The 72,089-nt window shown below is 34.8% G+C and overlaps 5 protein-coding genes across 12 annotated transcripts; 1 reads left to right on the top strand and 4 right to left on the bottom strand.

The window, feature by feature from the left end:
- Window positions 1-34,474: 34,474 nt before the first annotated feature.
- Window positions 34,475-38,824, bottom strand: LOC112286783 (uncharacterized). The gene is made up of 5 exons (XM_024529046.3): window positions 38,571-38,824; window positions 36,891-37,939; window positions 36,455-36,535; window positions 35,298-36,293; window positions 34,475-35,182 (listed from the first exon to the last, which is right to left on the bottom strand). The coding sequence occupies exons 1-5, from the start codon at window positions 38,674-38,676 to the stop codon at window positions 35,012-35,014; spliced, it is 2,403 nt and encodes an 800-aa protein (XP_024384814.1). The 5' UTR covers window positions 38,677-38,824; the 3' UTR covers window positions 34,475-35,011.
- Window positions 38,825-42,048: 3,224 nt separating this feature from the next.
- LOC112287062 (uncharacterized) lies at window positions 42,049-47,734 on the bottom strand. Its single transcript, XM_073536088.2, has 11 exons — window positions 46,566-47,734; window positions 46,353-46,383; window positions 45,999-46,150; window positions 45,595-45,737; window positions 45,150-45,253; window positions 44,682-44,834; window positions 44,418-44,513; window positions 43,827-43,952; window positions 43,560-43,652; window positions 43,199-43,348; window positions 42,049-43,021 (listed from the first exon to the last, which is right to left on the bottom strand). Exons 1-11 carry the CDS (start codon window positions 46,583-46,585, stop codon window positions 42,578-42,580), a joined length of 1,512 nt encoding a protein of 503 aa, XP_073392189.1. The 5' UTR covers window positions 46,586-47,734; the 3' UTR covers window positions 42,049-42,577.
- Window positions 47,735-50,730: 2,996 nt separating this feature from the next.
- On the top strand, window positions 50,731-54,580 carry LOC112287160 (elongator complex protein 4). 3 transcript variants are annotated; one of them, XM_073536312.2, is made up of 9 exons: window positions 50,731-51,013; window positions 51,620-51,817; window positions 52,051-52,288; window positions 52,568-52,706; window positions 52,867-53,017; window positions 53,221-53,299; window positions 53,438-53,597; window positions 53,762-53,853; window positions 54,085-54,580. In XM_073536312.2, the coding sequence occupies exons 2-9, from the start codon at window positions 51,669-51,671 to the stop codon at window positions 54,262-54,264; spliced, it is 1,188 nt and encodes a 395-aa protein (XP_073392413.1). In that variant the 5' UTR covers window positions 50,731-51,013; window positions 51,620-51,668; the 3' UTR covers window positions 54,265-54,580. The 3 variants fall into 3 exon arrangements, with proteins under 3 accessions (XP_073392413.1, XP_073392414.1, XP_090109411.1); XM_073536313.2 differs by having other exon boundaries at window positions 50,731-51,144; XM_090253285.1 differs by having other exon boundaries at window positions 50,731-51,259.
- A 770-nt stretch (window positions 54,581-55,350) lies between these two features.
- On the bottom strand, window positions 55,351-59,815 carry LOC112286422 (LOB domain-containing protein 4). Of its 6 annotated transcripts, XM_090253288.1 has the most exons (4): window positions 59,648-59,815; window positions 59,371-59,512; window positions 56,593-57,230; window positions 55,351-56,253 (listed from the first exon to the last, which is right to left on the bottom strand). In XM_090253288.1, exons 3-4 carry the CDS (start codon window positions 56,752-56,754, stop codon window positions 55,900-55,902), a joined length of 516 nt encoding a protein of 171 aa, XP_090109414.1. In that variant the 5' UTR covers window positions 56,755-57,230; window positions 59,371-59,512; window positions 59,648-59,815; the 3' UTR covers window positions 55,351-55,899. The 6 variants fall into 6 exon arrangements, with proteins under 6 accessions (XP_090109414.1, XP_090109415.1, XP_090109413.1 ...); XM_090253289.1 differs by having other exon boundaries at window positions 59,323-59,815; XM_090253287.1 differs by having other exon boundaries at window positions 59,371-59,815.
- Window positions 59,816-65,254: 5,439 nt separating this feature from the next.
- Window positions 65,255-67,038, bottom strand: LOC141045771 (putative cytochrome c oxidase subunit 5C-1). The gene is made up of 3 exons (XM_073536249.2): window positions 66,847-67,038; window positions 65,897-66,012; window positions 65,255-65,595 (listed from the first exon to the last, which is right to left on the bottom strand). Exons 1-2 carry the CDS (start codon window positions 66,950-66,952, stop codon window positions 65,912-65,914), a joined length of 207 nt encoding a protein of 68 aa, XP_073392350.1. The 5' UTR covers window positions 66,953-67,038; the 3' UTR covers window positions 65,255-65,595; window positions 65,897-65,911.
- Between the last annotated feature and the right edge of the window lie 5,051 nt (window positions 67,039-72,089).

Genomic DNA, 72,089 nt, shown 5'->3' with positions numbered 1-72,089 from the left:
AACCACAACAATTTACCTCCAATTACATTGTGGCTATCAATATACTACCAAAGAATAGATGAACATTTGCTCTGATTCTAATAAAATGGGATTGGATTATCTCTAAGCTCTAAGATCCTTTCAAACTATAGGAATATAAATCCCATTACAAAGAAGGATAATATAGAATAAAACAAAACTAAATATAATGGAATATGAAAGATAGAATAGAACAAAAGAGAATAGAATAGAATTAAACAAAAAAGTATAAAATCAAACTTTACTAGAAAAAAGGCATCAAAGCCATACTTAATTGGATATTCAAATAGCCCTACCTAATACTATTTATACTTTATCCAACCATCTTGGAATTTTTTAGAATATTCTTAATGGTGGATATTACCTATATAATTGCCTTAAGCTCTTTCTAGAATTTTCCATGGTGGATTTTATATAAACCATTAATCTATTATGAATTCTAGAAACTTCTAAAAACTTCTCAAACATGTCTTCAACTACCTATTTCTATGTATAAACAATACAAATATCTTATCTATACCTCATTATAACCAATTTGCTACCATCAACTATATTTGATACTATCTACGTTGTTATGGATTGGCTTACAAAGATGGCACATTTTGTCCTATGTAAAAAAATAATTTCTAGAGAAGAAACTTTAAGATTCTTTCTTGATAATATATATTGACATCATAGCTTACTTGATGACATCATTTTTGATTAAAGATCTCAATTTATATCAAAATTTTGAAAAACTTTTTTTAAGATATTGAAGATAGATATCAAACTTTCTTTTGCCTTTTGTCTTCAAATAAATCGTCAAATATAATGAGTTAATTAAGTTTTGAAGCAGTATTTGTGATGTACCATCAATTATCAATAAGATGATTGGATCTTATATTTATCTAAAGTAAATTTTATTTATGATAATATATTTCATATTTCAACTTAGTAAATATCATTTTATTCTAATTATGGTTATCATTCAAAGCTTAATTTATTAGATACATTAAAAGATAAAAATCCTATAATTGACAATCTTTTAAAATAATTATCATAGCTCTAAACAACTTTGAAGCTCTATTTACAAATAATTTAAGATTCTTATAAAACATCTTCAAACAAATTTAAAAAAATATCTCCTATTTTTCAAGTTAAAAATAAAATATGGCTTTTTTGACTAACTATCAAGACTGATTGACCTTGTAATGAGTTGGACTACTAAAGACTAGGGCCATTTTGTATTCAAAAGCAAATCAATCCAGTTACTTATCGGTTGGAACTATCTACATCTATGAAGGTACATGCAATCTTTTATGTTTTTCTTTTAGAGGTATATTTAGAATCAACTTTTTCAAGAAGAATATATCCATTACTACCTTGCATTGAAATAGATAATCATGTGGAATATGAAGTAGAAAAGATCCTTGATTCTTGATGAAATAGAGGCAAGTTAAAATATTTTATTCATTAGCACGGCTACAATATTAATAAGTGTACATGGGAACCTCTAGAAAATCTAATTAATATACTACAAAAGATAGAGGAGTTTCATCAATTCTATCTTCAAAAATCTATATCTATTTTAAAATGACTTTTTTATAAAATTAATACTAAGATGTATATATCAAAGAAAGTAGATATAAAACCAATATTCTTTGTAGAAAATGGAATTAAAAGTGGACATGATGTTGTAGATATCTAATAAGAAAATTTTAGGATTATTTTTAGAATATTCTATTAGATTCTATAAAGTTCTAAGAAGATTAAAGAAGTTGTTTAAGAATATTATTATAATTCTTTTATCTTTAAGCAATATGAAAATTTCTTGAAAAGCTTTTTAAGGTTGCTTCAACTTCAAATAACATAAAAAATTCTTAAGAAGCTTTCTAATACCTAGTATATATTGGAGTTAAGGCTGAGAAGATCCTTAATCTTAACAATACATTCTTTGGAGCTCTAGCTCATCTTTTTTAGTGTTGATCTTATACTTATCTGCTTTAATCAAGTTTTTATTAGCTTTCTAGTTAAAATTCTTCCATTCAACTTCTTATTTGATTTCCTATATGGTGTATCTATGACAATATTTATGAAAAATAAGATAATTATATAAAAATAAAGTAAAGACATTATATCTTATTGAATAGATGGAATTAATAAGACTATAATAGCAAAGTCTATATTAAATTTTATGGAGTACATATACAAGGGCTTATGCTTTGTTGAGTGTATTGAAAGTTGTGGTAATTGTTATATAATTTTTTGTATTATTTTAGAATATTTTAAAATCAAATCAAATTAAAATGATGTAAAAGAAGCTCAAGAAATGTAAAATCATTCTTAATAAAAAAACAAAACTATTGTCAATGGTAAGACTTTATATTAAAGATTGAATCTAAAAGTTATGAAAATAAATATTAAAATCATTTTTAATCAATAATTAAAATATCAAAAAATATTTATTCTTGATTAAAAATGATTTTAACATTGAATTGCCAATGATAAGACTTTATATTAAAGATAGTGAAAGATGTGATATTTTTGAATTCATTTGGCAATAATAATAACTTTGAGCATTCACTTATTTTTAAAATAGTCAAAGATGTGAAATTACCTAATTTATCTAGGAGTCATATTAAACTTGAATAATTATCTATTTTTAAAATAATCAAAGATGAGAGGTTTTTTAATTCATTTGGCAATGATATTAAGCTTGATTATTTATTTATTCTTAAGGTTGTCAAAGTTATAAGGTTGCTTAATTGATTTGGCCATGATGTCAATATTAAGCACTCACTTATTTTTAAGATAGTCAAAGATTTGAAGTTGACTAATTTATTTGATAATGATGTTAAGCTTAAGAATTAAATTATATTAAAAGTAGTCAAAGATGTGAGATTATCCAATTCTTTTAGTAGTGTTATCAAGCATTTGTACCAACTTATATCAAAGGTAGTAAAAAATATGATTTTTTCCAATTCATTGAGAAATAATGTCAAATTTGAGCACCTTCTTACATTAAAGGCAGTAAAAGATATAAGGTTGCCTTATTCATTTGGCAATGTTGTCAAGCTTAAACATCCTTTAGTATTAAGGTTTTTTATTTAAAAAAAAAAAAAAAAAAATACTTTCTATTGATATTGATAATGATCTTATATAATATTTTAAATTAATTATCTTCAAAAAAAATTTATATTTTAATTTATTTGATATCATGATTAAGCTTGAACATCTTTTTAAATCAAGTTCTAATAATATAACAGTCTTAGAGAATGAATTTGGATTTTTTTCAATATATTTTTTTTTAATCACAAAGAATTTAATCTCTTAAATTAAGATAATATTTTACCAATACAAAAAATATGATCAATATTCTTATTAAAATATTTGGTATAAAAGTAAAAGTATATTAACTTTAAAATTGAAATGATGAAAAAAAAAAACTTCTTATTTTACTAATATTTATTTTACTAATATTTATTTTGCTAATATTATTTTAAAATTATCCCTCCAATTATATACTAGTAACATCTAAATATACAAAGAGATTAGAATTTCTACATTGGTGTTGCACTTAATGTACATCCAAACCTAAATACAAAATAAGATTAATTTATTTACATAATAATTTTACATGAATATACATCTGAAAATACAATAAAAATTACATAGTATAAAAATAAAAAACTCCAACTTTTAAATGATGATTCTGGTTTATTATTATTTATTTTCGACATGCCATTCAGATAATATTTTATTAAAATTACCTTATTTGATAATCCACAAAATAAATCTATATTCAATTTTTATATTTTTATATATTTTTATTCTATTTTTTTTTTTTTTTTGCAATATTCCTATCCATTTCTTTTGGTTGATCATATATTCTTATAATTCTATTTTTTCCTATTTTTACCAATGATTGATAATTAAATATATCCAATACAAATTTTGTATCTTATTTAAACATATTTTTGTGGTTTTTGGCCTATATTTGCAATGCTCTTTCTTTTAACATGCCTTATAGATACATATTATTACAAAAAAAACATATGTCAAAAAATATATTCTTTTCTTCAACTTTTAAATTTTCAAAGCTTACTTTTAATATTTTTCAAATCTTGTAGTCAGTGTTATTTTTATCTCTATCCAATATTTTTTTAAAACTTTCATAGAATATGCTCCCAATATTTCAATCTTTTTTTTATCTCTTTAAAATACTTCTATAACTTTTTAACTGAATAGTAGGCAATTGCAAGATTTTATAATGTTTTTGTCAATCTCAATAAGTTTATTAGATAGATTTTTTTAGCTACAAGAATAAATGATAGATAACTTCAAACTAGTTTCTTCATCAAAATTTTTAATATTAATTTTAAAAATTTCTTGAATACAATGTTCTATTGCTTTTAAATCTTAAGTTGTTGGAGCCAATGTGCTACCAATACTAACAAATATTTCAACTATATATACAACATCTTCACATCAAATTTGTTTTATCAAATTATTAAAAACCAAGATAGTTTTGTCCTCAATGAAGAATGATTTTAACATTTCTTGAGCTTCTATTACATCCTTTTGTTTTGATTTAATATTAAATTTTTTAAAAATAATGCAAGAAGTTGTATAGCAATCACCACAACTTTCAATGCACTCAACAAAGCATAAGCCTTTGTACATATATCCCACATCATTTAATATAAACTTTGCTATTATGGCCTATTCAATTCCACCCATTCAATAAAATACAATTTTTTCACTTTATTTGCACATAATTGTCTTATTTGTGATGAATACCAAATTCTATCAAATATTTCTTTTCTAGATAAATTATTCTGTAATAAAAAAATTAATTTTGATATATCAAAAGAATAAAAATATTATATATATATATATATTATATATATATATTTTTTAATCTAGTTTTATTAACTTATATTCACAAATACATATCTAAGCATCACTATAATATAAAAGAGTTTATAAAAATATAAAATAAAATTAATCTAAATAAACCAATACATACTTTCTATAGTTTTTAATATAAATCTTACCATTGGTAATTTTATATTAAATTTTTGAAATTTCATGTTATAATAATGGTTATGTTTAATGTTCTAGAATATAGTGCATTTTCTACACTGATTCCAATTAAAAAAAAATCTTTACTAAATTTGATCTTTCACAAATATTTAAAAATTTTGATTGATATAAAAGATTCAACCTCTAATTTTCTTTGATAAGTTCAACTAAGTCATCACAACTTGAAGATAAGTTTGGTCTTTCTCTTTTTTGCTATTTTTCCTAATAAATCTTCTATTCCACAAACATCATAAAATGGTTCTTTTTTCAAAAGAATCTTAAAATATATAATTGCAAACAAATAAACATCAGCATCAAAATCAAACATTGACATAATTTGAAATTTATCTTTTAACACCTTGTAGACCATATATATACAACTACCATATATCAATACACTTTAAATGCCTCTAAATTGGAATCAGTATAAAAGATGCTTCTAATATACTTTAAATGCGTCTAAATTGAAAATGTTCAAGATTACTACAAAATTTATGCCCATCCACAACTTGCTATCTTGATGTACTTGTTGCTCCAATTTTGATGACTTCTAGCTTGCTGAAATCATAAGGTATGTGACTTCATCATTGTTAAATTTAGCAAAAATTAAATTATTGAGTATATGCATTTTTTTTTTTGACATTGGATGTTTCAAAGTACTACAATAATAGATAATTTTTTACTTAAATTTTTACCAAAAACTCATCTAATGTCCAAATCCAAAAACAATTGGTTTAAAAAAAAGTTGATATTAAGGAGTTCCTATCCAAGAAAAATCAACTTAAAAATCACCAATTTAAGGATTAAAAAAAATAATAATAAACATGGTTTTGGCAACAATTACAAATAATATATGAGCAAGAGAAAAAAAAAATTAGAAGAAGAGAAAAAATTTGAATACAAAAGCAAAGAAACTAAATAAAAGAAACAAGTAAAAATAAAAAATAAATAAAATAAAAATTGATAAAGCAAAAAAAAAAGTAGAAAAAAAAAATTAACAAAAAATATTCCTTTACCAATACCACAATTGATACCTTCTAAAACAACAACCTAACAACAACTATTTATCAAAAGAAATAATCAAAGACTTAAATATGCAAATAAAGCTAGCAAATAACTCTATTTGCAAGTCTAAAAGCCAACCTAAGGAACATTAGGTCATAAGATATATAAGCTTATAATTACAAATTTTCAACACGTTATAGAGCATTTTACAAATTTCAATGACTACGATACAAAATAGGCTCCTAGCATCATATCAAAGATTATAGAGAGTCTCAAAGAACCAATTTGAAGATATTCAGTATATGAAACAATGATTAGACTTTTAAAAGTGATAATATTTATAATTATCCAAAATAACAAAACTAATGACTTCATACTTCCCACTTATTAATGCATTCTTCTAAATTAGTAGATTAATAATCTTGCATTGACTTCTTAAACTTTGAGATCTATTTATTACTTAACCACCAAAATTTGAGGCATAGAACTAAAATTTGGAACATAAAATATTATTGACTATTTTTCATCATATATCTTTTGATGAATACAAAATACTAGTACAAGCAAGTAGATTAACTTTAGATGGAATTCTAGCATATCAATAAGAAAAAATGTTGTTTGATTATATGTAGTATTATCTTTGTAAGTAATTTATTAGTGATGTATAGCATTAATAGCTATTGGACTCCACATTATATCAGGGTCATTGTAGTCTAATTGAAGAAGATACTATTAAAAAAATAACTTATAAACCTTTTTCATGCCAACTGATGTTAAAATCAACACATTATTTAGATTATACCTTTGCTACTTTTTAATAATTAACAAATATGTGAGTTGCTTAAAAAAATTTAAACTTTTTAAATATTGGTATAAAGACATTATTTTATTTGATCTTATTTATTTCTTATTCAAGATTACCAACCAATTTTGTTATATCTATGACTACAAAGATAAATTATAATTTTTATAAACGTTTTTACTATAAGATCTTTAGTTTTGTAGATATGTCATAAAATTTGAAATTAATATTGGTCATTAATAAATTGACAAGAGTGCACTTACAATATTAGAGCTTTGTCTTTTCATGATTAGGAGTGGATTATCTTTTTTTCTTTGTGGATGTAAAATTCATCCCTTAATCAAAGTTACAATAGGGCCTCAATTAAAAGTTGCTTATAATTGGTGGTATGAAGTGGAGAAAAAATTATTAAGAATAAAAGAAGAATAAAATAAAACAATTGAAATAAATGAAATCAAGCAATTACACAATACAAAACTTAGTCTAGTCTATTCATTGAGTTTTTATTCAATAAAAAATAAATAATAAAATTAAAAAATATATTTTTAAAAAGATAATTTTTTTTATCTTTTCAATGGTAAAAGAAAAATATAAATTTAAGTTATTATGAATAAATTATAAAGATTTAAAAATAACAAGTAATTAAATAAAAAAAAGTAAAAATATTTTATCTCAAAGGTAACTTACTTATAAATCAAATACTTGAACCTCACCAAGGCTCACATGTAGTATATATGGATATCTAAGAGAAGCCATGAGGCCTTAGTCTTATCCTCTTAACTACCTTCAAGATACTACAACTCAATATTAAAACCAATATTTTTATATTTTTGACTTCACCATGGTGTTTAAAAATATCCAATTAGCTTAAAAACCTTGTGAGGCCTTCAAATCTTGCTCCATTACTTCATAATGGCTCCCAAAGTGATAAAATTTATTTTTACCAAAGTCTTAGAAATTATTCTAAAAATTCCTAAAAAATTCTAAATAAATTCTAAATAAGTTCTAAAAATTACCATAGTGGTTTTATAATACTAATATCAGTTTAATATTATATTTTTCTATTTTAAAGATTTTTTATAGTAATAAAATCAATTTAAATCTACTCTAAATCCTACTTTCTATATAACTAAGTAAAAAGATATGAGGTTCTTTTTCATACTTCTTTTAACTACTAACTAATATTTATAGTTTTTTTTTATAAGTAATACATATAGATAAAAGACCAATTTAAATATTTATATTAATAAATAATCCTTGATACTCAATAATAAATAAAAATAATAAACCAATAAAAATAATTACCTTCAAAACTTACTAAGACTATTTTTACAACTAATATTCTAATTTTATATTTGTTTAAATATTTCTATACTATTCACTATGTATTATGGTTTTAAACACTCTAAATGCATTTCTTTATCCTAAAACAACTAATGAATCAATTTGATGACTTACACTTTTAATAAGACTTAAGTATATCAGGAGTTGCGGATTACCTTCTTCTAAATTGATATTATACTTAATAGTTTTTTTTTATTTTTAAGTCTCTTCTTATATTTTTTTTGAGTAATACTAAATATCTTTTTTTTTTTTAATTATTATTATGGTAGAGCTTCTTGAAATAAAGAGTGCAATGGGACAAATATAAGAATAATTGAGAGTTAATGCTTGCAATGCATCAACTCAATTTACCACCACAAGAAGCAACAAGAATGGCAGGGAGCAATGATATAGAAATAATTAAAGCTACTTCAACATCTACACCAAATCATATCCCTTCTCTTATGGTAGAACATCCTTCCAATATTAAAAAACCAAAGATTGTACTATCTAAGAAGTTTGATGGTATAAGATCTAAATTTTGAAAATTTATCAATCAAGTACAACTTGTGATTGAACTTCGACTCCAAAGCTATCCAACTCTAGGATTGCAAGTTATATTCATTAATACACTTCTTTTAGATTCAATATTATCATGATTTTTATTTTTTCTTAAATGACAAGATCCAATATAGAATAATCTAGAAGTTTTTTTAGCAAAATTTTGCTCTATGTATGGAGAACATGATAAAATTTGTATTGCAACCAATAAGTTCAATATTTGGCAACAAGATAATTAATCAATAATGTTATATACTTCATAGTTTCAACAACTTGTAATTAATATTAAGTAGGATGATGTTACACTTATCAGCTAATTTTTCTATAGATTTCAATATTAGATAAAAAAATTGATGCTCAACTCACATAATCCTCAAACATTGAGTCAAGCAATTGACTTTGTTATAAGATTTGATAATTGACTTTTTGAATTTTGATCTAAGAATTGCATAAGTACACCTTAACATTATTATAAATCAATGATAATGCCAACATCTTCTCAACTTATACATTCAAAAGTAGATGATATGAAAATTAATGTGATAAGTTTTAAGCTTCTTATTGAGTAAGAAAAGACTTGTTGTCGTCAAAAAGAATTGTGCTTGTATTATGGAGAACATAAGCACACTACTCAATATTACCCAAAAAAGTGATGCAACTACAAAATGAATGAGTATTCTCCAAAAATGTTCATTCACAAGTTTGAATTTTTTGGAGAATGAGTATGGTGTCACGATAGAGAGAATTTGCCTCAAGAAAATATTGGGCTTCTGGTTATCACTAGTTATTCAATCAAGCTTCAAAATAAGAAAAGTCCTAAGTTTATATATAAATTTTCTCTTTTTGAGCAATTACACCAAATACATAAGCCTTAAATAACCAACAATACCCAAAATATGATAAAATCCTCTAAAACCTTGTATGACCTTATGTAGAAAAAATTTCAAACTTCATCGTGTCATATCTCTTAATCCAACCATCCAAATAAATTCAAATTTTACATGAGGTACTAATATATTTTTATTAACTTTTACAACAAATTTCAACTACAAATTTGTTGCGGATCTTGGGATATCTTAAAAACCTTAACAGTCCCTTCAAACCCTTTTTTTTATACATCTGTATATAATTTTCTTTATATCTTACAAAATATAAGCTCAAATACCACAAAAATTTTATGTAAAGCTTTTCAATAAAAAATTTCACATTTTCCAAAAATTTTAAGCTAAAAATTCATTTGAAAACTCAAATTATGGCTCCAACCATTACTTTGAACAAAACCACTCACTCATAGCCTTTGATTTGAAAGAACTGCCTTCAACTCTCTATAACTCCTTCACATGAACTTTAAAAGCAAAAATTCTTTCATAAAAGATATAGGTCTTAAAATCGATGTTCTAGCCGCACCTTTCAATCTTCAAAAGCTATTGTATAACTCCTCATATCTTCAAAAGAATAACAGTATATCTTAAATTAACATCTTAACTTCAAACAGCTATAACTTCTTCTCCCTAACTCCAAATCCTCTAATTTTTGCACAAAAATTGTAATCCAAATCCTAAACTTTACAATCTTGTCTTTTAATTCCCAAATGCCTTCTTTGAAGTCATCGAAATCCTTAGTAAGGTTGCAGGTAGCCTTCTCAAAGCCCATTGGGCATGGTATTCGACCAATAGGGTTGAAGTTCTCCACTTCTTGCCTTCATCCGACCATGCCTTGCTTTCATCTCTCTCAATTAGCCTCCTACTAGTTTTGATTTTCATTCTTAGGCTTCCACCTTTTTCCAAGGCTTTATACTAAATATTTAGGCCTTGTATTTTTTTTTAATGCCAAAATCAAAACAAGTAAAAAAAACAAAGTTAAGTTTCTTATACCAACTCTTTTTAATTTAATCTACTAACCACTCTAATAAACATCTAGATTTATTAATATATAATATGTTTTAATTAATTTTTACATACTAAAAGCATTTATAATACAATATCTACTTCTTCCAAACTTGCATATCCTTTGGTATGTGTCAATTTTACCATCTTTGTTTTCTTCATCTTCATTTTTTTTTTACATCTTCTTCTTGGTCTAAATATAGTGTTTCAAAATCTGAAAGATTACTTAGAATAAATTTTCCATCTTTTCTTTTAAATTCCTTGATCCGCTTTCCAACTATAGATATCTTCAATATCCTACCATCCAACTTACAAAATATATATGTTTCATTATGTTGCATTGTTGCAACTATGTATGATTCAAATTATCTTCAAGAAAATTTCTTTTATGTATTATATTAGTAGTCTAAAGTACCATTAGAAATATCTATTCATATATCTTTCATATTATTTGAAACTCTCAATATCTATTTTTGGCTGATATCAATGGTCTATTTTTTCTTGTCAAAAAATCTCCTAGACATGATTTTTTTGAGAGTTATGAACAATCAAAGCTAAAATCATATCTTCAAGCTTTCCAAGCTTCACTTTTGTCCAAAATAAATAATAATAATCTACCTTCTTTTCTTAACCACACTCAAAATTATAGTTATTTATATAAATAAGTAGCTTTATATCCTTGTGAACCATCTTTTCATTTATTATTTCTCCAACCATGCATTCTTGAATTTGGATGGTCTGGGCTTATTTTGTTAAGCCTTATGCTCTTCTATATTCAAATTCACCTTCATTTTGGATACATGTTGTATCCATAATAATCCCTGTATTACTTATATTCATTCCAACAAACATTATGAAAACCTCATTTTTCATTTTTCCATTGAAAAATTCTTCTATTTCTTCTACTTTCTTTTCTTGAGTCTCACTAGAGCCAATTTCTTACTCTTTTTTGTAGCCATCATTAATCATAGGATCACATTTAAGAGCAAATACTTCGCCAATCTCTTCTCCTTTATTCATAGTTATCCGAGTATCCAATACTTCCAACATAATAGCTTCAGCTTTGGCTTTGCTGTCATCATCCTTCTCCTTCATTTTGTCTTTTTTCCACCATTCCTTTGGTATTGATATATCTCTAAGATGAGCAGAAGAAAACCAGGTATATCTTCCAATTGGACTATTCAAACACACTCAAATTTTACATGAAGTACTAATGTAATTTTAAAACTACTACAACAAATTTCAACTATGAATTTGTTGTGGATCTTAAGATATCACTAAAATCCTAACAATAGCTTCCAACCCTAGTTTTTATATACCTATATGTAATTTTCTTCATATCTCACAAATTAAGTATTTAAATGCTATAAAATTTATATGTATAGCTTTTTAATACAATAATCTATCTTCTCTAAAAATTTTGAGCTAAAAATTTGTCCAAAAACTCAAGATATGGCTCCAACCATTACTATAAATAAAATCACTTATTTACTACCTTTGATTTGGATGTGCTGACTTCAACTCTCTATAACTTCTTCATCCAAATTCCAAATTCATTAAACAATATATAAAAAGTGTAGCCAAAAAAGTTCTCTCTCTTATCTAATCGGTGATCCTTTGTTGCTCTTTGCAATCGTATGTTATGTCCCAAAGAGTGAAAATAGGTACAAAATTGACACCTTAACTTTGAGTACTAATAACTCCTTCATAAAAACTCCAAATCACATAAAATTTATACCTAATCCGTATCCATAAACCTAAACTTGTTGATCTTAGCCTCCAAAGCTCGAATGACCTTGAAAAAGAAATCCTAATCCCTAATAAGGCCTCGGGCAACCTCTTTGAAGCCCATTGGACATAGCCTTCAACCAATAGGAATAAAGATCCCTATTCCTTGCCTTCTTTTGACCATGCCTTTCTTTCATTCCTCCCAATAAGCCTCTTATTGATTTAGATTTTAATCTTTAGGCTCTAATCTCCTCTCGAGGCTTCATACTAAATATTTAAATCCAATAATTTTTTTAAATGTTATAATCAAAATAGATAAAATTTAAAATAAAATTTCTTATATCTACTTTCTTTAAATTAATCTATTAACTATTTTAATATATATCAAGGCTTATAAACATATTATATGTTCTAACTAATATTTACATACTATAATCAATTACAGTATGATAACGGCCATCAAAAAAGATAGTATGTTGGAAAACGAGTTTGTCCAGCTACAATATGGACTATATAGCTAGAATCCTATACAACACCTAGTAAAGGTCCCATTTTTTCTTTAGAACCCTCTCTTTTTTTTACAATAAATATTATTTTAAGACATAAATATCACAAATCCTCCATCTTGTTAGATTTAAGAGCCTCACCATGTTTCTTAGATGAAGAATTTGCTAAAAGATATAATATATTTTTAGTAAAAAAAACTAAATATGTTCATGTGAAAGTCAAAGATGGTCGTTCATTATCTTCAAAAAATATTACTCATTTAATTCTTCCTATAGAAATAACAATTAATAATCATAATAGCTTTGTAATATTTAATATTATTAAATCTCTTATTAATATAATTATTTTAGATTTAACATGGCTAAAAAATTATAATCTAAAAATAGATTATATTTCTTATAGTCTTGATTTTTTTAAAATATGACTAAGAGTATAATTGATCAAGTAGAAAGACATAAGTCTAATGAAATTAAACATATATTTATAGGTATGTAGAAGGGATAGAAATTTGTTTTTATAAGATATTGATAAAGTAGATTAATCATTCCTAGTATAGTCAATTCAATAAGATGGGTGATTGAATTAGTTGTGAAAAATGGTTAAGTAGGGAATGACGATTAGAATCTAGAATTTCAGAAGTAAAGCATAAGTAACTTGAAGAAGATATTATAAGTGCCAGAATATAATAGTCATGAACTAGGAAAAGCTTAGTGCTACCTCTTTGTTTTTTTGTTGTTGAAAAATAAAGGATAGTTTTTGAATACTCAGAATTAAATCTGTGGAATAAATCAAAGATTGATTTATGAGTTATTGATTATGTAATTGGAGTACTTTGTAATTGAATTATTATGAGAAGATATTGGGAGTTTGTTATCAGATTTTGTGGGAGATTGTTCATAGATAGAAGATTATGATTGTTGTTTATTGAGAGTTGTATGTGTTTTGACAGAGGAATTCTATAATTACAAAAATTGTACAAATCCAAATTGGTTGGAGTGAAGTTTGTTATTTCTGGTGTTGGATGGAATTTATGTGTTTTGAGTAGTCTTTTGAAAATGTAGGATTGCACATTGTTGTTATTAGTTGATAAAGGAGTATTAATATTGGGAGAAAGCATTGTAGTGTTTCTTGGTGTTTTAGTAGTTTGGATTACGGTTAATTGTGTCACCTTAACGTGTAAGCTCATGCAATAGTCTTTTTCTATATTTGAATCCCCCTCTATGGATTTATTCTGAAAAGAATCTGTAAAATAAGTAAAATGATAACCACATTTTTGGCACCGTTGTCAGAGAACGATAATAGTATTGAATGTTAGGAATTAATGGCCGAATGAATAGTTTTAGATATTGTGCAAAGATGTTATAAAATTGAAATTGATTCAAAAGTGAAGAAAATTGTGTAGTTATATGGAAGATAAGAAGCAAATTTAGTAGTATATAATGAAAGATTTTAGTTATTAAGAATGAGAACATTGCAGTAAAAAAAATACATTAGTCAAAAAAAAGACAAAGGAGAGTACAAGGCAGAGAATGGTTACAAAATAAACAATAATGCAAGTTAGAAAAGAAGCATCGACAAAGTTGGATTAAGCCATAGTTGCATGCCTATTGGCATATCCAAGCATACCCAAAAGCTTACCGACCTCTAATATTTTAGACATATATACCATTAAAAAAATCACCAAAAGTACTCGCAAAAAATTTTGTCAATAGCTCAGTATATCTCTTAAATTCGTTAACTGCAAGTAGAAGAAAATCAGAAGAATTGGGTACTGTATTGGATATCTTTCCAATAGCAAAATCTGTTGATTCTGTCAAAATTGGTTCCATAGAATGACATAAATTGCTTGCCAATAAAGGCCAATTCAGCATATTTCAAAATCTATGATTTTCACCTCCAACTCAACTAATAAACTTATTCAGGGATAAAAATAGAAAATTGAGGTTGGAAAGTTTGGAGAAGGTAGTGGTAATTTTAATAAGAGATTAAGCGGCACATTGTCTTCTTCAATGATAACAAATAGTCTAGTAGTTCTAATAGTAGTCCAAATGGGTGATGTCGGCGATTGCACAAGTAGCATGGCTCCATTACCTACTTTTAGGAACTTGCTAAATGCAGATCCAGATCAACACTTGTCTCAATTCCTGACCGTATGTGTAGCTAATAATGGCAAAATTGAAGATATTTGGTTGTAATCGCTACCAACAACCTTAAAAGATAAAACATTTGAATGGTATAACCACCAAACCGTGGATCAATTTCTTAATTGGGAAGTATTGAAGAATGCATTTTGAATCCATTTTCATCCAATTGATTTAGAGGATTGACTTCGAGAAAGATTAATGAATAGCAAAATGAGTCCAAAAGAGACAGTGGAATTGTACTATGGCCGTATGGCAGATATACTTCACAAGTGGCCAAATCATCAAATGTCAGAGGCTTTTATATTATCCATATTAATCAATGGATTGCATCCATCCAAACTAAAAATGTTTGTAAAAGAGGTTCAACCAAATATGGTAATAGCATCTTTTAATCGAGCTAAGGTTTAGAAGAAATATCATTATGATCAATTTTTACCTATGGGAGCTGCTATGATTTCAATTCAAGGAGGTTATCAAATCTCGATATGGAATGGAGCAGTGATTAATTATCTAAGAATGTTCGATACAGGGATCAATTCAAATGTCAATACACAACGAATAGTTAATGTCACCCCGTTGTAAAGTATACCACCAAGCATGGTAATATCATAGTCTCCATACTTCTCTTATCAACAACAACCATTGACTACGACAGAGTTGCCAATAGTATCAGCTTTGAAGGATTCTAATGAAATCTTAATAAATTTGATTAAAAAAATGGAAGAAATGGCAATCAATATGACAAAGGATAAAGAAAAGAGGCAAAAACCTACCAATACTAGGCCCATTGTATGGTACACTAATTCTAAGGGCCAAGGTCATTTGGTGACAGAATGCTCCTCTCTTCGACAAATGATGGTGCAATGTACATTCTATGGAGGAAAGCACTTGGCAGCTAATTGTTGGAATTGAAAAAAGAAACAACAATTTGGTAATCAAACCATGATCCCACTCACTTAGTGGAATGTCAATCAAGTTCAAATGAAAAATATATTTGGCTGAAACGAGACTCGTTTAAATAGGTAAAATTGAGCCTTTAATAACTTTCAAGGTCCAAATTATAATCCGGATTTTGCATCAAAGTCCCATAATTATGTGAAGGAACAACTACGATATCAAAAATATTCTCTATCATCGCAATCAATTCCAGTTTCTTTTATACCAACAGGACAACTGGGATCATTTATCAGTTCAACTTGGAATAAGCTCAGCCAATATATACTAGTGGAGACATCCAATATGCTTGATGGAGGTGGAAGAAGACCACTTCATTATTATTATTGCAGGCAGATTGATCATTATGCTAGTAAATATCCTAATCTAAGAGCAAGTGATGAATATACTCTAGTTTGTGGAAATTGTAAGCAGTCAGGACATACATATCAACAGTATAATGCTCTATTCAATTTCAACAACCATAATCAATAAATCCAGCTATAAAATAAGATCAAGGATAATAATCAAGGTTTCTAAGATTTCTCAATAAATTGAGTCAAATGTGTCCAAGCAGTACTTACTAGGAGCCAGCAAAAGGACAAAGAATTAATTCAACACTTGGATGAACCAGTTGCAAAGGACCAATTCAACCCAATTATGAGGAAGTCAAATCCAGTTCTTGTAACAGGCATCTTATGGATGATGACACCTGATCCATCTATCCAACCCAATGACGTCCTAACCATCGAGGTCTCGCCTCAGTCTACACCAATTCTGTTCTTTGTGCAGTTCTAGAAGACATCTTATCCATTAAAAGATCTTCTCATGGACAAACATTCTGCGAAAGCTCTTTCACCTATTTCAATTCTGAGTCTAGAAAAAAAAAACTATATTACCTCAAGGGATAAAACTAAAACAAGTAGATTATTTCATCAAGATGGCACATTTTGTATTATATACAAAAACTATCATAGGTGAAGAAATAGCCAAGTTTTTCCTTAAAAACATACATAGCTATCATGGATTACCTAAGGATATTATATTGGATAGAAGAACTTAATTTGTATCAAGATTTTAGAGAATATTTTTTAAGATTCTAAAAGTAGATATTAAATTATCTTCAAATTCTATCTTCAAATTCTATCTTCAAATTGAAGGATAGATAGAGTATGTAAATTAAGTTTTAAAATAGTATTTGAATTCTACCATCAAATACCAATAAGATGATTAGACAATTCTTTTGCCATTGGTAAAATTTTCTTGTAATAACACAACATATTTCTCTATATAACAAACACCTTTCTTTACTAATTATGGATATTATCTATAACTTAATATTTTTGACTTTATAAAACTTGATAATCCTATAATAGAAGATTTTGTAGATCATTAATCTGACCTACATACAATTGAAGAAATATAATAAGCAAGACACAAATAAATAGAAATCAGCAAGGTTAGATATAAGAGAAGTATGAAATGAAATACCTCTCACTTCCAACACTCTTTACTTATAAGTAGAGTTTACATCCATTATTGTTTAACTTCATTCTCATTCATCCTTACTTCATTCAACTAAATCCTAGATTCCATTAACCTAACTACCACTATAAATCCTAGATGCCACCTTGATAACTTTCTTATTACCTTTTGCTATCTTTTAACTATTAGCAATTTATATTATGTAATATCTTTTATTTGTCTAATATTTATTTTAATACTCTTACTTTGCTATTGATTAAAGGCTTCTAAATCTAATGCCTTTGTTAATTTGTAATTTCTATCCTTTACCAATACTTTTGTAAGCAAATCAACAAGCATGTCTTCCGTTGCTTAATACTTTATGTCAATCACTCTCATTTCAATCTTTTCTCATATAAAGTGATGTTGAATGTCAATGTGATTTGTCCTTGAATGATATTTTGGATTCTTAGCAAAGGCAAGGCATCTTTGATTGTCACACTTCATTGGAGTTGCTTCCATTTGTACAAGTCCAATGTCTTTTAAAACTTGTTTTAGCCATATTGCCTCCATTGCACCATGACTTGCTACCATGTACTCCGCTTCCATTGTAGACCTTGCAATTATTAATTGTCTCTTACAATTCTATGAAATTTCTCCCATTCCAACAAAGAATACATATCTTGTTGTTGACCTTCTATCATTTGCATCTCCAACCCAATCCGCATTACAATAACCATGCAATACAATATTATCACCTCCAAGGCACAATTTGAAGTTCAAAATATATTTTAAGTACCTCAAGATCTTCTTAATGGTTGCCCAATGGATTGGTCCAACCTTTCACATGTATTGACTCACAATACTCACTACATATGCAAGATCCATCCTTGTGCTAACCATTGCATACATAAATGAGCCTACAATTGCCTTGTATAGAACATCTTTCATTTCATCTTCAACTTCAGTAAACTCCTCATCCGTGAACTTCATCAACTTCATATTCGCCTACATTGGTGTTCCAATAGGCTTGCACTCCTCTATGTTGAATCATTTCAATACTTCTTCAATATACTTCTTTTGCCACAATATAATGAACTTCTTAGCTCGACCTCTCACAAATTCCATTCTTAAGCAATAGTGGAGCTCTCCCTAATCACTCATCTCAAATTCTTTTGCTAGCATTGCCTTCAACCAATCCATCTTTTTCAAGGTATTGGTTAAGATGATTAAATCATCAATATAAAGAATAACAATCAGAAAGAAGACTTTTGATTGCATCATATACATAGAATGATCAGCATTGCTTCTCACAAATCCCTCATTCACAAAGAATGGATCAATGTATTGGTACCATATCCTTGGTGATTGCTTGAGTCCATTCTATGATCTCCTCCAATCTTCTTTTCTTTTGTAGATAGTCTTTTTTCATTCAAAGATTGATAATTTTCATCACCATCATCATCATCTTTATACTCTTCATTGCTGATCTTAGCATTTTTAAAGGCCTTGTTTTCTACCTGTCAAGGACAAAGACTCGATGAGGGAAAATATACACCAAAAGGCTATCTCGATATAATAAGTCAAAATATAAACAAATAGGTATATTAAAAGGAAACTGGAATGGCTATTGCCACAAGACAAGAAACTAAAGACTCTTGAACCTGGACTAAAAGCAAGAAAGGAGTTGACAAGAGTGAAGAAGCCTTCACTCTTGTCTCTATATATACTATCTAACTAGGGGCTACGTGGCAACGTTCTATAGGACCTCCAATATGTGTTGACTTTGTAGGATACATGCCTTGACTTACAAGGCAAGTTTTTCTACGTGTGGGCCACATAGTTAGCTTGATCTTCAAGCTAACAACATGTGTGGCACATGGCCAACTTGTTGACCACGTTTCTAATCCAAAAAGTCAATTAAAGACACCTATGAAGTCAAAGTAGCGTCTAGGAAGTTTCTAGGAAGCTTCTATATTAAATATTATAGAATTAACTTACTTTTATCTACTTTTACTTACTTCTACCTATTTCTATATGTAATTATTAGCTTACATGATTATGGCCGTGACATTACCCCCCCTTCTAGAGACGAGTTCCACGAGGAGCGGTCATCATATGTTGAGGAAATCTATGATGCGACGAATTGTATTCGCCACATACTCTCATCTCTGTTCTCTTCGAAGATGATTGATAGGGCCTCTCAACCATCGATAGTGTCCCATACCAGGGCGGGAAGACCACCCAGTTATTTGATCATTGTTGAGGCCTTCGTAACTTCCTTCGAATAGAATATTTGGAACACCATCAGGAGTTGTTCCTACCTCTAGCAAAATCACCAAACATCGGGAGTCCCTTCCCAAATCGTGATACCAAACGCGTTGTATCTCACCATCTATTCGAGGAAGAACATGTCGTTCTTGAAGATGTTTATCTCGATTGCGTCATCTTGAAGGTTGTGACAATCGTAATGTCTCGTCCGGCAGGTCAGCCAACAAAGGTTCTTGAGTTGAATCTGCTGGTCGTTGGCTCTCCATCTAATTAGCGTCACAAATGTAAAGAAGTTACAAACAAGGATAGGAAATTGAATGTTATCTTGCCTCAATCTTGTCTCTTTTATAAGAGAGATTTTCATCTTAGTTTTGATGCATGTCGTTGATGAAAAACTTTGACTTTAGCTGATGCATTTCTTAGATTCCTGGATGGCTCTCATGTGCGTTCACTAATATCATATCTGTGCCAATGAACAAGATATTCCAGCTTATTTCGGCGCCGCCTTGAGTCTAATATTTCTTCCACCTCAAATTCTTCATTATTATCTACTTCTATAGGAGGCGGTGGCATTTGTCTTCTTCCTTGTATATCCACTGTCTTATATGGTTCAAGAAGAGACACGTGGAATACAAGATGGATCTTCATTGACTCCGGTAGATGTAACCGATATGCAACTGGGTTGATCTGTTCAGAAATAGAAAAGGGGCCAAGCCTACGATAGTCCAACTTGTCACAAGGTCGAGTAGTCTTGATATTGCGACGAAGTAGCCATACCTTATCACCCACGTTGATTTGTGGTTGCTCCTTACAATATAGATCTGCGTTTATCTTTTGTCGTTCTTGAGCTTCCTTCAATTGCGTCTTCATTATTGCATGTAACTCTGACAACCGATTTGCCATATCTTCTGCTGCAGGATTATCAACTTTTGAAAAATCAAAAGTATCAAGTCGTGGATGATAGCCATAATTGGCAAAGAAAGGTGTTTTTTGCATGGAAGAATGTACCGTATTATTATAAGCAAACTCTGCCAATGGCAGAAGGGTTGTCCAATCATCTTGTTGGTAGTTGATAGTACACCTTAAATATTGCTCCAAGACTTGGTTTACGCGCACTGTTTGTCCATCAGTTTGAGGATAGAAAGCCGAAGATAGCTTTATGTCTACTTTTAAAATCTTGAAAAGGATCCTCCAAAATCTTGACACAAATTGAGTTCCCTTATCCGATATGATATCTTTAGGTAATCCATGATAGCGATAGATATTATCAATGAAAAGCTTAGCTGTTTCTTCACCTGTGATAGATTTTGTACATGGTACAAAATGTGCCATCTTGGTGAAACGATCTACTATCACAAATATAGAATCATAAGATCTTGAGCTTGGAAGATCTATGATGAAATCCATAGAAACAGAAGACCATGGTTGTTCTGGTATAGGTAATGGCTGAAGAAGTCCGTAAGGTCGATGACGAGGAATTTTTGATCTTGAACAAATATCACATGATTGTACAAAGTCTTTGACTGACTTCCACATTTGTGGCCACCAAAAATCTCTTGATATGAGTTCCAAAGTCTTATTATATCCAAAGTGCCCTGCTGCTGGAAAGTCATGACGTGCTTGAAGAACATGTAAACGTGCTTCTCCTTCAGGAACATATAGGCGTCCTTCAAAATATAATAGATTATTCTTGAACTCGAACTTAGAAGGATCATGAGACTTGGAAGAATTATTCTGGATATCATAAACAAGAGGGACTGAGGGCATACTGGACTGGATTTGCTTGAAAAAAGTTGAATCAACAGTCAATGTTGATTTCATTGCTCGGAGATGAAATTGCTCCGATTTCAAGAGGACCGTTCTTTGTTGCTGAAAAGCTGCATCTCCTTCTTTTGGTGCAAAATAAGAACGTCTAGATAGGGCATCAGACAAATCTTGTTGTTTTCCTGATCGATAAGTGATAATGAACTCGAATCTTGACAAAGACATACTCCAACAAGCTTGACGACGATTCAACACGTGTGCTGACATGAAATACTCGAGGTTCTTGTGATCTGTATACACAGTGACTGGACTAGAAGCGCCTTCTAGATAATGATGTCATTCTTGAAAAGAATCCACGATCGCAAGAAGTTCTTTATCGTGGATCTCATAATTGATCTCGGCTGCTGAGAATTTTCTTGAATGAAAAGCTATCGGATGAAGTTTGTCATCTGTTCCCATTTGTGATAAAACTGCACCCAAGGCAAAATCTGATGCATCTGTTTCCATAAAAAATGCCTTGAAAAAATCAACACGATATAAGACTGGTGCAGAGACAAACGATGTCTTCAAGGCTTCAAATACTACTTCCGCTTCTTGATTCCATTGGAATTTATCTTTACTAATCAAGCGTGTAAGTGGAGCTGCAACTCGTGAGAAATCTTTGATGAAGATCCGATAGTAATTGGCAAATCTCAAGAAACATTGGACATCTCTTACTGTCCTTGGAATCTTCCAATCCATGATTGTTTGGACTTTCTTAGAATCCATCATGAGACCATCATTTGAAATGATGTATCCTAAAAAGTCAACTTGAGTAGTGTGAAATACACACTTTTCCATCTTGGCGTACAATCCTGCATCTCTAAGTTTTTGTAATACTTGACGAACATCTATTTCATGTTCTTCGACGTTCTTAGAATAGATCAGGATATCGTCTAGATAGCAGACGATAAAATTGTCTAAGAATTCACGAAATACATCATTCATGAGATGTTGAAAAGCAGCTAGTGCATTCGTGAGTCCAAAGGGCATGACATTATATTCGAAATGTCCATACCTGGTTCGAAACGCAGTCTTCCATTCATCTCCTTCTTTGATCCGTACTAGATTATATGCTCCTCTTAGATCTATTTTTGTATAGATCTTAGCTTGATTCAACTGGTCAAGGAGTCCTGATATCGAAGGTAATGGATACTTGTTCTTGATTGTGATCTTGTTGAGTCCTCGATAATCAACACACATTCGTAAAGATCCATCTTTTTTCTTTACGAATAGAATTGGAGCTCCTACTGGAGATTTTGAATGGCATATGAAATTCTTCGCTAAATTCTCATCAATATATGTCTTGAGTTCAGCCATCTCATCTTGCGATAAACTGTAAATTGGTCCAAATGGTGGCTGAGTTCCTTCCTTGAGGTGGATTGAACAATCATATGGACGATGCTCAGGAAGAATATCTGTATTCTTTTTCTCAAAAACGTCTTGATACTCCTGATATTGACTTGGAATGCCAATTGAAGTCTTTACGTTTTCAGAAATAGGTGCAGCATAAATAGCAAAAGTTGATCCTTCTTTTGCTGCGTGTATAAATGCTTTTGCACCTATCAGTACGGGTTTTACTATACTAGACTTATAATTTTTTACTTGGTTGGTAGAACTATTAATAACGCTTTGGGAAAAGTCAAGTTTACGCGAATTCCAATCTATTCGAGGGTTATATTTTTCTAGCCAGGATAAACCTAAAATAACTGGATTGGACGGGGATTTAATTATGTTAAAAGCTATGTAGCTATCATGACCGTCTATTGTTACTTTTATAGGATGAGTTTCATGAGTGACATCTCCAGAAGACAAGGGATGACCATCTATGACTTCTACATGTACTGGTTTAGGTTTCTGTACAAAGGGTATTTTACGACTTTTAACAAATTGTTCATCTAAAAAACATGCTGAGGCTCCCGAATCTAATAAAGCAGAGGCTTTGTAATTCTTAGGTCCTAAACATAAGTCTATTATAAAACAAGGAGAGGGTTCTGAGGAGAGGATAGGACCTTCATTAGGAATTGTACAAGGTTCCAGCTGCACGGTCCCTATTGTAGCTGGACGAATCCGTTTTCCGACATGTTGTCTTCTTTGACCGTCGTACCCCTCATTTTATAGTTGCGTCGTTTCTTTGGACAATGTTGAGCAGTGTGCTTAGGTTCTCCGTAATATAAACATAATCCTTCTTGACGACGACGAATCTTTTCTTGCTCAGTTAGGGGTTTAAAACGTACCGCGTCAATTTGCATGTCTTCTACTTCTGAATGTACGTTTGGCAAAGATGTTGATGTTGCCATTGAGTAATAACGTTGAGGTTCCCGTGAATGATTCTCGGATCGAAATTCGAAAAGTCGATTATCACATTTTATCGCAAAATCGATTGCTTGACTCAAAGTTTGAGGATCAAGTAAGTTGAGCATCAATTTCTTTACTTCGTATTTCAATCCATAAAGAAATTGACTGATGAGTGCAGCATCATCCCACTTGATGTCAATTGTAAGTTGTCGAAATTGTGAAGCATATACTGTTACTGAGCGATTTTCTTGTCGCAGAATTTGGATCTTATTTGTTGCAACACGAGTTGCATCGTGTTCACCATACATAGATCGAAACTCCGCCAAAAAAGCTTCCAAATTGTCCAATATTGGATTTCGTTGTTCAAGAAAAGACGAAAACCACGATAATGCAGAACCAGAAAGTAGAGTGCCAATAAACCTGACTTGTGATCCTGGAGTTGGATAGCTTTGCGGTTGAAGTTCAATTGCCAATTGTACTTGATTGATGAATCCTCGAAACTTTGATCTCGTACCATCAAATTTCTCAGGTAAGGCAATTCTTGGTTCTCTAGTGCTTATAGGGTGTTGTACAATTGGAGAAAGAACGTGATTTGTTGTAGATGTTGAAGCAGCTCCGATCATCTCTATATCTCTACTTTCTGCTATTTTTGTTCTTTCCTGTGTTGGTGAATTGAGTTGATGCATCGCAAGCATTAACTCCCTCATTTGCTCTTGCATTTGTGCCATTGCACTCTTCATTTCAACAAGCTCTGCCATAATGACACTAAGAAGAAAAATTTGTTTGATATTGCTCAAGACAAAAGAAAAGAAAGACTTAATAACAAAGAAGATACTAAGAACAATATCAGTTTAGAAGTGGATAATCCGCAAACTTCTAATACGCTTATGTCTTGTCAAGAGGAAGGGGTAATCTACTCTTACTCAAGAAAAAACAAAGCTCTGATATTGTAAGTGTACTCTTGTCAATCTGTCAAGGACAAAGACTCGATGAGGGAAAATATACACCAAAAGGCTATCTTGATATAATAAGTCAAAATATAAACAAGTAGGTATATTAAAAGGAAACTGGAATAGCTATTGCCACAAGACAAGAAACTAAAGACTCTTGAACCTGGACTAGAAGCAAGAAAGGAGTTGACAAGAGTGAAGAAGCCTTCACTCTTGTCTCTATATATACTATCTAACTAGGGGCTACGTGGCAACGTTCTATAGGACCTCCAATATGTGTTGACTTTGTAGGACACATGCCTTGACTTACAAGGCAAGTTTTTCTACGTGTGGGCCACATAGTTAGCTTGATCTTCAAGCTAACAACATGTGTGGCACATGGCCAACTTGTTGACCACGTTTCTAATCCAAAAAGTCAATTAAAGACACCTATGAAGTCAAAGCAGCATCTAGGAAGTTTCTAGGAAGCTTCTATATTAAATATTATAGAATTAACTTACTTTTATCTACTTTTACTTACTTCTACCTATTTCTATATGTAATTATTAGCTTACATGATTATGGCCGTGACACTACCTTCTTTGTCTCTTCATCTTCATTTTCACCTTTACAACCATCATTGTCTTCGTCTTCTTCCTTCTTTGCTAAATTTGAAGATGTGTCCACAAACACACTATTACTCCCACTTGGACATATCTCCAAGTACTCACAAGCACTCTTATGCTCCAAAAATTCAACATCACAACTGTTGATGATATTTTTGGTCTCCAAATTTATGAGCCTATAAGCCTTTATACTTTTATAATATCCAACAAACACACATTTTTTACCTTTTGTATCAAATTTTGATCTCATACAATCTCGTGTCTTTGCATATACTATGCATCCAAAGGCCCTCATGTATAAAATATAAGGTTTTATCCCACATTAAGCTTCTTCCGGAGTCATTGATGAAAGTGCACTTGTAGGACATCTATTTCTTGTGTACATTATATTTGCCACTACTTCTACTCAAAACTCATGTCTAAGGTATTGAGCATGAAGCATATTTCTTGTCATCTCCACAATGGTTCGATTTGTTCTTTCAGCAACTCTATTTTGTTGTGGACTATAAAGAGTGGAGGTTTGTTTTGTAATACCATATATCTTCAAGAAATCATTGAATTTTTTTGACATATATTCACCTCCATTGTCTATACACAATATCTTCATTTTGCACTTACATTCCTTCTCCACAAGTGCCTTAAATTCTTTAAACCTTGTGAAAGACTCATTCTTTGCTTTGAAGATGAAAATCCACACCTTTCTTAAAAAATCATCAATAAATGTGATAAAGTACCTTCCAACTCCTATTAATGGCATCCTCATAGGTCTAAAAGTATCAAAATAGATCATCTCCAATAACTTGATTGTATGTATTGTAACTCTACTTGGAAATATAGCCCTTTATTGTTTACCTTAAATACAACCTTCACAAGCAAGTGTCATAGAATTGTGGCTTATATGACTAAGATCTATGCGACTTACTATGGATTGGAGCTCTTTCATGCTCTTGGCATTCAAATGACAAAGGCATTGATGCCAAATGCCAAACTTGTCATGATCTTGAGGAAATTCAGCAAATGCTGCCATTTCAACTCTATTCATCTTCTTACACTTGATGAAGTAGAGGTTGCCATCTCTAAAGCCCTTTGCAACATCATCTCCTTTCAATGTCTTCACAAAACATCCATTCTTATCAAATTGTACTTTACAACCATGTGAAACAAGTTTACTCATCGAGAGGAGATTTTTCTTCATCTTTGGCATATGTAAGACGTCCTTCAATCTAATCTTCTTAATTTGGCCTTTCACAAAAATCTCTACTACAATAGAGCCCCTTCTAATAGCTTATATTAAGTCATTGTCTCCTATGAGTATATTTATTGCTAAAATTTCTTTTTAAGTATCAAATGAACTTTTATATAGAGTCATGGACTTGGTAGTACCCGAAACAATAATTTACTTGGACATGGCAGCCATGGAAGTACCTTCACTTGCCATAAATGCATAATTATCACCTGCATAATCATCACCTCCATATTCATCACAAGCATTATTTACACTTAATTATCTCCTTTCTTAGACTTAAAGCAATTTCTAGCAAAATGACTTAGTTTTCTACAAATGAAGGAAGTTCTTACATTGCCACGTTGGTTAAAATAAATTTCTTTGCCTTGACTTAAAAAGAGAGCCGAATCTTCACTTTGAGGCTTTTCTTTCTTTCTTCTTGGATACTTCATGAGCAAGTCTTGCCGTCACATAATCCATTGTGAGCTCTTTTAGTTTGATGGACTCCAATGCGATAATGAGGTAGTTGTAGGACTCGAGAAGGTTCATAAGCAAGGTCATGACAATATCACTCCCTTCTAAAGGCTTGTCAATAATTGCAAGTTGATTAACAAAGGCCTTTACCTTATTGACATGACCCATGATGTCATCACCTTCTTCCATCTTTCAAGTGAAGAATTTCTTCCTTGTAAAGATGATATTGGACAAGTTCTTGCTTTCATATATGTTGCAAAGGATCTTCTATGTATCTATTGGTCATTTGCAAGAGATGATGTGAAAAAAATTCGCTTTATCTAAATTCATGGCAATCATGTCAAAAGCCTTCTTTTCACGTCTTATAAAGTTTTTCTTTTCTTTAGCATCAGCATGCATGCTTGGAGGCTATTCACTTTCATCTACAATGTCTCAAAGGTCCAAAGACACCAACAAAAGTTCCATTTTTATCTTCCAATGGTAGAAATTATCACCTTTAAATTTTTTAATCACTCTCAAATCTTTACTCTTACTAGAAGCCATGTCTAAGAATAGGTCTATCAAAAAATATCAAAAAAAGAAGTCTCTATGTGCTTAAAATCACCAAAATAATTTTGTATTAGTAAAATCTCAGAATGCCCTCTTGTGAACAAATGAGTGCTTCTTCACTTTAAACACTCCCAACTCAAATTTCAAAGCTTCTAACAAGTATGTGGACTCCAATCAGCCTCACTATCAAGTTTTCTAATTCATAAAATTCACTTTCTCACTAAAACTTCCACAACACCAGAGACACTATTAAGGTCTTTGTATAAGGTCTTAATCATTCAATCCTAAGAATTAAGAACCTTCAAATAAATGTTAGGGATCTATAAGGCCCAAATCAAAACTTCTACAAGCCAAAATACAAGATTAGATCATACAAATCCTAACATTAGCAAACACTATAAGATCTATTCCACACAAGATCAACAACGAGAAAATAACTTCAACTTACTTGAAAAGCTCAATCAAGTGTCTATGGGCTTATAACCTATTGAAAAAATACAATAAGTAAGACACAAGTAAATAGAAATCAGTAAGGTTAGACACAAGAGAAGTATGGAATAAAATACCTCTCACTTCCAACATCCTTTACTTATAGATAGAGTTTACATCTATTGTTGTTCAACTTCATATTCATTCATTCTTACTTCATCCAACTAAATCCTAGATTCTACTTAACCTAGCTATTACTCCAAATTCTAGCTGCCACTTAACTTAGCCACTACTATAAACCCTAGCCACCACCTTTGTAACTTTTCGATTATCTTTTGCTGTCCTTTAACTATTAGCAACTTACATTAGGTAATATCTTTTATTTGTCTAACATTTATTTTATCACATATAACAATAAAGATGCAACTAAAAGAGGCTCAAGAACAACAAAAGAGTAACTTGGTTGCTTATTAGAAGGAACAACCTCATTTCTATATTGGTGATAAAGTATGGTTACTTCATTGTAATATTAAAATTATTTGTCCTTATAACAAGTTGGATTATCATAGACTTAGACCATTTCTTATTTGTGAACAAATCAATCTAATCGCTTATAGATTACATCTATAAAAGTCTATGAAATCCATCCCATATTTAATGTGTTTCTTTTAGAATCATATAAGATAGTGAATATCTCGAGAAGAAAACAAATACCACCACCTTCTATAGAAGTAGATAATAATCAAGAATTTGAGGTGGAAGAAGTCTTAGATTCAAGGTAGTGCTGACATAGGTTAAAATATCTTATTTAATAGTGTGGTTATGATATTAGAAAATACACAAAGGAGTTAATAAAATATCTTACAAATGCAACACAGAAGATCAAAGTTTGTTATCAATGGTATCTATCAAAATCAAGATAAAGAATAGCAAACTTTTGCTACAAAAGAAACACAATTTAGAAAAGATTTCATTCTACCTTCTATTCTTATTTATAATCTTTGTATAATTGTGGTGTTATTGTATTATAATTGTTTATAGTATATAAAAATTAATTAAAACATATAATATGTTTATAAGAATTGATGTATATTAAAGTAATTAGTAGATTAATTTAAAGAGAGTTGATATAAGGAAATTTATTTTGAGGTTTATTTATGTTGATTATAGTGTTTAAATTATATAAGATTTAGATATTTAGTATAAAATTTAAGGAAAAGATTGGGGCTCAAAGATGAAGATTCAAACCTCTAAAAAACTTATTTGGAGGAATGAAAGCAAGGTATGGATGGATGAAGGCAAAAGGTAAAGATCTTCACTCCTATTGTTGAAGGACCGTATCCATTAGGCATTCAATAGGCTGTCTGCAACCATAACAAGGATTTTGGCAACTTTAAAAGAGACATTTGAGAGTCAAAAGTAAGAATTATAATGTTTAGGATTTGGACTACAATTTTTGTATAATTTTAGAAGATTTAGAGAAAGAATGATGAAGTTATATCCATTTGAAATTAAGATAATTTTTTTAAATATGTTAATTTTCTTTTGAAAATATAAGGCATTTTATGATAGATTTTAAAAATAAAAAGATATAATTATAAGTGTGATTTTAAGATCTACATCTTTTGTGAAAGAATTTTTAAATTTGGACTTAGTATAAAGAAGTTATAGAGCATTGAAGATAGAACATATAATTCAAAGGTAGTAAGTGAGTCATTTTGTTGATAGTAATGGTTGGAGCCATATCTTGAATTTTTCGATGAAATTTTTGCTCACAATTTCTAAAACTACGTGTTATTGGATTAAAAAGCTATATATTAAAAATTTATGGTATTTAAGTACTTAATTTGTGAGATATGAAGAAATTTGCACACTAATGTATATAAGCAAGGATTTGAAGCTAATATTAGGATTTTGACAATATCTCAAGATCTGTAATGAAGTTGTAATTAAAATTTGTTGTGGTAGTTTTTAAAAGTACATCAATACTTCAGGTAAAATTTTGATTTGTATAAATAATCCAATGGTGAGATATGAGCTCTTGAAGTTCAAAAAAAAATCATTTTAAAGATATACAAGGTTTTATTATATTTTTATAACATTTTTGGTGATCTTTGATACTTAGGACTTATGAATTGATGTGACTATCTCTAAAGGAACAATTTTACATATAAACTTGGTTTTTTTTTTTAATTTTGAGGCTTAATTTATTAATTAGTGATAATCAAAAATATAGAGCTTTTTTAAAGCAAATTCACTGTACATCAACATCTTTAAAAAGATAAAGAATCAACAGCTAGCAGATTCAACTCAAGAGCCATCATTTGATAACTTATCAGACAAGACATTGTGATTGTTACATCCTTCAAGATGACGTAAAAGAGATGAAGACCTTCAAGAATGATATATTTTTCTTTAAATAGATGGTAAGATACAACGCATTTGATATCACAACTTAAGAAGAAACTCTCAATGTTTGGTGATTTAATTCGAGGTAAGCATGACTCTTGATGGTGTTTCAAATGTTTTGTTTGAAAGAAGTTATAAAGGTTTCAACAATGATTAAATCACAGGGTCGTCTTTCTACCCTTGAATAAAACATTACCGATGGCTGGGAGGACCTATCAACTACCTTCAAAAGAAACAAAGATCAAAGTACATGGCAAATGCAATTCATCGCATCTTACACTTTCTCAACATGTCATCACCACTCCTTGTGGAACTCATCCCTAAAAGAAGAGATAATGTCATGGATATATATCTACTGTAATTGTTATTTAGGTAATATGAATGGATAGAAGCAAGTAGAAGTAGATTAATTTCATAATACCTTCTAGAAAAGCTTCCTAAAAGCTTCTTAGATGTTGTTTTGATTTTATATGTATCTATAATTGATTAGCAGGTTAGAAACTTAGTCAACAAACTAACCATGTACCACATGTATTGATAGCTTACGGAACAAGCTAACTATTTGATGTCCATATAAAAAACTTCCCTTGCAAGTTAAGATACGTGCCATGCAAAGGCAATATATTTTTGGAGGTCCTATAAATGTTGCCACATAGATCTTGGGTAGATAGTATATATAAAGGTAAGAGTGAAGCCTTCTTCACTCTTGTCAACTCCTTTCTTGTTTCTAGTTTAGTTTCAAGAGTCTCTAGTTTCCTTATCTTTTGACAATAGCCATTCCAATTTCTTTTTTAATATACATACTTTTCTATTTCTATTTTGTCATATTTCTTTGAGAGATTCTCACTTATTTATCTATTTTTTTTGAGTTTTTGTCCTTGATAATATAATATCTATGTTTATATATTTTACTTTTATACTTTTTTCTTATTCTTTTTATAATATGCATATCCATCAATATAATATAAAAATAATATAAAATAATTTTAAAATATTATACCTCATATATTAAATTATATTGTATAAAGTATATTTAATGCATACTTACAATACATAAATAGAAACATCTTTGATGATTATTCTCTTAAAACCTTATAAAAAACCAAAATAAGACCATTCACTATCTAAAAAAATAAAAAAAGAAGCTAATAAATTTAGAATTTTATATGAATATTAAAAATTAAGAAAAAATATCAAAAAAAATTAAATAAATCTATTTTTTTAATAAATTTATCTACCTCTTATATTTTACATTTTTATAATGATATTTGTAGATTTAATTGCCATAGCATAAATTCTACCAATTATAAAAGAAATAAAATCTTCACAATTGAGAAGAATATGTAGAATATAGAAAGAGGATCAATTTACTAAAAGTTAGGTTGATTAAATAATTTTTCATTAAAAACATAACAAATCTAAAAGAGTATTTACAATAGGACCTTTATTGCACATAATAGTTTTCTTATGTTATATGGGTGCAAGTCCATAAGAGCACATCATTCACATGTTCTTTATTTTGAGTCATATCCAACTTACATGCTTTATCATTCTACATTGCCAATGATCATTTGGTATCTTCACATGCAACCCTTCTAGTAAAGCACATATAAAAATATCCTTGATATTTTCTTTCTTTCTTCCACCAAGTCTTCTTTGTCAATAACATGTCTACCTTGTAACTACAAGAACTGAAGAGATTACTTGTCTCTACAAAGTTGAATTATTGATTAGGTTGATATCATCATGATCAAATGGATTCATTAATAGTAGATATTTGGACATGTGGCTTATTGCAAAAGTAGATATTACCATGACTACTTTTTCTTTACAACTCTACTTCCTCTAAATAAGAAAATAAAAGTCTTTTAATAATTTTTGTATTCTTATTTCCTAAAGAATAATTTTTCATCTCAATTGTACCATATATTAAAAATAAATAAAAGACTTCTTATTATGTATTGATTTCCTACAAAGTAAAAGGTAGACTCAACTTAATTTAGACATTGTAAATGTGAACATTGAAGAATATTGAATCATTGAACACTTTAGCTTATTTGTACTCATAAAGAAGGAAATCACTAAATTTGTTGATTATACTACTAAAGCCAATAGATGTTTTCATTGCATGGAATCTAGTATATTTGCAAGAGTCCATGTCATGTACTCTAGAGATAGTGTGGCTCTTAAACAAGTTGTAAGTCCATCAAGATTGTGGAAGTTTAAAAAAAATCACAAACTTGAGGGACATGTATAAGGATTTTCATACAAAAAAGTGGGTCTTTAATTAAATATTGGAGTTGACATACCTTAAATATCATTTCAGGTACTACTTATTAGGACTACATACAACCTAAATTAGGCATAATCAAGATTATAAATTTAAATATGTCATAACTTCTAAAATAAAAACCTAAAGTCAATCTAATTATTAATATATTAAAAAATTTATATATATATATATATATATATATATAAATTAAAATTCTAAGTCATACAAAATAAAATTGTATATTAAACTATAACATGTTATCTAAAAAACAAATTTAAATTATTTCAAATTTCATCTTTTTATATTTATTTGTTTTATAAAGTCAAACAATAGAAAAATAAATAAATACATAAAATAAGTAAGTCTTTATAATTGTTAGTTATTTTATAGTATAATATTATATTAAAAAAAATTATGTCATGTGCTTTTTATTAAAATATTATATACATTTATAAGACATTGCTAATATCACCACAATTTTTGCTACTACCACCACAACTTGTCACCCACTTAACATATTTCTTTAGTTTTTTATTTTGATTAAATTTTTTTAATAATACCATATGTATATATATATATATATATATATATTATCTATTCTTATGTTTCTATATTTATTATGCAAATATGTTTGTATTTTTAAAATATAAGATTTCTTAATATACTTTTCTTAAAGTACAAGATAACATCAAATTAGCATACACTTACATTTTATGTATGTTGTTAGCAATTTGAAATACACAAGTTTATAAAATAAACAAGTTTTAAAAGTTTTATGTATATTGTAATGTCACACTAAGTGTTTTGATTTCATAATGTTGATTTGCATAAGAGCATTAACAAATGTTGCTTTTTATTGAATGGTTTATTTTTTTCGAATGTAATACAATAAAGCCTATTATATTCATTAAATTTAAAGAATACAAAGTCAAATGAAAAACATTTAGCAATTTTTAGGTGACATGAAGATTAGAGTGTACTTGTATAGAATTTTTTCAATAAAAACATTAAAATATATATGGTACAAACATTGTTTTGTTCCATAAATATTTTATAAAATGCATTATCAATACTTGTAATAAATATCTTATTAAGTCTGAAATTAATTCTGATGAAACCATGTTAAAAGTTGCAAATTAAAATACCATCGCATACTTCAAGTTGAATTTAGCGTTTCTCAATCAATGAAACATTGCACTTAGTAAAATTGACGTGTTGTACAATCTTCCTTCAGTGTTGTGGAATAGGGAGTACTTCCAATACAAGGAATAATCAAATCGCCAATACTCTATCAATACATAGACAGCGATCAAAATCACGTCCTTTTAAAATCCAACAATGCAAAAACATAACCTCGTTAACAATTAGACCTTATCTAAATATCCTTCGTAAATAGTATCAAGCAATTCAAGACCTGAACACTTCTCAGAAAAAATTAGAACATGCAAAACTATCCAAGTTTAAAAGATTAAGAAGACAAATTTACAGACAACCCTAAACATGCATTTCAAACTGTATTAACTCTCTAAAAAGACATGATCGCCATATAACCGCACAGGTCAAAGCACAACAACCTATACTCATTGAAAAATTAGCAACACAGACAAACATGGATTCCAAAAAAAGACAAATCTCACACCATAGCCCACGATACTACTAGGGAAAGCATCAACACCGCTTCGGAAAAGCCTCCATCAATATAACAATGAACCTCACACAACACCGCATATCACAAATCGACCAACACCGGTAAGTGTCCAGAGAGGTCCCAAGCCGCTTAACGCACGCCCAGGGAAGGAGGGGAGGGGTACCCTTATGTTAACCAGGAAAGAAAATAGGGAGGAGAAACAAACCAAAAACGTTCCTCAATACACACACGACGTCAGTGGCCAATCTGCTCACAGCCACGCCAATTGGAATCTGTGGTCAAAACCTGGAGTTCCGATGTTCCCCAGCATTCGCTACTAATGCTGTGTACCCATTACACTGAGAAACTGCTCGACAAGTGCATACATTCTGTTTCCTCTACAAGAATTGACCGCTGCAAGTCTCTTATGCCTCTCTGAGGCTCCTTCATTGAGCTTCGCCCCATCCCATTCCCACCACCCCTACAAGACTGCTGTGAAACACATCACTTCCACCAGCCTTCCACCCTACCACCGCCTCCGTCACATTCTCTTCGTCGCCCGTCTCTATCTACTTCACCTCTCACATCGGAGGTGGCTGTCGCATCACGCCCACACTTCCGCCCTCATCCTCATCACCTCAAACGTCTACCCCCCACCCAATCATCAATCAGACTCACTGTCGGAAGTCGTCACACAAGATGTCTCGCTTCCAATGCTGCCCACCTGGACATCCATTCGCCTCTTGAGATCCATTCGCCTGCGGCTGTGGTTGTGGTTGTGGTGGTTGTTACTGCAGCGCTGTTCGGCGCCTGGTAAAGATGTCAATTCGTTGCGCTGGATCCACACCATCATAACGACGTCAGAAGCATACTCATCACCAGAACCATCAAGTGCGTCGAGCGTAGCGAGCCAACGACCTACGCTTGAGAAGTGGGGAGCATGTTTGTACCTTCTGAATGAAGGCATCGATCTCATCTTGCGTCAAAGCATCTGTTTCTTCCGCATCGGCTTGACTCCATCCAAGTGAAATCAAAAACGACATCTCTTCGGCCTCAGAGGGCCCATCCCCTGATGCCAACTGCTGCTGCAGAGATCCATCACCCTCCTCAAACACCTGCTCCTCACCGGTGTCATCTGTCGTGCCCTCCATCATCCCGCCGTTCTCTTTACCCACCGTGCCAAAAACCTCAGAGTCGGAGCCACCTCCTTCGCCATCCCCGCTGCTATCAATCTCTTGTCGCTCCCCGTTCTCCGACGGGTACGACTCTCCCACAGAATGCTCACCAGCGTCCCCCAACGGATGCACGCTCTCCTCCGACAACCCATTCCCCACCTCTACACCGTTTAACAAATCATCGCTTTTCGGTGCTGCAACGTCCAATTTATCTACAACATTCGATGTACCACCCAAACCCGCTTTCTTTCGAAGAGCGTTGAAAAAGTCCACACGATTTTGAGTTGGCACACACGGCCGACGTTCATCACCTCCAGACAAACTTCCATCTTTCGACCGTATACCCCCGCTGCTCCCGTCTGAACTCGCACCAGCTGTAACTGGTGGAATCGGAACGGCACGCCGATCCAGAAGTTGCTTTTGCTTACGAGGACCGCTGTTCAAAACCCCGACTGCACTTGCAGAGCTTCCTCCACCCAACCCAGGGGCTCCCAAACCCGTCGCCACCACTGCTGAAGCTTCAGTTTTCAGGCCTGTGGTAACTGGAGAAGGGGATACCACCAGAACCGCCTCCTTCACAGGCACCTTTCTCGTCAAAATCTTCCCTGTTCCTTGCCCCAACTTCGGAGCCTCGGGACGAGATGCCGGTGGCCGGTACGGCGAGCTCAAAACCTGCTGGGAGCTACCCATCCCCTGCCTTGCCTTCAAGGCGTTCGGAGGAGCTATCACATGCACTGCCCGCTCCACCTTCTTGTCTCGAGGGGAAGGACCCTGTAAAAACACACCCACTCACCATATCAACACAGTGTGGGAAGAATCTCTCCTTCACGTAAAATGCTACGGCTTCAAACCTAACAACCCTCTGCCTGCGCAATCGCGATCCACACATTCACATGCCATAACCTTGTAAACGTTGCGACTGACGTACGCACCAGAGTCTTTGGAACCATTGGAATCAACTGCCGAGATTGCTGCAATGCACGCTCCTCCAATCGCTCCTTCTCAACCAAATACTGCAACCATTACATCACCATCAATAAGTCACTTACCAATTGAAATCCATCGTTTGTTCTACCGACTTCTATCAGGAAACACCCACCCTCTGTGCACCAAAACCTAGCCCAAAAAGAGTCCAACCTTCTTCGCTTCGCTGTTCCACACCAGAAACAAAAGCCCAGAGATCTCACAAAGCGTCAACAACAGCATCAAATGTGCAACATCTCGATTCATCCAAAAGACTCATCCTCACCATCTCAGGGCTCCCTCTCAACTGCTGCACACAATGCTTGTGCAGCAACACTACGTATTGGACACCACGCACATCACAACAAAACCAACAACGCCGGCGCCACGCCGCCCATATCGTACCTGTGGAGGGGTGCGCACGCGAGGAGGGATCTGGACCAGCGCCTCTGCCATCTTCGGGGCATTCATAAGGTTCCCAGACACTGACATGCTCGCTAGAGCCGACGTCGGCGAAGTGATCACAGTGCCAGGAGAGCTCAAAGGACCGGCCAGCGTGCCATTCACAGCAGTAGGAGCCTCGGCTAATGCAGAGCTCCACCCTTCGCCATTGCTGCCTCCCGCGGTCGTAGATGCCAGTCCGCTACCAGGGCTGCCACCATTAGGCAGACCGGGTGAGGATGCTGCCGACCTTGTTCCATCCATCCTCGGTGTGGACGAACCTTGCCATAGTGGCCGTGGACTCGAAATCACCAAGTTCCCCAGGTTCGACTGTATGCCGCTCACGCCACCGCCCCTCTCTTGAGCACCAAGAGAAGGAAAGTTACGCTCAAATGCTGCTTTCTGCATGCTGCTCGTCAACCCACTGCTATTCGAAGGGGGAGCTGTCCGAAGGCTCCCCGCCTCCGCAGCTTTCTTCTCCCCGTTCTCAAGCGCTCGAGCTGCCGACCCCATCGACTGCACTCGTCGAAGTGGTGCACTTAAATCGGCCTCATACCGACCCCCTGGCAATTGACCTAATCCGGGCCTCCGAAATGCGGACAAACTCTCAGGCTGCTCGCTCCGCTCTCTTTCCCTCTCCTCAGATCCTCCCAACCCTCCCAAAACCCTGCTCCTATCCCGCCCGTCCCGCTCCCTGTCTCGGTCCCAATCCCAGTCCCGTTCCCTAACCGTGTCCCTGTCACTCCGATCCAAACCTGCATCGTAACTGCGATACGTACTGCTGCGACCAAAATTGGTGTACCCACGTGAAAAACTCTCCCTCTCTTGTATTGACCGGTCGCTGATGCCACTGCTTCCTCCCCCCGGTCCCCGTCTAATTGCTGAATAATACGCCCGATCGGAGGACGAAGAGGGTGGGAAGCGTGGCGCGTCGTACTCCGCATCCCTGCCCCCACTTGTTAACCCAGGCGACGCAACGCGGGGCCGCAACGCAAAGCCTCCCCCGCTCTCATCTGAAAAACCACACCCACTTCTAGGTCAGGGTCAACCAGTACCAATAAATGCCAAGGATGCTCACACTCACCCAACTCGACCGAAGACAGCCCGTGGGCCTCTCCGCGGACTGCAGCAACCGCATCCACTCTTAGCCATCGCCTCTGTACAGCTTCTACACTCACTAGCTATTCAGACTGCGGTCGCCTGTGGTGCTCAAGCCCCATGTGCACGAACCCCAGGGACCGGACCGCCAACCAGGATTACTTCTTCACAGGAAGTTGGCACCCAAACCAATAGTGTGCCCATGTTAAAACACATAGCCACCCCACCCTTCTTTGCACTACCAATACAAACAGAGTATTTTACCCAATCCTCAGCTTCACTAATCTCTGTCCCAAAACCTCTTCTACTCGTACTTTTACTCGTTTCCTGATACCAACCAGAACTGTCAAGACCTCACCACCCCCTTGCTCCACCAAAGCACATCTCATCATGTCGCACCATGCAACGAAATGCATTCACATTATAAAGGCCCACATGCAACCGAGATGCACAAAATGCCCCTCGCCCCGATACCTTCATGCGCAACACGTCACAGCCCACCAATTCCACAAAACAGAACAAACCGATACGGAAGTTCAAAACCACCTTGATGATTAGACGACGCCTGCGAATAGTGGCTTGCCCCGCCAGCCCCGCCACTGCCGGCTCCTTTGAGCCATTGCGGGACCAAGGATGGCTCACTTCTCTCCATCCCCGCCACAGACCATGATAGGTCTGCCGGCAGGAGCCCAACCGTCACTTTCTGCCGACCACCAATCTCGTCCTACTTTCTTCACGAAACACAACACCGCAAATCCTCTCCCTCAGACTAGGACGCCATCGAGGTTAGTCATAATACACAGGCATTACCCTGAAAGAATCCATTTGCCAGCCCCTTCCCTCTTTCTGCTCTCTCTCGCTCTCACCCCCTCTCCCTCTCCCCCTCCCCCTCACACATCCAAAATAATGCGGGTGTTGGCTACATCAGCACCACAATCCCTGATAGCCTTCCAACAAACTCCAACGTTCATTGCCAACCAACGTCCCTCTTGATGCCTAAGAAACCATAGCATCCATTTAAAATCACTTCAGCATCACACTATTGCGAATTCCAACACTCCATGGCGATGGTTCTTCCGGGATGTAATGCAACGCGGCCAAAAGTGATGCAATCGCCGGATCTTTCAATGTACATAAGGTTCTTCACAGTCGTCTTCCAAATTACACCTTGAGCTCCACTCAAACCGCCAGAGGAAATAAAGGCAGAGGTCAACTCCACAGTCCTGTATATTGTGCCCCGTGGAAGTTGTAGGTTCAGAACTCAACAAGTCCGGCAGGTTTTTCACGATTGTTCGCAAATGATGTTATGCTGCCTTTATCAGACGTACAGAAGAGAAAAGAGCATCTCGAGCCTTTCTAGTGCATGTAGCCCAGATTCCAAGTGACTCTAATCGCGGTACTGTTTGTAGCATCCGGATACTGGACAGCTACAATAGTCTAAATCAGGACTTTTTGGAAGGAAAGGCTGAACCGGAAGTACAAGATGCACGTGTATCTGCTAAGCTCATAACTGAGGTGAGATTTGTAGCGTGCGTGCGTTTTCTAAATTTCATCAAACGCGTTGACCTTGTGCAACTTCAATTGCTTACTATTTTTGTCACTGTGATTTGTATCAAAAAGATGGTGCAAATCTGTGTGATCACCACACTCCGTTTTCCACAACTTCTGCTAGCGTCGTTTAGAAACCCTAAGTTTTGTGCCCTGGAAGGCCATCTATTGCAGCAGTACCACTCCCAATTCAGGGTCCTGGCTACCAAAACCAGTGCAACACCCTGGCTAAGCTTTCAAGAACCACCCACCGATGCCTCTCTTTCACGAACTCTTGTTCTGTAGTCGTCGTTTCCTGTCTTTTAATTCAACCCACCACGATCGAACTCACAGCACTCCCATGATTCTAACCGGAAGTTTTCCAAGGTTCTACCCTAGTCCATCACCAGCAACATCCTCGGATAAGGTTCACCCTCCACCTCCAAAACCCCTTACAACCACCGATCCAACCCGCGTACGTAATGACCTAAACTACGTTTCGCACTCATATCCGAACCCTGCCAGCTTCAAAACAGCCAAAACCCTGAGGATGAAACTTCCAAACCCCTGTTTAGTCCCACGCCCCTCCACGAAAAACCCCACACTATCCCGGCGACACCGCCAGAGCTTCACACACCTCCGAAAGCCCACGTCCGTCGCAGTCTTTCACGGTCTCATACACGCTCACTCGAGAATCTCCAGCGACCTTTGTCTCCGATACCGAGCGGAAGATGGCACGCCCAAACCCTAGTCCCAAAAAATGAGGACCAAGATGTATAGGATACGCTCGAAAGCAGAGGAAACCTCAGAATCAGCAGCCGCTATTCCTCATTCTTCATATTCGCGTAGGTTAGAGGCGATAGGATTTTGACACCACACACCGAGCTACTTATTCTTCTTCTTCTTCTTCTGCTGCGTGGTCTGGGTCCAAGCCGAGCAGAAGCAGCAGCAGCAGCAAGTGGCAAGCAAGCAAGCAATGGCGGGTTTTGCGGGAGAGCAAACCAGGTGATGGAGTTGAAAGCAAGGTATATCACGTGGCTGGTTCGATGAGATGACACCAAATCGAAGGGGAATAGCCAAAAACACAGCTCCGCACACCGATCTCGAGCCTCCGGAGTGGGATGGGGAACTCCGCACCTACCCACCCACCCCCAGAAGAATTTGTTGCATACACCTCCGGAATACGGTCGAACCTTCCTTCTCTTGGCAGTATATGTTTACGTATAAATATTCGTACTAATTTGTATTTTACCTTTTTGGTCGTTACATACGATGGATGTGTATCAGTTTGGAAGTGAGCTTCTCGTCGGGTTAATGAACGAACGAATTCATCTATTTTCTGTGGATGAACGTTTCCATGGGTGCGAATTCTTGACACCTTTTGATTTCTTCGTGTGTGCTGGAGCAAAAGTTGTCATTGAAAAAGTGGAAAAGTATAGTATTGATTTTTTCAAAGACTTCTTCGTAAGTGATATATATATATATATACATATATTTTTTTTTCAAAATAAAAAAAATATATATCAAATATACATGTATAAACAAATTAATAAATAAAATACAGATTTGGCTTTAATTTAGCATGGATTAATATTTGAATTGCTTTTGTTTTTTCATGAATGGAATGCTGCGTAAAACATTGCTTCCACAATTTAAACAAATAAACAACATCCTATTTATACTTCTCTATCTATCTCTCTTCTAAATCCAATATAAACATTAAAGTATGTTCAGAACATCTATCTTGTGACCCAAGGTACAAAATCTCCGAGTTAAAACAAATGTTTTTTAAAATGTTTATTTTTAAATCACAAATACTGATTTTAAAAATTAAATCAAACTATGATTTTTATTTTTGTGGCATAACAATTCCATATGCATTGCAATCTTTTGTCAAAATTTGTTTTATAAAACAAAAACTAGGAATTGATATACTACATTATACATATTATTCATTTACTTATTTTGGATCAAGTATGATTGTTTAAAACATCAATATCTACACTAATTTTACTAGGTGGAATTATTCATAAGTTATGTTGAATACAAACAAAAAATTATATTAAATGTATGGAATCAGTTAATTTTACAACCAAGTTATATACCACATATTAAATCCACCCTAGTAATATGTAAAACTGGAACAAGAATATATATTACATCTGCAACTGATGTACAAAGTCTTGAAATATTCATTTCATGATCGTTAATTCTAACCACAAGAATGTATGAAAATATTATATTCATTGTTTGACACACTTTTTACGAGAGATCTCCATTAATAGTGCAAGTAAAGGGTTTAAATACAAATGTACATTTAATTAGTGAAAAGTATTACATTCTCCTGATCCAAAGTAGTATGTTTACATTGGAAACATTCCATTCTAATGAGGAAACAATACAACAGGCAATAAATACAGTTAGGAAACATTGCGTTAATTCGCCTACTCCTTAAATAAATGAACTTTTGTCGAAAGTTCACAAAGCTCTGTCAAAAAAAAAAATGTATCATTCAACAGAATTTGTAAACTTAGAGAAGTTGTGAACTATTAAGAGCTACAACAGCACCTCAATGTGCTTCATCGATGACCACATACACGCAGGGCCCATACTTAAAGATACTCGGGTGGCACAAATTTCTTCAACTAACTAGTACATTGACGCTAATCTTAAGTCATCAAGGACTGCTTGACATGAGAGAGAAGCCACATAACAATAAAATTGAGTTGGAACCCCGAAATAACCTTGCTACATACAAGAATGTGACTAAATGGATAACATTAAGCAGTTGAAGGACATTTGTCCACTTCGATGAACTTACAATGGGAGGGATGGGTGTCTTCACAGAATGCATAACACGCCCTTTCTTCCGTTTTCAACACTGCCAGCATTTGGAAGACCCTCAATCCGCCCTCTCCAAACAATAATATCCGAACTTGGTATCGAAAACCCTGCAATCTTCGTTGCAAATCAATAATGCAATTATAATGGTGGCAACGAGGCTGTCAACTTCGGCTCAACTTTGGCTATATGTTTGGACGTCGCTTGACTGCAGACATAGTTTTGTCAATGATTGTCACAGCATCCGTTAGTTTCTCCAAATTTATCATAGTTCCTTGGCCTTCAGGAACACCAGCGACAGGAGAGCCAATCGGAGCAACCGAACCCTTGGCTGGCCGCGATGGATGCGTAGCCAGCTTTGCAGATCTAGCCTTTGCCCATGCTATAGCTCGGTCCAGCACAGCGACACAGGCTGCCACCTCATTATCCTCGTCTTGTCCACTGGAAGTTGACTCCCAGTTAGAATCATCTCTCAACGAGGAGAAAGACTCGGATGACCCACCACCATGATCAAGTGTAACTTTCTCGAAAGTAGCAGGACTAGAGTTTCGAATTGAGGTTGTTTTCCATGTTGGAGACGGCAGTGGGGGTACAGTGTTAGGTGCATGAAAATCATCTCCCTCCCCAACCTAGATAAACAGCAACAAAAACCACCTCATATTATTTCATCAGTATTTTCGCTAGACAGCACGTAACGAAGCTTAATACAACAACAGGCAAAGTGGGTTTAAATAACAGGTGAAATAGAAAATCTGCCATGACAACGCTTGCCAGCCACTAGTATTACGATAGTTAAGATCACTTACATCAGAAGCTGACAAAGTTGTGAAGCCCACAGCAACCGATGGGCCAACTAGACTTGGCCGTCTCATGAGACGAGGGCTCCCAGTACCATCTCTAGTTCTTGAGATCGATGAAACCCGAGAAGCCACCACCTTATCATGATCATCCGTTTTCTGCTTCCACAATACGAGGTGTTAGTCCCCAAAGAACAAAGATCTAGTGCAAAATGACTACTTTCAGCAAGATCCACTCAAAACAACTGCTTCAGCAACAAGTTCGCGTCGTAACCAAATATGAATGTCCATGGCATTGCATAAAACATCGACGTCCTGCTATTCTTAGATAATAAATGATTGAGTGAAAATGTGGACAAAGATGGTCTACCACTGCTGTTTCGGTCTCAGCTTCCACATGGGTTTCCGGTTCTGTGGCTCCGTTCTCTTGGGTCACAATATTATTCAAAACGAGAGCACGGGCCTGATTCACAGTCATATAATCAGTTGAAGCAATCAATTGTACAGCAATTACATGAATCCCAAGGAGAATTCTAACAAGCAGGATGTGGTATTACATACGATACCCTTGAGCAAAAAATTCCTTCAATTGCTTCACAAAACACACTCACTTACTGACACTCCTCAAAAACCTTACTTTTGCTAGAGCCTCCGTAGTCTCATCTTCCATGCGGCGAACATCTTCCATCGTTAATCCATGCCACTCGTCAAGCCAGCAGAAACATTTCCGATGACCTTCCAGCAGAATTTTTCTTTGGGCATTCTGTGACACAACTCCACAGCATTTCAGTGACAAGTGCAATGAGCTTATTAATGGTGCAAATATGTAGCATGGTGAAGCAGTGACTGGAGAACCCTAAGCTCTTGCAGAAGGAACAGTGGTACAACGCTTCTGATAGGCAAAAGATGTGAGAATTTATACAAAAGCACCCAGAAGCTACGAATGATATAAAAGGAACCATGGTATGAAAACATTTTCAGCTTATGCATCTTACGTAAGCCAATCACTCCATTAGGCTAATGAAGTGAAAACTATGATAACTGTACAATCAAAAGGAAGTAAGCGCTATGAAATCCGCCATCTAGAGTACTAACATTACCTGACCTACTCCTAACTTGCAAACAAAACGAGACCACATGATGCCACAGTTTGAAGTGACAATAAGGAATTCTTAAAAGAAAATTGAGGAAGATATCAATGCCATCTAAAAAATGCACGACGAGATACCTTAGAAATGAATTTTTCAAGCCGCGAACCAAACCCCCAGTAGGGCACATCCACTGTCACACATTTGTATGCACACATGACTGGTTCACATGTTTTCTGCAAATGTAGATACAAGATCAGAATGCATAACCTCAGACTTGCTTTGAGAATACAACAGTAAAACTTTGCGAAATATTCTTCATTTCCAAATAGCAAGAACTACGTAATATCTTCTCTCTGTGTAATATCCTGAATGATATAATTATCAGTAGAAGATGAACCTACCTGCCAGCCTTCTTTAAGAGGGCCCCTTCCAGTTTTTTGAGACTTGAACATCATTGGGTCTTCAGACTCAACATAATTCTCCACGGGATCCATGGCTATGTCAATAAACTCGACTTGCCGCTTCTTGACGATTTTAGGATCCAAGCCCAGAGCCTGTAAATCCCACACGGTAAAGTAAATCGAGAACCATTCAAGGGCAATGAATGAGTGCATTCCTCAACTCGTGCTGATATCGTTGCGACGTATGTCATCACTCAAAGTTTGAAGGCCTGGGTGCAATGAGAATCCAAAATCGAAAACCTAAACAATTGTTTATTTCTCTACGGAAACAACAGCAACAATCCAGGTATCTGCCTAAATCGACGAACTCAGGTACCATATTCTGAACCACTTCTTTTCTCTTCTTGCGACAAACGTAAAGGTGAAAAAGCCATAAAAAGCAAAAAAGAGAACCAGAACTTCACTTACGTTATCAGTTGTGCCTCTATCGGCTATATGAGTGGTTTCCAATATCAGTTGGAGCTTGTTAAAATATGGGCACTGCAATTCAGACAGCAACCCAACGACCCGGACTCACCAGCATTCAGTACAACCGGTAGCGATTTTAGATTCACACACTTACCAGACAATTCAATATTTGATGCAAACAAACCAAAAGCACATCCACTAAAGGATGTTGAATCTATAATCCTGACTCAAGATAAACTTTGGACTTCACAAAGTCAACGAAAAACTTCAGTCACTAACCTTCAAGACTAGTGTTCACAAGGAGATTCGGTACCACCACGCCACATCAAAAAGCCATTTCGTAAGAAATTACGAATTCAAGTACACGAAAGAAACCTTTCCCTTACAGAATAAAAAATTAAAAAATCCAAAATCCAAAACACAATGAGAGCACCATGTCTTTCCTAAATAAAATTTAGACTTGAATACCACATTATGGTGAGGCGCAGCAACAAACCAGTAGTGCATCTAGGGTAAGCATTCCAAGCCTCTTCCTCAAGCATCAAAGCCTTTTTGGGCACCAGACTTACAAGCCAACTTGGCAATTTGCTGCACTCGCACAGAACACTCAATCGTTAATAGCCCCGAAGGTTTATGTTATCATCGCTAGAATAAAATTAAGTCCCTTGAAATGTGCAATACAAAGTCTTCGGGTACAACAACACCAATCGCATGCACATTGACATCTTACATATTGATCCTCTTTTGAATCTCTAAAACCTCGTTACCTTCAGAACGAGAAACAGAAGCACTGTATTACCCGTGGATATACAGAAAAGAAGAGTCTTGAAAAGGGTTAAGGCTACTAACTTGGCTAAATGATATATTTTTTTCGTATACTGGCCACGAGTATCCTTATCTTCATAAGGCTCGTTTTTCAGCACTTCAACACCGTCTCCATCGCCTCCGGATGATTCACTAGCACTGAACTTAGCTACCATATACAGCTGAGCGATTTTATACTGAAAAACAAAAACAAAAAACAAAACAAAACAAAACAAATGTGAATCGTGGGTTGGGAATGAAAGTAGGTGACCGCATCTTGATTTTTCTCCTAAACTCAGCATCACAATAAGACACAGAAAAAATCAATGTGATGCAAAATGTAAAGTTTGTGCTAATAGATAAAGGTGAGCTACAAGAATTCGAAAGTATGACACATACCTCTTCCACTGTGAAGGGAAGCACAATACGGCTGAAAAAGAAGGTCAAGGAATGAGCAACTTCATAAAGAATCATCACAGCTACTACTATAATCCTAGTATCTGGGAAAGGAGATTAAACTTGTTTAGTCACGATGGATTTCATTCTGAAGAGGCTTTGACATTATGAAAGCCCATATTCGTGCATAACTCAATATAAAACTTCAAAGGATACTATTCTTGCACAGCCACCATTGTTGCTTAGTTGAGCTTTCTGTTGCTCTGTTGCTGAAACTTTTGACACCTACCCCTAAGGTAGAAATATGCAAAGTAACAGAGCATGTGTGTGTGTGTGTGTGTTTTCCAAGTCTGAAGGACGTCGGGAACTAAATAAGATCAATACCGATGCACCATAAATACGCCTGAACCTCGTCACAAGGTTACTTCAAAACGCCCAGATTGGAGCAACAGCCTCGCCGTCTAAGTCCTGCTAATGGACTCCTGTTAATGGCATGAATCTTCACAGAATTGCACTGGAATTGAAGCCTCCATGAAAAGTCTCTTGAATTAGGATGACTTTAAACGAAATCTCCATAGAAAATTCACCAGAATCCTTTTCCTGAGGGATTACGTAAGTCCACAACAATACATTCAGGTAGACGCATGGGATGCGGAATTTAAAGGGAGCCTTCAGGATCAATAACTTGATGACAAAAGCCTAACATGCGGTTGGAAGCATAGAAATGCCACGCTTCAAAATTGATTCCACTCCAAAAATCACCTCAAAGAACAGGTTGCTGCATGTGCAATGATCAATTCCACTTCTACCCCTAAAAAACCCACCAAACCTTGCTTCGCCACCACTACAAATACTCACTCTCCACAATACCTCCTCGGCAGTGCAACCTTAAGCCGCGTCGTGATCTATGGCCACCTTAACAAACCTTGAACGCGCTTCGCTAAAATCACAAACTCCCGCACCAACCTCGCCCCGCTGCCAAACTATCAATCAACTAATATGTTTCGAAGCGAAGCAAAGCCAAGGCCTCAATAAGCTCCGCGCTTTGGCTCTACGCTCCCATTTGGTTTGTTACCTGGCGACAACTTCAGATCTGCCGCTCGTCGAACTAATTAACCGTCCTCCTCAATCCGAATGCAATCGAATAGAAGTCCGCAATGGCGACTAGGTCTCCCTCCTCCATAGCTATGCTTTTTCATTCGACGTACAGAGCTCGCTCGCTTCCTCCAAGTAACAACCATCCAAATTACTAGTAAAGACAGCTAAATCCTCACGGCCGTCGCAATTTCAGCACTGTCAATACCTCGAGCTTCCTTCGCGATCGGATCCGCGAGTAACATGTTGCGAAATCACCGAAGGTATCAATCAGGTCGGCGGAGGAGATGCGCCCTCAGCCTCCGCCCTTCCGACCATCCTTTTTTCGTTCCTTCTCGAGCTACTTCGTTCAGCTTCGTCAGCTTTCGTTCGAGATCGTCGAACAATATTCGTCAATGATCGTCGACAGGTTGGAGGATAGGTTCCCCATTATTTCAGCCGGTGCATATGTTCCAGTATATTCAGTTATTTGTAACATTCATCCATTTTCTGCACCGGTATTCATCCATGAATAATTACGTATTAAAAATGTAGAATATTAATAGTTCTTTTGCTGTATTAATTGCTGCAAGCTCATGGAGGAAATAAAGTGGGTGACCATGAAAAGACCACCGTTCACTGCTCACGCCTACATTTCTCCACAGGCTGGTACTTCGGATGAATGTGGATGAAACTTTAGGAGGCTTCCCAAGTCGATGGATGGGATTATACGTTGATGAATTAATACATTCATCGTTCGTAGGATTTCTTTTTTCTATTCTCTCAACGTTACCAAATTTGAGATGGTACTCAAAACACCAATGCATGTTTCTATCACCTTCTGCAGTTTCCCCACATTGTACAACTTGAATTCGTCTTTTAAAAAAATATAGATTAAAAAATCATTTCTCACCAACAGAATGCAAATGGAACTACACATAAATTTAAAGCTTGGGGTTTTTTTGGAACCTACTTTTTGACTTAGAAGCAATATTAACTCATTTGTTCATTTATTGACCAATTAAATAAGATTGTTGGTTAGTTTTAGAATACATTTTAAATGATATGAAGAAAGCAACAAACATGGAACAAACTACAACAATTATAACATATATAACATATGCAAGTTTACAACAATTATGAATCAATGCATCCCAGGTATACAAAAAACAGAACTAAAAAATGATAATAACAATAAATCATATATTAAAAATGGATTTATTCACAGACATCTGTCTGTATATATATATATATATATATATATATTCATATTTACAATTACTATCAAATATGCCAAAGTAATATATATATATATATATATATATATATATAACATTGAATGAATTATACTACAACTACTGAAGACAAGGAATATGTATAATAATAAGTTTTGATGGTATAATATAAAAAAATGCATCACAACCTTTTCTTCTTATAAAAATTAACTACATCACATGAAACTTCATAAATGATATTCTAGCAATTTATTTTATTTTTAATATTGTGCATATATATAGATATAGATATGTGTGTGTGTGTGTGTGTATTATTCACATACAATTTATCATGAAAAAAATCTTAGGGTTGGAACTTAAGAAATTATATTTTAAAGTTCTTGAGAAATTAGTTGCAACAATTTAATGTATTGCTCTTGTTGTCTTTTAAATAATACTTTGTAATATATAATTGTTTGAAGTGTAATTTCTTTTAAATCATCCAAAACTTGAAATCGGACTCATTACAGCCTTTTAAAGAGTAATGTAAAAGGATGTAATAAGTCCAATTTCAAATCTATCATATATCATTTGACAGGAAAAATATTATAGTAATAAAAGTTGTATAAAATAATGTTAAATTTGAATAGTATTAATAATAATTAAGCATGATTTTATTTTAACCATTAAATTTTAGTCTCAGCCATTCTGTTTCAGTCAACACTTTTAAGAATAGGTGTAAATGCATCAATAAAATGCATCTTACCATACTGATATTATTTTATCGATGGTGCAGTCTAAACATTTGCATCAAAAATTGTTTACAGCTTTTACTCAGTAAATTTGTGAAAGTAATAGAATGGAGGTGTGAGAAAATTTTCACTTGGTATGAAAAATCATGTTAATTTTATCTTCTTTTAATTTGCTAGTGGATGTGACAATAAGAACTTTTTAAAATTAATAAATATTTAATAAATAAAATATTTAATAGTGAATAGTGTATTCTTAGCTTTATTTTTTCACTACATAAATATTCTTCCAAAGCTCATTTAGATGGCATGTGGTGGATGGCATATTGTGATGGCATTAGCAAAATCATATATATATATATATATATATATAATTCTTAAATTGATCTCTGCATTTACTAAATCAACCCATCCATCATCATCGGTTAAGGATCTAACCATTTTTTTTTTTTATTGGTTTTTGACCAATGTGGATTAGATAGTAGAGAATTTTTCAATGGTGGTTAAGATGGTAGATCAACATAGTAAATGTTTGGGTGGGTTAATTTAGTAAATTAGGTAGTTCAATATATATGTATATATATATATAGAGTGGTGTATGGATAAGAGAAACCCTTTGGGACAAGGAAAAGCTTTTCTCATATCCAAACATGGCACCATTCACCACACTTTGGAATGGCACACACTTGCAGCCTAGAACATTGCATATCCAACTAATGGTGTCAGTATCCATAGTTTTGCCATGTAGACCAGAGACAGTGGCACTTGCATATAAGAGCAAAAAGTTGCTATTAATGAGATGCATCATGTGTTGTGTTGGTACTTGCTAGTAATTGAGCATTGACCCTAACTAAACTTTTCTCTTACTAATTCATGAAAAACTTGGGCAAACACAAAAAAAAGGTGAGACAGTGTTCTTATCCATTTTTTTTTCCTAAGCATTTTTCTCCCAACCAGACACCACTGTATATATACACACACACACACAAAAGCAAAAACCCATGATGTTGGGCACCACAATCTTTGGCATTGCCATCCATCCATTCCCTTGTTCACCCATGTTCCCTCATTTCCATGTTCAACAAATCAGAAAGCTGTTTTATATTGTAGATACACATTCTGCAAAGTGTTAATATGGTTGTAGGTATTCCACTGAGCAGACATGAGGGAGGCATTTTTTATGCTGTCATCATTCAAAAGTTTGATAAGCAATCTCATGGAACCTGATCATGAAGTGGAATAGATATGATCATCCAGAAAGTATGGAAAGGAGTCATATATGAAAACTATAGATGGAAAGCATCTAGTACCACAGAATGAGACTATTCATCCATAAGCGGGACAAGGGCGAGATGCGACAGTGTGTTTGTGTGTGTGTATGTGCAGCGAAGAAGGCTCTTAGGAATCAGCCCCGCGTCGCATCGCTCCCCAATTCATGCCGCTACAATTTCCATATTGACGATCTGGCTCCGTGTCCATGACGTGATACCAGGGTCGAGACTCGGGTTTCGGAGAGCTACTGCACCAAAATTCTCATCAGTTTCCTGGAACAGGCGGCTTGAATCGAGCGGGAGCTCGCCTCATTTTGGCCTTGGATCGTTGATTGTAGCTCGAGACGCTTGCGGAGGTTAGATTCCTGGAAACAATTTTTCTTGATCAATCGTGCAACTGGTTTGGCGATGGCATTGTTGTCACCCGCGCTTCTTCACCTCTCGCAAAGACCCTCGCCATGGACCGTTCGAATTCTGTATCAATGAGGTGCTTGGAAGATTTTGGATGGTTGATAGGGTTTCTTAGGTAACAAGAAGGAATTGGTTGGTTGTGAGCGCTGGAGGTTTGTTGGAAGGTTATCGCAGATTGTGACACTGATGTAGTTAAGTCCTTGAGAACTGAATCTTCGAGCACACTGCTTGTGTGAGATGTTTGTCCTTAATGGTGTGTTTGCGTGGGTTGGGGACATTGGTGGGGTTGAGTTTGTCATCTAGTCTTAGAACCTAATTTTTGATACTCAGTGGTCTTAGGGGTTTAGGGTTTAAGGATTCTAATGATTTTGCCTGATAGTTGGCGAATCTTAAGTTTTTATTTTTTCATTTATTTGTTTTGCATAATTCTGGACTGGGAAGTAATTGGATGTAACCACAAGTGATGTCATGGGATTCAGTTTTACTCTGTATGTTGCATTCAAGTTTTGCAAGGGCTGATAATGGTTGGACGGATACCGTGCTTGATCCAGACGTGTTTGGTGTAAGCGAGGTTGTCTGATACTAACAATCACATAGTCAATGGAGATGAAAGCGGGGAGGAGTTTCGTGAGGAAGGGTGCTGCAGGAAGTGGTTCATCCGGAGCAGGAGGTTACATACAAGCCAAAGGCGTCAAACCTGGATCTCATGGCGTTTCGCTCGTGTCCTCAGGGCTTGATGACCTCGATCATATCCTATTTCTAGCTGCCCTTACGTTTCAACTTTAAAGTTATTGAGTGGTCCCCATATCAGCCTCAATGCCTGCGGTATTAGGTGCTGTCAAACATGCCTTAGTTTTGTAGCTAATTGTCTGATGGCCTCCACGTAGTGAGCCTTGGTGCTCTTGTTTTTGCTTTTATTTATGTGATGATTGAAGATACTTGTCAAATTCTATTTCAGAGATTACCTTAACATGTACCCACAGATTATAGGTGGTGGAATTCCAGTCGGGAGTTTAGTTATGATCATGGAGGACAATGAAGCGCCTCATCACATGCTGTTGTTACGTTACTTCATGGCTCAAGGCCTCGTGCATTCTCAACCTTTGTTTTTTGCCAGTCCTCTCCCATCTCCGCAAGCTTTTCTTGGGACATTGCCAGCCATAGCCAGTGCAAGAGAAAGCAAGAGCCGGCCGATGGGGCCGAAGGATAGCAGCGGACAGGTATTGTGCTCTTTCTTTCAGTTCCCCTTAAGAGGACATCGTTACAATACCAAAAATATTCGAGACGTATTGTGGAGTGGGAGTTATGGACGTTCTTTTCATACTTCCTTTCATTTCTATTTACTATATTTTCGGAGTTGAAGGTCATCACATTTAGGGATCGGAAACAAGTTCAGTTCGTAGTTCGTAGACTGGCCGACTTGAAATCATATACCTAGTTTTTCTTATGTTTTACGCCTACCATGTCTATCAAAAGTTTTACATAAAATGCCCTTGCAGGATGAGTTGCGGATTGCATGGCAGTATAGGCGCTATTTGAGTGAGCAGAAAGCCTTGGAAGAGCGCCGCTTACGGCAACAAGAACTTACTGCTTCCTCTTGGGCCTCATCTTCCTCATCCTTTAGTCATTCCTCCGCAGGTAAGCCACCAACATGATGGAACGCCCGCACTTGACGCTTGTTTGTTTAATCATCAATTTTACACTTTATTGTAAGAAGTGTGCTTTACTTAGATTTTCATTGTTATGGGAGGTCAACATTCTAGGATAACTTAAACATGGTTTTCTATTTTTGGTGCAGTTGGATCTTACGAGTTTTGCAATGATTTTGATATGCGGAAGCCTTTGGAGCGTTCTCTGTTGATTGGATCCAAGTGCGAATCACTGGCTTCGGGTGCACATCTTGGGGACCTTCTCGACCAGTGCAAGGAGTTCGCTGCAAAACTGGCCAGGTTTGATTTCTTGTCAATGAAAAATCAAGTCTTACACGGAAGAGTTTATCTGTGATGTCTGTTAAGTTGAGCATTTCAAATGAGTTTATTGCAGGTTGGAGATGCAGTGTTGCCTTATGTACTGCCAAGTCTGACTTGGCAGCGTGGAGTTGATATGTGTTTTTATCCCTGATTGTTGCTTGATTGTGTGCTGTACCGAGCAGGCCAGCTGGAGAGGTGCAGACAGTGGGGCGTTTGGCGTTGCAATCTCTCTGTGCTCCACAGTGTGTACAGTCTTGCACGGTCTGCAATCTTAATCCGTCTGTCGTGACATTTTGGTTGCTTCATGTCTCATTCTGTTATGTTTCCTCTTCAGTTTCACCCTCCAAAAACTTCTTATAATTGAGTCATTCAATCACCGTTGAGTTTTCTATTGTACAGGATTGGGAGTTATTAGCGTTTTTGCATTCCCTTAAAGGAATCGTTCGGACCAGTAATTCAGTTGCAGTTATCACGTTTCCTGCATCTTTGTTGAGACCGACGATGGCTATTCGATGGCAACATTTTGCAGATATTCTGCTGTCTGTGGAATCTGCCCTTGGTGAGCAATGTTCTAATATTTGCAGTTTAGGGAACAAGTATTTTCACTTTAAGTAACAGAGATATTGAGGGCTTATACTGTGTCTATTCTCTGTATGTTTGGTTGATAGCTGCGAGGTTTAGTTGGTCATGTTCATACCAACAGTGAAGACTTGCTTGATGCAGATGAGGATAAGGAGATGGCTGGAATGCTGACGGATTATCAGGAAATCGTGGGCTTCCTCCGTGTGCACAAGCTGGCTTCTATAAACACTCAAGTATATTTCATTTTTTCTGCTTCTTACTGTAGAATGTAGTAGCTAGCTTCACACCTATCTTGCATTTTACCACTAGAAGTGATGGGCGATTAGTTTCTAATCGACAAATATTTTCAGATTTACACTGCTCATAGTCGACTTCGTTGGTATGGACTGCATTCAAACTTTGATACGGTCCTGTATTTATGTGTTTTGAAAATTTCATCTGTTAATGATCCTTTTTTCATGCAGATTCCAAGTGTCCCTGACGCTAACGTCCACACGATGAAGGTTGTCAGAAGGAAGAAATTAATCTTGGAGCGGTTGCTATTTGCCCCCGTGGATGCAGTGTCTGGGGATTCAGGAAGTGGTAGTGCTGCTAGCCTCTTGTGTGGTCAACCTGCCAACGCTCCCTCAAAATACGATTTTTGAGTTTCTCTCAAAGACTCCTTGTTCCCACTAGAGCAAACGCACAAATTGGGAGGTTGCGAGTTGATTTACAATGTAACAGACACCAAGGTGCAATTGAAAGCGGCATCGAAAACCAGAATCTCAGCTTCGTTATTTATCCACTTCAGCAAACTTAGATTTTTTAAATGATCCTTGGAGTATTAATAGTTTCATCTTACTAGCTGTAAAAACCATGGTATTGGTGAGATTATGCCTATGCATTTCAAGATGCTGTTGGATTTTGGAAAACAATGTTTCAATTTTGAGAAGATTATGTTGTTTTCTTTTTCGATCAAAATCATTTTCTAGAGTGGTAGTGAAGTTTTGTGCTTGGACGCGTTTTAGAGATGATCGGTGTCACGAGGGCAGTTCACAATACAGGGATCCACTCCCAACTTAGGCCTGACCCTAAATTGCTTTCAGACTAAGCTGGAGCATTTTGGGAAGTGGTTTGAAGCGACCCGGCTCCACATTCTGGGAATGTGGATGTTGTTAATCTCTTGCAAGTTATCGCATTTTTTAGGGCTCCTTGAGGAGCATCAACTAAGATTTCTAACTGTTCCAGTGCTACAAGCTCGCTCTTCAAATGTGTTCACATTCAATTTTGAGTCTTACCTGATCTCAGATGTTACAATGGTCAAAGTTCCGAATGTTGACAATAACTGGCCAAACCCCCTTGCACGCTTCTGAAACAGAAAGCTATACTTGTTCGAGACATTTCGTTCTAACGCATAGATGCATTCAATTTGTTGAATTAGTTTATCCAAGATTCTATTCCGCGTGTGGACTGTAGACTGCTAAATTTTGTGAGTAACCGGAGATTCAAACTTAGGGTTTTAGGATTATGCAGAAATCGCAAGTAAATTGTCATTTAAGTCACCTCGCAATGAACATACTCAAAGTTCGTAGAATGTTCATTGCGTTGGGCTTTAACTTCAGCTGCACCGAGCACTGCATCAGACATTCTCTTAATATGATAAACTGACGTGCTGCCACAGCTTCGGTGGGTGAAGCCTGAAGGTATTTTAAGCATAGCTTTCCGCATTCCGTAGCGTAATTATAAAAAAATACGGGCCAACAATGAATGTAGTTAATATTTATAGAATAAAACAAATACAAGGGGCTATTGGTAAACATTTTCGCAGTTCACACTAATCAAAGCTACACCATACCCAGAAAAACTAAGTAATCACTCCATGCACGTCTCTCTGGAGGGTCTCATACAACAAGCTGCAAGCTCGTGATAATCTTCCGGAGACAGAGGCATGGGGATGGAAGCCGAAGTTCACAGCTGAAGTCTAAAGGGAAAAAGAATCGTATGCCCTGTAGCTCTTTTACACACAAAGTACATGTACAAGAAAGATGATGATGATGATGATTGATCGTCATCTTCACCGCCACTGAACCGGGACAAGTTTCTCTACAAGTCGCGACGTAGTTCGGGCGAGGTACCGAAAGTGAACAAAACGGTGAAACTAACACAGCAGAATTCCAGTTGGTATCAGGTTACGAATACGGCGAAAATGCTTGCACGAGGAAGAGATCCGAGGTATAAGTACAACATCCCACAAAAAGGTCCGAAAATATTGATCGACTAGTCAGGAAAGTAGAACCAAGTCATGTCCATAGAAGCTCCGCAAGCTCCGAGTTGTCCATGCGGTGGTAGTAGGCCGTGGGTTTGTGGTAATGGTGAAGTTCAGGCGACTGCGGCTGCAACGGAGGTGACAAGCCCTGCTGGTAGGAGCCTTGCATGTGATGCGGAGTGCCACAATCGGAACTAGACTCAGTATTGTGAATGCGCATGCACACGATCTCTGCGTTGGCCACTGCCAGTTGGGTTTGTAAATGTGCCACTTGCTGTTGAAGAGAGGAGATAGCTCCAACGCAACCATAAACAGGATCTCGAACGCGTGCATCAGCTTCATAAACCATGGAACTTACAGCATCTCCTCGCGCCTCCACAGGCAGCTCCTGGTTTCGAGGAAAACAACAATTTATGCAAATCAGGACTCTGAAAATAATGAAGAATTTACTGAATGCCTTTCGAATCTTAAACCCTCGAAAATTCAGAATGAGTTTAAAACAAAGGAAATATGCGGTGATCTGGCTGTTAATCTTCAGGCTGGCTAATATCCGCTTGTGTGTACTTCTTCTCAAATACTCCAGTCGAGTACATCAAGATTGACGTATTTGAAAGATTCTGGTACAGGTCCCAGAGACGCCTGACATCGATTACATGTAAGATGTAAGTGTCGACAGAAAACAAGCAAGAACGAGAAGGGAAGGATTTTGACTGCATTAGCGTCATACCTGAAGCATCTTATTCACATTGGCCGCACCAAAAACCTTGTGGACATTTGCGAACTTCTGAGGCTCGTCGGGAGGAAAATATGGCGCAAACACACAATCACGAGTACATCTTCGTCTTAGCAACTTGCAAGCCGCGCACGGAGACATGCCGGACCCCGCCATTTATATTTATAATCTCTCACCTGCCTGAGTATCACTGCTGGAAACCTTGAATATTTGTGCTGAAATCTTTGAAGGTGTTCTAACTAGAAGCAGAAATGGGGATCGGTGAGTCGTCTACGATTTTCCTGAACAGTCAAGATCAGAAAACATAAACAAAGAACGAATCTTATAGACTAGTCCCCTCCCTACCTAGCAGGATCAAACTGCGTTCTTCTCCAATCTACAATTCTTGTCATGTGAAGAGAACTACTTGATCCATACGACCGCGCAATAATGCATGTTCAGCATGGTGAGATAAGTTTTTGGGAGATTAGGTGGTTTTTTTGCAGCCGGAGCACTAAAATCATGCTCATGCAACTGCTGGGGGGCGGAGGTCTCCCCACCAATCACTCGGACCTTCTACAGCACGTACTCTTCTGCGGATCAGAAGGTGCTCATGTGGAGTAACCACCGAGGCTGGCAATCAGAATCAGTTGCTGCACATCCAAATAAATAAGAAGAGCGATCAGTCCAAATTCTATTCGAGAAGTTTCAAATCTAGATGGCGACCTCAGATAAGCTGTAGTCTGAAGGAGCCAGTCTCACTCATGAGTAGAAAGTCTTACAGTAGTACTGTTCAGATCCAGAATGTGGGCTCTGCACGAAACGAAAGTTATATTTATAAATTTTCCTAGTTTGGCTCCGAGATGGATTTGCGCTATCCGCAGCATCTACAAGGAAAGATGCCCGCATCATACGTACTCGATCGCAAGCAGAGTCAAGTCGGAGGTATTCGTTGGAACACATGCTCCAGAATCACAAAGTGACGTATTACTCGAAATGGGCTCATCACATTTCGCAATCGCCACTAAGAATGGACATAAGACAATCAAATATGGAATACCGCGTTGTCAGCGGTGTTCTCGCTGATTCACATGGGACCAATGGGTCGGTAACCTTTACCAAGAGAATTTCTAAAGAAAGTGTAGTCTTATGAAGGCAGCCATATGGACCCCTGACATACGCTATACAAGTACCAAATCTATTCAAAGACACAATGCGAGAACACGCGCTGTAATCGTGGTCTATCTTGCAACAAAGTATATCACGGCAATATACTTGCTTCAGAGGAGAAGCACATGATGGACTCATTCGAATCGGAAAAACGGGACATAAATAACGACTCAACATGTTCAGCTATTGCTACAATGAGGACGTAAAGAAATGCTTTCGATTCGGAGTTGCGCGAATCGGCGCGGCGAACTAGAGTTAGAATGCATCCCTGTGCGTGTAACATTCGAGGAACCAACTGGAGATGTGGAGTCCAGGTGCATGCGAAGACCAACTGACGACACAATCACGTCAGACTATGGTCTAGCGTCGTAGCTTGCGGTACTCACCAACTTCGCAGCACTTGACTTGATGGCACTCCTTGTGCTCAGAATGCAACAATGGTGCACGGCTCATCAAATGGCGGTCTCAGTACGCGAGCATCGACAAAGTGTCGAAGTGCTGGGACACCGCGAATGAAAGAGTACAAGTGGAGCTACTTATAGAGAACAGTAGAATGTTGACAACTAACTACCGACGAGTTGCTGCAGTAACAAGGCATTCAAAGCAAATTCGTCTGTGATTTGAGTGCGCTCAGCACCTTCGGGCCACAGATAAAGATTCGCTGTACTTTTCTGCGATTGATCCAGACACAGACACCTTCACGCACCTTGAGACCTCACAGACGTTTATGCTGAACTGTCTTGGACCTGTCCTATCAACCAGCACCTGCACGCAGAGCGAAGTGTGGTGTCGTGCAATTCACCACTCTGACTTTCTAGAAATAAGGTGCTACATCAGCGAATTCACGGAGCGGCACTTGCACATGTTGACAACAGAGTCAACACGACCTGGACGGCCTGAGCGACTTTACTGAGTTGCACCTCCAAAATTGACACACTTCAGTACATCCACTGAGGGTGCGAGACTCGGAGTGGTCAACCAGCGATTTTCGACTATGATGAGCTCCTGAGACGCTCCTGCGTTCTTCGCAGCGGGTGTCAGAGCGAGATTGTGGTCATGTGCGGGAACTTAAAGCGCGGACTCCACAATAGCTCATGGACATTACCAGACATACCCCGAAGCATCAGACGACAATCACTGCGGACAATGGTTAAAACGAAATCACGCCCCTGTGGACCATCCACCTACTTGCTATGAATACCCTTGACCATCACACCGCTGCCACCGCAACTGAGTAAAAAATATTACTAAGTTAACTTCCAACATCAACTGGTCTCGACGTTTACCATATCCATCAAGGCACAGCCAAATCCTGTGTCAGGTGAACCCGCCTCAACGACCATACAATAAACACCACAATCGCCCTCTGTGACTGAAGCCAAGACTGCCTCTTTTTCAGGATCCGGTTTGCATGACTACGGATTGATCATTCCTCCCTCACACACACACACACACCCCCCCCCCCTCCCCCAATATTACTCCTCCACGCCTCAACACAAGTACATTTATGCCGTCGGACCAACACTCCCTGACCTCGTTCAGAACTGGAACTCCATTGTCAGAACATATCCTCACCTCAAACCCCGACAGGCCCATGACTCCGCCACTGCTACTGCAACTCACCTCCACTATAATGCGGTTAATCCACCATCCTGTCACACCCACTGGTCTTGGTCACTGGCAGTAGGAACCACCAGAAATTTGCTGCGAGTCTGCTTTGAACGAACCAAACAAGCCAGCTCCACTCGACCAGGCGCTCAACTTGCTGGGTGGCAACAAAACAAACGTTGGTGATCATGCACATAACAATCGCAAGCTCCCGTGCGGGCAATACTCTTGGAAATCGTGCGCCAACTGGCTCAGCAATTAGCCACAATGGAGGGCAGGAGAGGAGCAGAACCAAGTGGAATTGTAGACTCGGAAGGCTGTCGGAGATTCACAAACTCTTGGCCAGCGGTGCCCATAGCTGCTGCAAAAATCAGCAACGCCAAATATATCACACCGCAACTTCCATTGATATTCGAATGGGGGTTCATAGTGGGAGAAGCGCTACGCCCGTACCTCTCTCGTCGAAAAGGCCGCGAAAAAGGTTCTGATGCCTCTATCAGCCGCCTTCACAACGATAGTGACATGGGGGATGCTTACGATGTTGCCATTTGTCGCTCCCGGAAAGGGGCATTGCGCAAGTTCGTTGAGCCTGTCTTGTTCAATGGCAAATATACTTTTGAAATGGACTTTTTAAGGGGACCAGTCTTTGATACCAGGGTGGAGGATACTTCCACATTTTTAGTTTTGCCACTTGCACCCCCTGATTTGCTTCAATAATCAAATCGAATTATAACTATTAAGTTACAAGGACAAAGAAATAGACACTAAAAGGGTGAAACAATACATACACACAAGTAGTATTGCCACGATTAAACTATTCCATTTCCTAAATCTGAAAAATTCAATCATTCCATGAACTGTTGTTCTTTAAAATGTTTTTTTTAATGTTTAATTTTGGAAATAAATATAAATTGGTTGGAAACTTGTTTAACTCTTCTACCATCCACAGAGGTATGGACATATGTAGTGGGTTGTGCTTTGGGTTTTTATTTTAAATCTCACCTCCAATTATCTTTGATGAAAAACCATAAAATTGTATTGTGGAACCAATAGAAATTTTGATTATAAAATATACATTCTAAGATGGTTTTATGTGTGGCTGTATATATATAGATATATATATATATATATATAGAGATATATATATATATATATATATATATAGAGATATATATATATATATATATATATATAGAGATATATATATATATATATATATATATAGAATGTATGTATGTTTGTATTCAAGCATGGAATATCACAATCCTTAAAACTTTACACATTGACTTAGCTTTGTGTTTACTTGCATTGAAAAACAACAGTTAAAAAATTGTTTGTGTTAAAAATGTCTAGGTTTTATCACACATGAGTATTGAATTCATGGATCAATTAAAATAAGCATGTTAAAAATTGAATGATACAAAACCCAAAATTTTCATATTGAGGATTAATTGATTTCGTGTTGTTTGGCTTTCAGAAATACAAGAGACCAATACTTTGGTAGTTCATGAACCAATTCTGTGAAAACATAGTATTCACTTTTCTTAACCTAGTTTTCAATTATTTAATCATGATATTTTTGTACTTTGAAATCTCAATTTACATCTATCTTAAAACAAAAAAACTGCCGCACAAAAATCAATGTTTCTAATAAAGAAATTGATAAGAAAATAAACTACAATATTCAAAGCACATTACATGTAAGGAGAGTTCATGTTGTGTAGGTCTTTCATTTCTTGCAAGTCACATGTTCATTCAAATTTTTTTTTGAACATGATGATGATTATAATTAACCACCCCCAAGAACACTTCCCTGATAGGAAACCCAGATGAGATCCAGTTTAGCTAGACACACTGTGCCATGCAGGGAACCACATCATTTTTATTACCAATCTCTCTAAGCAACTTACCAATTTGCTTAATCACTCACCTAATTTCACACACAATTCTTGAATATGTGGTTGCAATGTAATCCCTCACATAACAAACTTTCAAATTCCCACCAATCAGATCATTTGTCAAATCATGGACTGGCATGGGGGAGGGAGAAAGGGGGGAGAAACAGGGGAGTTTATTTTATGGCACGCATGGCAATTCCCTCGGTCAAAGGTGGAGTCCCGTGGAACAATGCTCGCTGACGTGGAAGCCAGCGTGGTGATGATGTGGCAGGGGCTCCACGCTGGAGTTGGCTTTTGGTGTGCGCAGAGTAAAGCCAGGGGTCGTGACCCACTGACACTTCTTCAGTGACCCCTCCCTCCCTCTGAGTCTGTCTGTCTCTTCTTCCTTTTCGGTGGTCTTCTCTTGGGGATGTGCTGATGATTAGGGCTAAAATCCCTGACTAACCCTGGTTAGCAAAGGACTAATCAACTGACAAAAGGAGATTGGCTTTTCAAGCTGAGTCCAATCCAATGGGAGGAGAGCTGAACCTTTTCTTTTTTGTTTTAAATGTTTTGTAAGGGGTTCGAATGAGTGGTGATGGCTTTGCTTCCAAGCCACTCCATGTTTCCACCTGTTTTATAATTGGCACTAGGAGGATGCATCACTCACATTCATTCACTTCATTATATATGTATATATATTTATGTGTGAGTGTGTGGAAAATGGTTCCGTATTTTATCACGTGAATACGGTTAGCGTGGGTTTTATCTTCTAACAAGACAACTTTTGAAAAAAACGTCGTCTGTTCTCCAACTTCTTTTCTACACTGGATTTAAAATGGTGTGTGTCCTTATCCTTTATTATTGATATTGTTGTAGTTATAAAGAATTCCCATGGAGTACATCCTTAAATGGCCTCAATTCATTGTAAATTGTGAAGTCCTATGCTGTTGATCTATCCTCCTGTCATTAATTTTAAGAATTGAAGGGTGGTATGTCTCTTTGTATAAAAAGCGTGCCGTTGAAACAAGAATCAGATTTGATTGCCAGTAGATCCACCCAGAAAATTGTTCTCCCGTCTGCTGCTGGCTTGCATGCCCAGCTTTAAACACCGGTACACAAAAGTCCCCCCCCCCCTCCCCCCCCACTTCAACCATTCACGCCAAAACCCTAAAATCCTTGCCATCTTCTCCATGCGCCCCCGCACGCACACACACACACACACACACAGTCAAGCCCTAATGGAGCCAGACCACGGCAGGAGCTGGGCGGGGGTATTATGAATTAGACGGGTTCACACTCACAGGTGGGACGACTAAGGAGGAGAGTGTCCGGGCTGGGCACCCAAAAAACAGAAAGAAAGAAGAGAAAGAAGCAAAGCAAAGAAAAGAAAGGAACAAGAGAAAAGGAAGTGAGAGGAGGAGCAATGGCTCTTTCTGAAGGAGCCCATCATGAGAAGCCTGAGGCTCCTCAGAAAGGAAGCCCTGCCCTTGCCTGGTTATGTGCAGAGCCTGCCTGCTCCCCCATGCAGACAGACGAACTCTTCCCCAGCCAGGCTGCGCAGCCCAAATCAAGCTGCCCCCCACCTCCAAGCTTGCAGACAGGCCTCCATGTGAAAGACAGGGGAATTCCAGGGAAACATTAAGAAGGAAATAAGGAATAGGAAAATACAAAAGAGAAATAAAATCCTCCTTTTCGGATGCTTCACTCTGCCCCACCGCACTAATTCCAAGCCTGATCTAGGGCTCTCGACCCACCACTGGCAGTTGGACTAGGGCCACACTGGAAGGTCTTTCTTTCCTGGATGTAAAAAATACATGTCATTCGTTAAATTTTCATCCAACTCAGGGGAACCTTGTTTATGTTTAGCCATTCAATCATCTTTGAGAAAAAAAAACACCTGATGAGTCCCTTTTCGAGCTGTTTTTTTCTCTTTCCTTTCACTTTTTTCGTTCTTACTCTCCCCGTGCTGAAAATTTGAACATGTGGGTATACATAAATATATATATATATATATATATAAATGAATGAAGTAAAATAAATCCATCTGTTTTTGTTGGGTTCTCTGAAAGTTAGTATTGCCATGGCACTGACCCTTCTTCTTCTTCTTCTTCTAGTTGCTTCTTCTCTTCTGTCAGGCTTTGTCGAGTCTATCCTTGTACAACCATTGACACGTCCTCTCATGATCATCAGCAAGCACACAAAACATTCTATATTATTCATTTCATTGAAAGTGTTCTTTGGAGAGAAAAAGAAAAAAAGAATCGTAAAATTTGCAACATTTGTAAGTCTATCTTCGTTGTTCCTTTTTTCCACTTCCTGTTCTTCTCAAGTAGTGTTGTGATATCTTCCCCTACTGATCGATCCATCGGGCCATATTCTTAAACTGCAGTACGGCTTAGCCCTGGATGTGCTTGTCCTGTGATATTTATACAATGAATGTTGTTGTCTGTGTGATGGGAATGGTCCAAAACGCTCAGCAATCCTGAACCCAACACATGGAGACACAGGTAGACACGAGATTAACTGATAAAGCCTTTGCTGTCCTCCCCCTCCTCCAGACAAGCTCCATGAATCTTACTTGCAACGAGTCCCTGAAGCAAAACAGTTGCAGACAAAAAAGTGGGTGGGCCAGAGAATTCCATACTGTCGTTGTTTTCCTTTGTTGTTTTAGGGGTTTTTTCTTCGATGGTTCTGAATAGAGTACCTGCAGCACGCCATAGAGTCTATCCAAATGAGAGCCCCAGAGGAACATGCACCCACTCCATCTGAATCGGACCCAAGTTGCATCTCGGCGTTTTTGGAACGTATATGGTTTATTTTATTCATGTCTTCGTGCAGTGGACAGAAGAATATCTGAGCGAGGGCCCTAGAGTTTAAATATATGGTGTTCTCTCTTTAGGGACTGTTGTGAGACATTTGTCGCAGATTCAATGCCAATCCCTCCACCGTTCTTCTGTCACCCCCCGAACGGCAGAATGGAATTCATTCCTATTGTTTAGACCGTGACGTAGCTACCAAACCCTTTGGCTTGTTGCAGGATAACATAGCCATAATGTTCATGTACTTGTGTTAGGGAGATCATGAACTTTTGGTTTTTTGTTTAACTTTCTGAACTGAGTGTGACAACTCTGGTTCGGTATTTTATTACTTCTTAACAAATAGTTTACTGGAAAGCATCTACATATTGAAGCGGTCCTTTAGTTGAAACGGAGATACTCGGATCGAAACAACCTTGTGAGAGTTCGGGTGCAAAACGAAGCAGTTTTATTGTTGCGCATGCTTTTTTCGGAAAAGTTATTTGGTTTGACATAGCCCAAATGTTCATGTACTCGTGTTAGGGAAATCATGCTGCATCGGATTGATTATGCTACATTTACTTCCGTGCCAACTTGTGCTGCAAATTGTGCATGGAGTTGTGATGCATACAGTCAAAGCAATGTGCCAACGCCTGAGCTTCGAATTCTTCTTTAGCCAGGCGACCAGAGCACAACACGCAACACAACATCGCGCGACCTTTCTCACAGCCATAAGAGAAATGCCTCCCAAACTTATAAAGTCGTTCCTTCTTTCGGCCACCTCTGAAACTGTCTCATCTTTGTAATCTCACAAGATATCCCAGTACAACGAAGTACGACAATCAATGCATTTGGATCAAGTTGAGGTAGCAAGTGAATGTACTACAATCCCGATGCGACATCCGTGCACAACATTAGCAACAGTGGATGCAAGAATCAAACTGACCGCCAAGGAGATTGATCGGTAGTAACTACATGTGGACAAGAGGACATGTTTTCAGCTCTAGTTTTCAGAAGATAGTTTTCACTGCTGAACGAATTGCACCTGCAGATCTGTATCACATGATGCCGGAATTCCTCAACATTTGTTATGCGTGGATAGTCACACAACGTTGTCTTAACAGTTGAATTCCTTCACATAACACAACTGACCACAGTGCTAAGGTATCAAACCACTCACACAAATCATTTAGAAATCAAAAGTTTTGATAAGACTTCGAAGGATTACTGAACCAGCTCAGCCGTCGGCCTTAGTTTATATACTCAAGGACATTATTCATGTGGTACTAAACCATTCAAAATTTATCAGAAAACAAGGATATGAGATCAGCTACGAATGCAAAATTTCTCTTTGATTCCGTATCCAGTCACGAGAACTTATCAGATTCCTATAATCCATAATTGCCCCGAATTACAGGTCCAAAAAAACGTTGCAAAGCATGACATACTTAGGTCTGTATTCCAAGCAATTCATTGTGTCATGGTCAATGTGGCATGCTCGACACACCTCCAAGCGCACAACTACTTCCGCAACGCTGATGAATGCTTGTCAACCCCTTGCAATTCTGCAACAATTCCAGGTTTCTGATTGTAAAAACCAATCATTTAAGATTATCACTACCTGCTAAAATTCTTTCACGACCGGCCGATGAAGAATGATTTCAAAAGGAGAGTGGATTGATGATTAAACAAAACATCTCGAAGAGCTCCAATGAGTGAAAATGCCAATTTCGAATAATCCGTCACATAAATGAAAAACCAATGATTTCCTGTGACAATTACCATGCTTAGAAATATAAGCATAACTAGACCCTCCTCATGAACTAGAGACGTCGGCAAAAAATGAACACGAGAAGTACTCCTTACACATTGCTGTAACGTTTACTCTGCATTCACGGTAATTTCTCCTGCCTCCAATCTGGCATAGAATTCTTCGGTCTTGCGGCGCTCATTCAAATGGTGAATCTTCCAAAATGAGCCACCTGTTATAGAGCACAAAAACCCAGCAGAACATCAATTCCTGGGCAAACGATAAAGACGCTCACACAAGGAAACAGATCAAGATCTACACGATTAACAAGCACTGTGCAAAAAATATTTATCATCCTCCATCGATCAGGAAGTGCTTCGACAGGGAACATCAATTACAAAAATAAAGGTATAGGCCCGTAAATGAGCCAGAAACCAAGAGATCATCCAAATCAAATCACTATAAGAGCAGCAAAACACCAAATCCGAAATTGAGACTGCTGAGTAACACAAGTTATTCACGAGTGTCTGCCCACCTGAGCCTTAAAATTAGCAAATGAAGCATTTGATCCAAATATCATACCTTAATCAAGGAAAAATAAATATAAAGAAAGAAAAAAAACATGCTTATAGGTTTTTCAAATGTAACCTCCATCGAGAGCAAGGAAACAAAAAAAAGAAAAAAAAAAGAAAGTGGAGGATGCCTCAAGGCATTTGCCACGACCATTGAAACCATAAAAATTCCGGATACACTTTTTTTGCAAATGAAGGAACAGAAAGAAAGAAAGAGAAAAAAAAAAAAAAAAAAAAAAAAAAAAAAAAAAAAAAAAAAAAAAAAAAATCCTGCTCATTACTACTGCCAGAGAAAGAAAAAAAGAAGTGGGAAATCATAAAGCTCCTCAAAGATGGAAACCTTAACCCTAACCCCGCAGATCCATATCCTCAGAAGAAGAAAAACAGACTACAGAAAGCAGCAAAAACCCAACAAGTTCCTCAATCGAAAACCACAATTGAAAAACACGAGAAGAAAACCAACATCGGGATCTAGGCCACTCAGGATCACTCACCGAAAATCCCAAGGCCGATGCCATAGAAGATCTCTTTCACAAGGTTGGGACTAGCCTTGTTCGCTTGCGCGGCGACGTGAGCCGGTAACTTAGATGCGGCCGTCATGGCTGCAATCTGGCACAATCCAGCAATAAAACTTCACACAATGCAGCAAACTCGATCGAGCAAATCACAAAATCAGCAACTGCGACCTCGCCGTGCAACAAGTTTGCAAGTCAATTTCTAAACCCTAAAAGATCCCCTCGACTCGCTGGCAGAGTCCGACTCACCGTTTTCATAGCGAAGCTTCCTCCCTATTCTGTCTTGGCTTCCGCCTAAAATTAGTCATAATTAATTAGTAATTAGAGGGTCTAATCACAGCCGCAAATGTCAGTGCCCTCGGGAATAAAAACAAATGCTCATGTGTGACGGATGAACGCCATTGTTATGTGGATGAACAAGAGGATGAACGTTAGAGGCATTGTTTGACGAGACTAGGACGTAATTAAATGCTGATCAGAGTTAAACATCTCCAATTCGATAGAATTAGCGTGTGGGTTGAGTTTTTCTAATTTCTTGAATAGTCTACGAGGTTGGAAAAAATTTAATGAATGATTTTTGTGTTAGGATTGTACAAATCATTGGTTTGTATTATTAAAGTTGAAAAAAGTAAGATTGTTTGTTTGTTTTGATTGTTTTGTTTTTTGTTTTTTAAATTTGTTGTGAAGGTTTTCAGAATTCCTACAATCGAAATTTTTAAATTTATAAATTTATAAATTGAAAATTTTCCATGTTACACTATTAGATTGATTTGATAATATGTGCATTGATTTTTGATTACTATATTACATCTGTGTTGTAGGAACATAAAAAAGGATTGTTCATTTATTTAGTTTATATTATCTCAAAGATATATTGATAAACAAGATATTTTTTGAATTTTTGAAATTTAATTCTAAAAATATTATAAGGGTTTTCTTCTTGCATATTTGAATTTTCTTTTATTTCAGTTCATTTCCACAAAATACTTTCATTATAATTTCAACTCATAACAGATTTTGATTGGTTCAAATATTTGAATAATCAAAACTAAATATAAAAATATGTGTGTATATATATATATATATATATATATAGTTGTTGCCTCTAATTCTAATGCCTTAGTTTTTAGAATTTTAAGAGTGTATATTATTATAATATATATATATATATATATATATTGTTTTTGATTTTTTATCATTTTGATAATGCTAATTATTTAATGCATCAATATTATCAATCATTTTTCTGATTTTTAAATATTTTAATAATTATATTATTTTTTTATAAAAAATAAAAAAATGATTTCAGCTTTTGTGATAGAATTAGATGTTTTAGAAACATAATAAGCACCTAATCATGTTTCTTCATCCATTTATTAAAGTTTGACAACTATGATTATTATTTTTTTATTTCGTTTAAAAAAATTAATAGAAATAAATAAAAAAATATATAAAAAATTGTTAAATTGATCCATGCATTTACTAAATCAAACTACTCATTATCATTGTTGTGAATCTAACCATTTTTTCATTTTTTTTTAATTAATACAAATCCAAAAGTGGAGAATGTTTTTTTGATGATGGTTAGTACAGATGGGTTGTTTTAGTAAAAACATGGATCAATTTTATATTTTTTCCTAAATATAAATCAATATTAATTTTATAGATATTTATATCTTATAGAAATAATAATTATTATATTAAATAAATTGATGAAGATTAATAATTTTAATATAATATAATATTAAATTATTATTATATATAAAAATAAAATTACTTAATATAATATAATATTTAAAATTATGTTGGCAATTGCTTATTAAAAGATTTTAGAACAAGTATATGGCTAAAGAGATTAATCTTAGAATTAAAATAACAATAAAATAATGATATTATTTTCAAAAAAATATCTTAAAGAAGAATAAGAAATGGCTTACTTTTTTGAGTATTTAATAAATTAATCTCAAAAGATCAAATATTATTGTAGAATAATTATATACATTTTTAATCTTTTTTTATAAAAAAAATATTTTATAAGATTTCAAAACTACTTCATGTGATATTAAAGAATGCTCTGGGAGCATGGCTCATTAAAGTAAAATATAGAATCTGAAATGAATTAATTAAGAAATAAATAATATAATATTAAATTTACAAAGAGTCATTAAGTTGTTCAATGAGAAATTTAGACAATTGTTATGTCGTTAAGGACATGAATTACAAACAACCAAAATGACAATACACTATTGCATTACTAGGAAAAAGTAAATAGCCATGCAAAGAAAATATAATAATGAAACTATAATGGCTATTACAAAAGACAAGAAGACTATAGACTCTTGAAGCAAAACTAAGAATATGAAAGACATTGACAAGAGTGATGAAGACTACACTCTTGTTTCCACATATATTATCTAATTAGGAGCTATGTGGTGACATTCTATAAAACCTTCAATATGTGTCGAGCTTGTGAGACACATGTTTAACTTAGAAGACACGTTTCTTATACGTGTGCTACATAGCCAACTCGTACCACAAATCACCAAGATATATGACATGTAGCCAACTTATTGGCCAAGTTTTCAACCTACAAAACACCTGTAAATATATGTATAAAGTCAAATCCACATGTAGAGAGCTTCTAAGAAGCTTCTTCATAAGATATTATCAAATTTATTTACTTCTACTTATTTTTATTTAAATCCTTTAATTCAAGTAAATATAAATATAAATATAAACATATATATGTCCATGACACATATCATATAAATTTTTGTAGTAATTATTTTATATTAATTATAATTAAATTATTAAAAAAATTGATTGTAGTATAATAATTAAAAAAAATAGCAACTCTAAATTACTTGATTTTTTTTAATTTTAAATTATCTACCTAAATATATTCTCAATTGCAAAAAAATAAAAATAAAAATAAAAATAGAATGTATATAGCAACTAAAGGATTATTTATTTATTTATTTATATATAATATCTTTGCATTATAGTCATAGCTAAAGTTTTATTACATAAGTTAGTATACAATTTAGAATAGAATGATGGATATTACAATTAATATAAAAGAATCTAAGATGAGTAAATAATAACAAAGAATAGAATTGACTTCAATATAATTCAATGATTTGAATTGATTTTTTGAAAATTTTAAAGAAAAAGTAAAAAAAGAGATTTCTTGGAATGTCAAATATATTGATATAATAGACATATTAGTGCAATTAAATATAAGAAATTATTAGAAATTATTCTTAATATTAGAAAGACAAAGTTATGTTAATTATTCTTATTTAATAAATATTACTTCAAATAAATTATTATTTTAAGTATTTTTAAAGAATAATTTGGGATTATTTATATATATTTAATTTAAAAATATTATAAATTAATAAAATATAAATATATACAAATATTTAATTCTTATCAAATAGTCTTATTATTTTGTGATTTTTGGAAGAAAATTTCTACCTATTAGATTTTATATATAATTCGCACAATAATTTTTTTTTCTAATAATAAAATATTTATAATGAAATACTTTTTAAATTTTTTATAGAATAAAATAAATATATTTTTTTCTTTTGTTACCATATAATAATCTATCAAATTTATGTCCATCTTTAAACCAAAATTCAATCTTCATTCCAAAAGTTATTTAGAATTCTAACCTCATTAAAGGCCTAAAATTTGTTTAATTTTTTTTTACTTATATTAAAATAATTAACATAAAATTTTTAAAAAATAATCTTATAGGTGGTAGGATATATAAAACATTCTTTAGAATTGAACCATACAAGTTAAAAAAAACCTAAGAACCATATTTTCATATAAGTCTAAATTCTAGAGTAGACTAGAAGTTAGAGGTATAAGTGACAAATTTAGTGATAAAAAAGAAAGAAATAATTATAATAGTTGTTAAAAATCTATCTATTTGATATGATTATTTTTTTAAATATGCTAAATAACATCAAAGATTTTTTTCTTTAATACAAGCCAAACATAAATAATTTAGAATAAAAGACAAAAGTAATTAAATATTTTTATCTTTTCAATAAAAAAATAAAAAATAAGGTAATATTATGATTAAAAATATATTTAAAGAAAATATATATAGGTCTAGAATAAAAAATAAATAGAAAGACATATATGGATTTAATACATTCTAAAAGTAACTCAAATTAAAAAAATGTAAGCAATCTACAAATTTAAGACAATAGAAACTTGAATATTTAGTTCACATAAATTCCATCTTAAAAATATTACGTAGATGAAAGTTTCAATCTTCAAATAATAATAATTAATTATTTTAAATAATATTAAAATAATAAAAAATATCAAATATTTTCATATTTAAATTTTTTTGATTAAATTAAAATAATTAAAGCTAAAAAGTGTATTAAATTTTACTTAGTAAAATAAAATTTAGATAATTCTAAAAATTCCTATAATTTTTTTTGTAATGCTAAAATCAAACTATAACTATTTTTTATCTTGGTGATTTTATATAATAATAAAATCAATTTAAATCAATCAAAAATTTTATTTTTTATATAAATAATTAAAATGGCATGAGATTCTTTTTTATACTTTATTAAAATATTTAATAAAATTTATAATTTTTTTATAGTTAATACATGTAAATAAAAGGCCAATATAAATATGAATTTGTCAATTTTGCCAATGCATCTTAATTGATGAATTGGTTAAAAAAATAATTTAAATTTATTTTATTATAAAAATATTAAGATTAGAGAGTCTTTTTGACTATTTAAGTATTTATAAGTTACATAAGTCTTATTAGAAGAAATATTATAAAAATAGAGTCTTAATAAGTCTTAGAGGCAATTATCTTAGTTGGTTTAGTATTTCTACTTATTATTAAGTATTAAAGATTGGTTATTAAGACTATTTTCTTTATTGGCCTCCTATCTACATATATTACTTATAAAAATCCTATCAATGATTAATTAATAGTTAGAAGAAGCACAAAAAAGAATTTCACGTCTTTTAATTAATTATATAAAAAATAGAATTTTTAGTGGATTTAAGTTGATTTTATTATTTTTCAAAAATAATTAGATTAAGAAAATATAGCTTCAAATGAAAATTAATATTATAAAAATATCATAAGATATTTTATAATTTATTTAGGATTTATTTATAATTATTTAGGAATTTTTAGAGAAGATTTTAAAGATTTTCGTATAATT

Source organism: Physcomitrium patens, chromosome 9 (genome assembly GCF_059467195.1).
Source record: "Physcomitrium patens ecotype Gransden chromosome 9, ASM5946719v1, whole genome shotgun sequence".
Lineage (NCBI taxonomy): Eukaryota > Viridiplantae > Streptophyta > Bryopsida > Funariales > Funariaceae > Physcomitrium > Physcomitrium patens.
Note: the sequence above shows the minus strand (reverse complement) of the source record. Positions and strands in the feature narration are given on the sequence as shown.

Excerpts from the sequence above, each read along its gene's own strand:
- LOC112286783 (XM_024529046.3), bottom strand. The coding sequence starts at position 38,676 with ATGGAGAGAAGTGAGCCATCCTTGGTCCCGCAATGGCTCAAAGGAGCC. Across the intron at positions 37,940-38,570 it reads GGCGTCGTCTAATCATCAAG|ATGAGAGCGGGGGAGGCTTT; the intron begins GTGGTTTTGAAC and ends GTGGTTTTTCAG. Across the intron at positions 35,183-35,297 it reads TCGATGCCTTCATTCAGAAG|CGCAACGAATTGACATCTTT; the intron begins GTACAAACATGC and ends GTGTGGATCCAG.
- LOC112287062 (XM_073536088.2), bottom strand. The coding sequence starts at position 46,585 with ATGGTGGCTGTGCAAGAATA. Across the intron at positions 46,384-46,565 it reads ATGGTGGCTGTGCAAGAATA|CCGTATTGTGCTTCCCTTCA; the intron begins GTATCCTTTGAA and ends CTTCTTTTTCAG. Across the intron at positions 43,022-43,198 it reads CAACTTTGTCAGCTTCTGAT|GTTGGGGAGGGAGATGATTT; the intron begins GTAAGTGATCTT and ends CTGTTTATCTAG.
- LOC112287160 (XM_073536312.2), top strand. The coding sequence starts at position 51,669 with ATGGAGATGAAAGCGGGGAGGAGTTTCGTGAGGAAGGGTGCTGCAGGA. Across the intron at positions 52,707-52,866 it reads CTTTAGTCATTCCTCCGCAG|TTGGATCTTACGAGTTTTGC; the intron begins GTAAGCCACCAA and ends TTTTTGGTGCAG. Across the intron at positions 53,018-53,220 it reads TTCGCTGCAAAACTGGCCAG|GCCAGCTGGAGAGGTGCAGA; the intron begins GTTTGATTTCTT and ends TGTACCGAGCAG.
- LOC112286422 (XM_090253289.1), bottom strand. The coding sequence starts at position 56,754 with ATGGCGGGGTCCGGCATGTCTCCGTGCGCGGCTTGCAAGTTGCTAAGA. Across the intron at positions 56,254-56,592 it reads ATGTGAATAAGATGCTTCAG|GAGCTGCCTGTGGAGGCGCG; the intron begins GTATGACGCTAA and ends CCTCGAAACCAG.
- LOC141045771 (XM_073536249.2), bottom strand. The coding sequence starts at position 66,952 with ATGACGGCCGCATCTAAGTTACCGGCTCACGTCGCCGCGCAAGCGAAC. Across the intron at positions 66,013-66,846 it reads CATCGGCCTTGGGATTTTCG|GTGGCTCATTTTGGAAGATT; the intron begins GTGAGTGATCCT and ends GCTCTATAACAG.